The 55,000-nt window shown below is 41.1% G+C and overlaps 1 protein-coding gene across 5 annotated transcripts; it reads left to right on the top strand.

The window, feature by feature from the left end:
* Positions 1-28,940: 28,940 nt before the first annotated feature.
* Positions 28,941-36,762, top strand: LOC120569104 (transcriptional regulator Myc-like). Of its 5 annotated transcripts, XM_039816972.1 has the most exons (5): positions 28,941-29,221; positions 32,030-32,491; positions 33,039-33,228; positions 34,261-34,264; positions 35,773-36,762. In XM_039816972.1, the coding sequence occupies exons 2-5, from the start codon at positions 32,039-32,041 to the stop codon at positions 36,335-36,337; spliced, it is 1,212 nt and encodes a 403-aa protein (XP_039672906.1). In that variant the 5' UTR covers positions 28,941-29,221; positions 32,030-32,038; the 3' UTR covers positions 36,338-36,762. The 5 variants fall into 5 exon arrangements, with proteins under 5 accessions (XP_039672906.1, XP_039672910.1, XP_039672909.1 ...); XM_039816976.1 differs by lacking the exon at positions 34,261-34,264 and having other exon boundaries at positions 35,784-36,762; XM_039816975.1 differs by lacking the exon at positions 34,261-34,264 and having other exon boundaries at positions 35,781-36,762.
* The last annotated feature ends 18,238 nt before the right edge of the window (positions 36,763-55,000 follow it).

Raw genomic sequence — 55,000 nt, 5'->3', positions numbered from 1 at the left:
TTGCTTCAGGACACCTTTTGTTGTAACTAATTTAATTTAATAAACCTTTAAAACCTTACGCTGCCTCCTCGTATTAACTCTCTGCTTTTTTGGGTCCAAGCCTGCACAAATCCTGACACTAGGCCTCTTAAACACTCTCAAAAATTGGAGATACAAGACAAGAACATTTCTGTACTTATATGAGTGAGGATACAGAGAGCAGCCTTCCTGGAAGCCGTGCAGCTGAAAGCCGCTGCTAACTCCGCCCAAACAGCTGACAAATTCACGTTACGCTTTAGAGGAAAGGACGTCTCATCCTTCTAAAACACATTTCCTTGTTTCCTCTCTCCTCACATCTCTCCCATGCTTCCTCCGTGGGATGGGAGGGAAGGAAAGCAAGTGAAAGAAATGTGGAGACAATTTAACAACCTGAGACGAGATTCAGTTTACCATCAGCAGACCCAAACACAATCTGTGGATTTCTATTGATTTTTTTACTGTTTTTTCTGCTTGGGTTGGAGATGTGATAACATTCTGAGTTTTATTTTATTTTCTTAAATGTGTTTAAAATCTGTGAAAAATCAGCAGAACCCTGAGTCAGCAGATTCAGCGTGGCCCTGGCGATCACATGTGACAAAGCAAAGATTACTTTCTTTATCAATTTATCTGCTGATTTGGTCTATTAACCATCAGAAAAAATGAGAAACATGTCATTATGACTTAAAATATTCAGTTTATTCAGTTTACTGTAAAACAAACTCATATTTTAGACTGTTTTTGCATTTGTCCTTAAAAATACTTTTTTCTATCGATTAACTAGTCAACTAATGGACCAAATATTGCTGCTGCTGCTGTCAGGAATCAAACTTTGACTCTGACTTTGTAAAAACACACAACTGCTTCAAACTAGGTGTCATAGTTGTGTTTTTCCTGTTTTATTTTGTCAGTTCATTCCCTGTGTTCCTGTTTCCTTGTTATTTGTTCATGGTTATGTTTTCCCCGTGTTCTTTCTGTGTTCTCTGTTTTATTTTCCTACTTCCATCCTTGTGTATGTTTTCATGCTTCAGTTTCCTGTTTTACTTCATCATGTCTGTTTCTCCTGTGTCATGTCTTGTCTTACTTCCTGCCTTGTGTGTTTCACCTCCTTTGTGATTGTCTGTCCACCTGTTCATGAGCCCAAATGTCACCTGTACCTCGTTACTACCCTTGTTATCTTGTGTATTTAGTCTCTGTGCTTTATTTGTCTGTTGTCTGATCATTGTCATTATGTGGGTCTTTTCCTGTGACTGTAGTTTTGTTCCTAGTGTTTTTGGATTTTCATTTTGCCAGTTTCAGACCTGTTTGCTTCAGGACACTTTTTGTTGTAGCTATTTGAATTTAATAAACCTTCAGAACCTTACGCTGCCTCCTCGTATTAACTCTCTGCATTTCTGGGTCCAAGCCTGCACAAATCCTGACACTAGGCTTCTTAAACACACTCCAAAATGGAGATACAAGACAAGAACATTTCTGTACTTACAGGTTCACTCTTTGAAATGTTTCCCTAACAGTACAATATTGTTTTTTAAGAGGCCAGAACTGTAACCTGACTCCACCAGATGGATCGCTTCGCATTTGCTCGGCATATCCATCTGGGAACTTTCCGTTGGAGAACTTTTGGGAAGGGGCGAAAATACTGGTTCACTGATTGGATGAACCATCTGTCTATCACCTATAGTTGGTGATAGACGGTCGAAATCAACCAATCATATCCACGAAGCGTATGAAAATACAACCACAAGCCAGCCCCTGCTGCTGCAGGCCAAGCATAGCTCGTTAGCTCAGCAAGCTAGCAACATGTCGGTAAAGGATATTTGCCGTTTGTGTAACGAGAATTTAGGAATAAAAGACACCATTTCAGGTTCCCGGTCCATATTCCAAAAGAAGGATCCAAGAGGAAAAAGCATTAGTGAGCGGCTAACAGAATTAGGGCTACCGCTGCCCGAAAATCCTGGTTAGCTGATTGGATAAACTATCTGTCTATCACCACCTAACCCACCTCAAAACCAACGCTGATTGGTCGGTCGTTTGGTGAAAGGCTCCAAATTTTCTCTATCTCAAGATGCCAGACTGATCTGCGAGTGGAAAACTGGAGCTCGAGAGACAGTCTCACGAGGCTACCAGAACTGTACCTTTCGACTAATTTAAGGGTTCAAAATAAAAGAAGGAACACATTTGTACCATTTCAACACCAAGGGTAAAAATATGAAAAATGCACTCAAGTATTTATTTCATATTCTTGATATCAGTTTCCTCAACGATTTCAGTCTTTGTCAGCACTAGTTAGACATCTCATCTCACTAGTTGAACAACGCCTATCACTATTTACTCTTCATCATCATCTAGTTAACTAGTGAGGCTCAAAATGTCCATTAGCTAACTAACTTTACTATAATACTTACAGACTTTCCCTGAAGGAACATTTTCAATGCAGGACTTTTACTGTAAAAGTGTATGTTTGCATTACTTTTACTGCAGTGAAGTATCAGAATACTTTCTGCAACACTGCATACAAGAAACAACAAAAAAGAGACAAGAAAAACACAAATACAGAAACACAAGATGTGTAGTTTGAAGCAGTGAGTCTCTGCAGCCACCAGAGGGCAGCAGTGTCAAAGTAACAACAGGAGGAGCACAGAGGTGATCATCATTTTATTGGTTATTATAAGGATCCCCATTAAACACGTAAACAGAGAGGAACACACAGGTACATGGGTGAGTATATCAAGGAAAGAAGCCCCCAAAAAATAATCTGAGAAACTAAATTACATTACACAAAATAACACAGGGGTGAAGAGTTAACATCGGTAGCTCATAAAGATGAACGAATATTTATTATAACAAAGTAAAATAAGAAAAGAAAAATATGGCAAATGTATTCAAAATTACATGAGGAAAATCTAAAATGTGTTAACAAGTCTTTCAGATTAGTAGAAAAAAAACATTTATTTTACTACACTTTGTTTACTTCTGTCTGTATATTTCTCCTAAATCTACCAAAAGATATTTCTGAAATTTCAGAAAACGTGTAATACAAATATTAATTTTCTAAATAATATAATCAAATTCAAGTTCATGGTGATATCTATTAGTTACATTTTCTCCCCTTAAGGCCATTTTCCAACAAACGGCAACATTCTAACAGCTGGAAATGCTGTCTCTAAATTGGGTGTTTTTTCCGGCAATTAGTGGAGTAACCATAGTGAGTAATTCCTCAAAACCTTGAGGAGCAAAACAGGCAAAATTCGCAAAAACTGGAGTATCTTCTGAGTGAAGTTCTTGACACAAGTTAGGATAGACACCCTGTTTTGTATGTCACAATATCCAATGGGAAAACTCGACCCCCTACCTGGTGGGGGCCTAAATATATTTTCATCTTTCTAAAACTGCTTTTCCATGTCTCCCCTCCATAAATTATTGTATAAACACAGACATTTGGGCAATTACTTAAAATACATGGAGTTACAGCCAGGTCGGGGACAGTTGAAACAGCTGTTTCAACCGTCCCAACATCGACATATGCCATTATCACCTGTTTTGCTTTCCATGTAAACAAGCATGCAATATGAAAGTCTGGGATTGTGGAGAACACTAAATGGTCTACTGAATAAGCACGTAGTCAAACCTTTAAATGAAAAACACTAATAATCGAAAAAATGTAACCGCTAATGAAGTTTACTTTCGACCATCAAAACTAATTTATCGCCTGTAACTCCGTGATAAAAGGAAATAACAGGAAGATATTTGGCTGATAGTAGGACGTTAACATGCTCTATGTTTTGACGTAAGGAAGTCTGTCTGTCATCATTGCACTCGGAGAAAACTGGAATGTTTCATCCGTCCCGCGTTTCAATTGTCCCGGCTCTCCCCTATTAAGTATTTTAAACTTCATCATCTGTTAAAAACATCATAGAAAGTCTTTCACGTTGAGTTAGGAACTCACATACATGGGACTATTGAAGAGTGGGCACAAACAACCAATGCTGGTGTATCTCTGGTTAGGACAGTGTCATTGAATCATTAAAATATCTGTATTTAACCCTAATTTAAATGCTGATTTATTATATGGAGATCACCTGATACAAACTGTTCAGGAAAACATATGAAAAAGGTCAGTCCTATGGTTGTATATCTATGGGTCAGTCAATGTAAGTTGAATGTAAACATTTAAAGAACAGCGGAAGTCTGGAACATGAGTTAGAGAGAATGGAACTGTTTCCAGAATGTCCTTTAAGTTATGACATCACTTTTATGATGTTATCATAAAGGTTCCAATTGGCCTTTGTATCTTTAGTCAGTGCAAAGCAACCTTTCAATAGAGAGAGAGAGAGAGAGATTGTGAGAAACAACTGTTCATCATTGACAGCATCTACAGGAAACTTTGAAAATCTACCAGCTAAAAATGGATCAGGAGTGGAACAGCAGGAGGCCAAGGGACTCCGTCAGCCTGCATGACCAAGTAGAGCAGCTGACTGCTCTTTTGAAGCATGAGCGTACCAGAAACCGCTGGCAGTATAATGCGAGGCTGGAACTCAGTAAAGACCTGAACGAGACTAAACAACAGCTGGCTCGTCAGAAGAGCCTAAAAGAAATGTTCATTAAGAGAGGAAAGGACACACGCAATGAACTGGAGAGGCTGAAGAGGCTCAGTGACCCAGAGACCATGGACACCATGAGGATTGCCACTGAGGTTCGAAATACCATCAAACTAAAGAGGAAGAAGGTGCTTCAGCAAGCATTTGAGGACCTGAAAGTGGCTTACATTATCAGCCAAGAAAGGTTCTCAGCAGAGCTCCAGGTTGAAAAAACTAAAAATGGAGCTCTTCAGCAAGAACTTGAGCAGCTGAGAGCTTCACATCAGATCAACCCGAGCTTTAAAACTGAGCTGAAAGGTGAGAAGGAAAAGGGCGACAGCCATCAGAAACACCTGGAGAAAGAGATTCACTCCCAAGCTGAAAATGTGTCAGAGTACCTGGAGGCCTTAAAGCAGCAGATGGTTGAAAAGGATGCTCTGGTTCATCAGATGGAGGAGGAGATCCAGACCCTGAAAAAGGATGCATCTGAGCAAGAGATGTTTTTCAAAAAGCAGGAGGACGTGATGTCTGTAAAGGATGCTTTGGTCCATCAGATGGAGGAAGAAATTCAGAACTTGAAGAAAGACGTCTCTGAGAGAGAGAACTCCTTTGTCAAAGAGTTGGAGGACCTGAAGTCTGTGAAGGACACTCTGGTTCATCAGATGGAGGAGGAGATCCTGACCCTAAAGGAAAATGCATCTGAGAAAGATAAGTCCTTTGTCAAAGAGTTGGAGGACCTGAAGTCTGTGAAGGACACTCTGGTTCACCAGATGGAGGAAGAGATCCAGACTCTAAAGGAAAATGCCTCCGAGGCAGAGAAGTCCTTTGTCAAAGAGTTGGAGGACCTAAAAGAAGAACAGGCCTCAACCAAACAGGATCTGATCAATAAGCTGCAGACTGAGCGGGAGATCAATCAGACCCTCCGAACTGAACTTTTCAAGCTGGAAGAAGAAAAGGACAAGACCAGGCAGCGGAGCAAGGACTCCCCCCATCATGTACTAGATGTTGAGCTACTGGAAGAGATCGGCCACTCTGAGGAACAGCTTGAGATGAAAAAAAAGAAACCTTCAGCCTGGAAACGATTTAGACACCGCATTGGTCTGAGGAAAATGAAGAAGAAGGAGGAGAAGCGGTCCTCCATCTGACGGACCGAAGCAGGAAGACCTGATGTCTGTGAAGGACACTGTGGTTCGTCAGATGGAGAAGATTCAGACCCTGAAGGAAAACGCCTCTGTGAGTGAGACGTTTTTTGTCAAAGAGTTGGAGGAGCTGGAGTCTGTGACAGACACTCTGGTCCATCAGATGGAGGAAAAGATTCAGTGCCTGAAAAAAGACGTCTCTGAGCAAGAGAGGTTTTTCAAAGAGCAGCAAGACTTGATGTAGTTGAAGGACACTTTGGTTCGTCAGATGAAGGAGGAGATTCAGACCCTCAAGGAAAACGCCTCTGTGAGAGAGACGTTTTTTTGTCAAAGAGTTGGAGGAGCTGAAGTCTGTGACAGACACTCTGGTCCATCAGATGGAGGAAAAGTTTCAGAGCCTTTCTGGTTGTAATCGGAGTGACGCTGTGATAAAGAAAACCTTATAGTCGCTGCGAGGCTTCCTGCCAAACGTGAACACATTAACTCTGGTGAGAGATGTACGTTGTTTTTTACACACAGACGGCTCCTTTATAAAAGAGCATAAAGATGGAGGAGGACCCAGAGGAACATTTGTGCAAGGCTTCTCACTAAATTGTCTGACTCACTGAATAAAAACATCTTTAACAATTTCATATGTGCTAGTGATTATTTAAAGATAAGGTAGATTTTGTGATTTGAAATTAACACTAAATCAACATGTTAAATTCTGTTTTACACAGAGTATGTCATCTAGGAATCTCAGTGGTGTACTGAGAATCATTTCCTCTTAATGTTACTTATTCTTACACACTTATTAGCTGTTGGCAAATAGGCTACTATCTGACTTAGTCTGTATGTTATACTAACTGTGTAGAATGTGCCGATACATGTTCCATGGTGTTGTAAAGACACATAGTGGTGGAAAAAGTAGTCAGCTCCTTTACTTAAGTTAAAGTTGTCAGGGATCTGAGACAAGGGAACCCAAAAGCACAACTCATGAGGCAAAAAGGTGGAAACAAAATGTCTTTTCCTTGATGCAAAACTCCAGGCAGGCAAAAGTAGAGAAAGGGTAAGGCTGAGACAAAACTGAAAATTATAAACTATGTACAGATCAACAAACAGGATGCTGAAAGCTAGGGCAAAAGCACTCAGACAATCTGGCAGAGGGCTAGAGGAAATGTCTTGTTGATATACTAGGGAGCTAATGAGTGCATGGGGAACAGAGTGGAGAGGATGAGCAGGTGAAGTGAATTAAGTGATGGGAGGGCAGGCAGGTGGAAGTGATAAAGTCTGAAATGACAGCGGAGTTAAGCCCCGTTTACACGAAGGGAAGACGCAGATATTTTCCTGCGGTTTGGCCTCTCATTTACACGAAAATCCTGTTTTTATCACAGAAAACGATTATTTTTAAAAACTCCGGCCAAAGTGGAGATTTTTGAAATCTCTGTTTGCACGTTTGCATGTAAACTGAGACAAACGGAGGTTTAGGCAGCCGAGAGAGAGAAAGAGGACGTGAAAAGATTCAGAGCCTGAAAAAAGACGTCTCTGAGCAAGAGAGGTTTTTCAAAGAGCAGCAAGACCAGGGGTCCGTTCCAGGAAGGAGGTTTGACAAACTCCGAGTCTAACCCTGATGTCTGAGTTGATTTACCCCGAGATGGGAAACTCTGAGTTTTCGGTTCCAGAACAGCTGATATGAGTTGGTTCAATAAACTCGGAGTATGTTCACTCAGGGTTAGGCTCGTGCACAAAAGGCAGTATGAATGGAGCCATGATTCTACGATTCACCATGGTAACAACCACAAACAAACGGGTCGGCGGAAATACTAATGCGCACAAAGAGCGAGTTTGAACCATAGACAGTATATTATTAATATTAAGAGTCTATGGTTTGAACATGTATTTCGTTAAAAAAGCAAGACAGCGGCTGCTGCTGCAAAAGAGAGAGAATTTGTGTGGGAGAAAATTGCTGCTCGAGTCAATGCGTAGCTACACATTCACAGTGTATTCATTTCATATTTAATCACTGTTAACTTTACTGGTGAAAACTGGAAATGTAGGCTACACCTATAATTTTATTCAGGTGCAATCCTGCGGGCGAAAAAGTAAACCATGATCATTAACAGAATTATAAGTATAATCATGTATTTCTTTTTAATGGCTCTCACTGGTTTGTGTCCAGGGAACACGTTTAAAAAACGTTTCAGAGCGATCACACTTTTCTGACGGCTCTGCATACAGTAGCTTTACTATTACATAGTAGATATTACAGTAGTGTAGATATTACAGTAGTGTAGATATTACAGTAGTGTAGATATTACACATAGATCCGCTGCTGTTATAAAGAAAACTGCCGTTTGCAAAAAACGTAATGCGACACAAAGAATCTGCTGGGATGTTAAAGCCTGTCCACGATGTTGAACTAATGGAAGGATAAGGTATCATATCTAATAGACTGTGATAAAAAATACCTCTCAAATCGGTTATGTGGAAATGAAAAAACATCTAGTATATTCGGGACTCAATATCATCCCGACGTAAACTCTCTGTGAATTAATACAGCTTTTTCATCAACGGGATCGTCGACAAAAGGACATGACATGTTTAAGAAAAAAAACATTTTATAGTCTGCCTAACATAAACCAATACGTTTTTTTATTCATGCATATAAAACTGCATTAAAATGCGCCTGATACAGACTGAATGAATGAATGAGGAAATGGGTTTCCCCTCCCTCTGAGAGGGAGGAGAATGAGAGAAACTCGAGGTTTCTTGAAGAAAACCTGCTCCCGACCAGGTTAGGTTCACAGACTCAGTTACCATAGTAACTGACTCAAAGGTTAAGTTACCTCTCTTTCTGGAACGGAAAACCCAGAGTTTCCCTCATCTCAGGGTTAACCAACTCAGAGTTTTCACTAAACCTGCTTTCTGGAACGGGCCTCTGATGTCTGTGAAGGACACTGTGGTTCGTCAGATGAAGGAGGAGATCCAGACCGTGGTTGCTGTTGTTGCTATTGTCGGGATTCTGATTGGCTAACGTGGGCTTGAGCTTCTCGTTACACTGCCACCTACAGGTCTGGCGTGCTCTTGGCTGCATTGACGGCATATATACACGGGTATATATAAACAAACACTTTCCTGAAAACCGAGAGGTTGAAATGTCTGTTTATGAAAATAGCCGGCCACGTGTAAACGTAGCATTAGACACAGGTATAATAAAGCAAACAGGAGGACTGCAAAATCAAAACCATGATCAAAAGTACTAAATACTACACTGTAAAATACTCTGTTTCAAGTAAAAGTCCTGCATTGAAAATGTTCCATAAGTAAAGGTATGTGAGTATCAACAGGAAGATGTACATAAAGTGTTAAAGGTAAAAGTACTCAATGCAGAAAAAAAGATAATTTTTTGGACTTTTCCGCCTTTAATGGACATGCAGAAAATCGTCACAGGTCGGAGTCGAACCCTGGACCTCTGCGTCGAGGCATAAACTGGAAACTGGAAATGATCCAAAACAGTTCTGTGTTTAATGGTCTAATCATTTCAGCTGGACTCGTAGAACGTTATATTTTTGGGTAGTTTAATTTATGATAAAACATCGTATTTTGTGTGCAAAAATCTTAATTTGTAAAGTAACTAGTAAATAAAGCTGTCAGGTTAATGAACAAATTGGTCAGTACCAATAAAGTACTGAGGTTTAAATAGCCAGCCCTGGTATTTTAATGCTGATCTTTTTCAAGATAAAGATTAAAGATATGCTAAAATTTGGTCGAAAGAATTACTATTAAAGTCTTAAAAGTTAAGAGGATTTTACAGCCTTGGCAGAGCTAAGAACCACTGAGTTGGTTTCTATCTATTCTGTCCTTTCTCTCCTCCCTTAGGCAATATGCGTTATCACTTGTTATGTAAGGGAGGCTCCATTTCTCTGTTTTGCTTTGCTATTTTTGCACTTAAATGAACCTTGAAAACATTAAACTCCCTCCAGGAGACCAAAGGACAACAGTTGAACTTAGCCCAGAAGGATGTGGCGGAATTTTTTCTGCTTCCTACTAACCAGATAAACGAGACATTTGCATTGTCTACACCAACAGAAGTTGTATTTATTTCATCACCGTTGGAGTTGGACAGTAGAGCCATTCATAGTTCTCAATAGTACAACTTGGAAGTACTCAGAATTGTGTTATTCTTACCTTCTTTCAACCCTCTGGAGTTGAAAGAAGTGACTGAACTGAACTGTTTTACTGTGTGGTGGTAGTACTTTAACTGCAGTAAAGGATCTGAATACTTTCTGCAACACTGCATACTACCTCCTGCTTCGAGGCATATATTGAAGAAATGAACCAATTTGGAAAGAAGCTTTGTATCGGAGCTTGATTCCTTTAGAGATAATCATGTGACCAGCTTCATTTCACACACACCCACGTGACTGCTTCGAAGGTGAATTCAAATAGTGCAACACAGGGTGCGTATTTGTGGGTTGTTGCAGTAGGAGAGTCAACGGAGTTAGTGATGATAGAGAGATTATTATAGCGAGTACAGTGTTCATAGAAAGTTTATAGCCAGTAGAAAGTTTATTGCAGGTAAAAAAAGAAATAGGCTCAGGCCTGGAACAGTGGAAAAAATTCTATTTCTGAATATAAATGACATTTGTTGTCTATTCCCACAAACATTTGTCACCAAGCACAACAATATCCCCCTGACCTGTCCACGAGCACTGTTATTGTCCATAAGCACCATCACTGTCCCAAAGTATGTCCTTGCCACTGTCACAGCACTGCCCCAATCAATTGACTCAAAACATTTCTATAAACACCACACTAGATTGCTCATATAGCGTACGCCTTCTGCACTGCCTATCTCACCTATTTGGCTGAGGAGACAACGTTGCTCTAGGCTACGTACTCAATATAATCACAGAAACGTGTGTGCAATGTGTTCTACATTAATTTGCCTCCAAAATTGATGTATTTGTTTACAAACACAAGAAACGTTCACAACCAAAATTCTAACTTTATAGTTTTTTTTTGTGGAGAAGGCATTTAAATTTTCATTGATGCAAGGTCAGAAATAGGTTTAGTTATTTATGTCATTTATTTATTTATCCATGAATTCATACACAACATGTACTCATCTTCGACTCAAAGACATTCATGCCTAATATCTGTGAAACTGTTTTATTTTTGTTGTGATCTAATATTTTTATTTATGCAATAAACAAACAATACACTGGGACATAACAACGCGTCCCAGGAGCATCTGTGAAACAGTTTGTGTCACAGTGCTATTCTTCCTTTCACCCCTAGATGTCCTCATAGAGTCCTGAAGCTTGAAAAACTGAAAAACCACCTAAGCCTTATTGTGAAGGTGGCTGGTAAGGTAAGGTATCCCACAGTCCCCCTTGATGGCTATCTTTGACCAGCAAGCACTCTGCAAGGTCTAGTCTACATTAGACTGCACAAACCTTCACTTTGAGATTGAAACTCTCCCCTCATGCCGAAGACTTAGAGACCCTGTTCAAGAGCAAAAACTCACTTCACTCCCTGTGCGATAACTCGGCTTAATTTGCATGAGAAATGCAGATCTTTTAGAAATTGCTGCTGCATTATTGTGTTAACTTGTGTACTCTGCATTACACACAACTTTTTTCTATGTTTCAACTTTGAACCGTTTTTTAAAGCCATGTACCAGTGCAAATAATTTTTGGTAGAAAAAAAATATTCTCTGTAAAGAGGAAGAATACAGCGATGTCAGCGATAGATTTACTGAGCAATAGCCTTGGACCTGGAAATAGGTAAAAAAAATAGTAATAAAAACGTTGAAAAAAAAAACAGTAAAAAGAATGAAGGCAACACTAGGACGACAAAAGTGTCAAAAAATTCAAAATAAATTTTAAAAAGTGACAAAAACTTTGAAGGAAAAAAGGACAGTAGAAAAAAAATAAGGAAGAAAGGCAAGAATAGGTCAAAACCTTAAAAAAGGTGATAAACATCAAAAATTGCGATAAAAACTTTGAAAAAAGCAACAAACTTGGAGAAAAAAAGCCAGTAGAAGTAAGACGTACCCCCTGCAGTCCTCCAGAGTACCACTAGGGGGACACGTACCCCCTGCAGTCCTCCAGAATACCACTAGGGGAACACGTACCCCCTGCAGTCCTCCAGAGTACCACTAGGGGAACACATACCCCCTGCAGTCCTCCAGAGTACCACTAGGGGAACACATACCCTCTGCAGTCCTCCAGAGTACCACTAGGGGAACACGTACCCCCTGCAGTCCTCCAGAGTACCACTAGGGGAACACATACCCCCTGCAGTCCTCCAGAGTACCACTAGGGGAACACTGCCCCCCTGCAGTCCCTCCAGAGTACCACTAGGGGGAACACGTACCCTGCAGTCCTCCAGAGTACCACTAGGGGAACACGTACCCTCTGCAGTCCTCCAGAGTACCACTAGGGGGACACGTACCCCCTGCAGTCCTCCAGAGTACCACTAGGGGGACACGTACACCCTGCAGTCCTCCAGAGTACCACTAGGGGGACACGTACCCCCTGAAGTCCTCCAGAGTACCTCTAGGGGGACATTGACCCCCATTTGAGAAACACTGCATTAGTGTATGTTCAGGAAACATTTTTGTACTTTATGTTTTAGTATTGCTCTCTTTTCATTTATTTGTACTTATTGTCTTGTACTCCTGACTGCAGATCAAGTTTCCCATGTGGGATAATAAAGTGACTGAACTGAATCTTTCTAACAGCAGGGAGAGTGTGTATTTGGAAGTGCTGCTTTGTTTCCACTGTATTTGTTGTATCAGTTAGCCGGGCATGCTAACATGTGTAGCTAACATTAGAGCAGACAATATCTAACGAGTTGCTGTTGTGTTTTTGGTTTTGGAAAGCTAAAATACGACACTAAACTCCTCAAAGTCTTTGTATAAAATAGTATTCTGTATAGTGTATGTACAGGAAACATTTTGGTACTTCATGTTTTTGTATTGCTGCCTTTTCATTTATTTGTACATGTGTGTTTCTTTAATTTTGCACTCCTGACCACAGATCAAGTTCCTTATCTGGGATAATAAAGTGACTGAACTGAACTGTTTTACTGTGTGGTGTTAGTGGTGGTAGTACTTTAACTGCAGTAAAGGATCTGAATACTTTCTGCAGCACTGCATACTAGTGATGTTACCCGTGAACCTCCTGCTTCGAGGCACGTATCGAAGAAATCAAACCAATTTGGAAAGAAGCTTTGTATCGGAGTTTGATTCGTTTAGAGATAATCACGTGACCAGTGTCGTACGAATCTTCGTTTCACACACACCCACGTGACTGCTTCGAAGTTGAACTCAATGTGCAACACAGGGTGCGTATTTGTGGGTTGTTGCAGTAGGAGAGTCAACGGAGTTAATGAATATAGAGAGATTAATAAAGCGATTGTTATAGCGAGTAGACAGTTTATTGCAGGTAAGAAAAGAAATAGGTTCAGCCCTGGAACAGTGGAAAAAAATTATATTTCTGAATATAAATGACATTTGATGTCTATTCCCACAAACATTTCTCAACAAGCACAACAATATCCCCCTGACCTGTCCACGAGCACTGTTATTGTCCATAAGCACCATCACTGTCCCAAAGTATGTCCTTGCCAATGTCACAGCACTGCCCCATTAATTGACTCAAACAATTTCTATAAACACCACACTAGATTGCTCATATAGCCTACGCCTTCTGCACCGCCTATCTCACCTATTTGGCTGAGGAGACAACGTTGCTCTAGGCTACGTACTAAATATAATCACAGAAACGTGTGTGCAATGTGTTCAACATTAATTTCCCTCCAAAATTGATGTATTTGTTTACAAACACAAGAAACGTTCACAACCAAAATCCTAACTTTATAGTTTTATTTTGTGGAGAAGGCAGTGACATTTTCATTGATGCAAGGTCACAAATAGGCTTAGTTATTTATGTCATTTATTTATTTATCTATGAATTCATACACAACATGTACTCATCTTCGACTCAAAGACATTCATGCCTAATATCTGTGTTATATTTTTGTCGTGATCTAATATTTTTATTTATACAATTAACAAACAATACACTGGGACATAACGCGTCCCAGGAGCATCTGTGAAACAGTTTGTGACACAATGCTATTCTTCCTTTCACCCCTAGATGTCCTCATAGAGTCCTGAAGCTTGAAAACTGAAAAACCACCTAAGCTGTATTGTGAAGGTGGCTGGTAAAGTAAGGTATCTCACAGTCCCCTTGATGGCTATCTTTGGCTGTTTCTATTACATGGTACCTGCTCGACTCGCCCGACTCTACTCGCCTTTTGGTTTTCCATTACGAAAAAAAGTACCTGGTACCTGCTAACAGATACTTTTTTTAGTACCACCTCAGTCGAGGTTCCAAGCGAGCCGAGGCGAGCCAAAAAGGTGACGTGAAACCCTGAAGGCTACTGATTGTTTGAAAGAATCGTCACTGATCACTGCATTGCTAGCGAGAGACGGCATTTTTAAATAGTTTAGCAAGCGGTGATTTTTTGCTGCCGGAGGCTCCACGCAGACCTTTCTCTGTAGCATACAAGTGGCCTGATGTTTGTACTTGTGCGCTGGTGTGTGCATGTGTGATGTGTGTGTGTGGGGAGCTGGTGAGCGAGGGAGAAGTGAGAGAGTGACGCGCATTATCTCCGCGCAGTAGCTGTAACTCTAGAGTCATATATATGTGAGAGAAACAAAGTGTCTCCCCTGTTCTTTCTGACCACGGTGGGAAATCTGGAGCAGTAAAAGTTAACTATCTCTTTGATATCATGTTGTTTATGGAGAAGGAGAACCAGGAAATGAGTCGGAAAAGCAACTCCACTAAGCCACGCCCACGGCAGTCGCTATGACGACCAGCCACGCTGAGGTGGTACTAAAATCTGCAATGGTAAATGGACGCACAGCGAGGCGAGTAGAGTCGAGTAGAGTCGAGGCGAGTCGAGGCGAGTCGAGCAGGTACCATGTAATGGAAAAACGCCATCTGACCAGCAAGCACTCTGCAAGGTCTGGTGTACATTAGACTGCACAAACCATCACTTTGAGATTGAAACTCTCCCCTCATGCCGAAGACTTAGAGACCCTGTTCAAGAGCAAAAACTCACTTCACTCCCTGTGCGATAACTCGGCTTAATTTGCACAAGAAATGCAGATCTTTTAGAAATTGCTGCTGCATTATTGTGTTAACTTGTGTTCTCTGCATTACATTAGTGCACTGGTTCTCAAACTTTTTTCTATGTTTCACCTTTGAACAGTTTTTAACAAGCCAAATGTACCACGCAATAATTTTTGGTAGAAAAAAGAAAATTCTCTATAAAGATTAAGAATACCGCCGCACATGTCAGCGATTTACTGATCAACAGCCTTGGACCTGGAAATAGGTCAAAAATAGTAATAAAAACTTTGAAAAAAAACCACAGTAAAAAGAAAGAAGGCAACACTAGGACGACAAAAGTGTCAAAAAATTCGAAAAATTTTGAAAAAAGTGACAAAAACTTTGAAGGAAAAAAAGACAGTAGAAAAAAGTAAGGACAGTAAGGATAGTAATAGGTCAAAACCTTAAAAAAAGGTGAACAACATCAAAAATTGTAACAAAAACTTTGAAAAAAGCAACAAACTTGGAGAAAAAAAGCCAGTAGGAAACAATTAATACGCACCTGCAGTCCCTCCAAAGTACCTCTAGGGGGACACGTACCCCCTGCAGTCCTCCAGAGTACCACTAGGGGAACACGTACCCCTGCAATCCTCCAGAGTACCCCTAGGGGGACACGCGCACCCGTGCAGTCCTCCAGAGTACCACTAGGGGGACACGCACCTCTGCAGTCCTCAAGTGACCACCTAGGGGAACACGCACACCCTGCAGTCCCCCAGAGTACCACTAGGGGAACACGTACCCCCTGCAGTCCTCCAGAGTACCCCAGGGGAACACGCACCCTGCAGTCCTCCAGAGTACCCCTGGGGACACGGACCCCGGCAGTCCTCCAGAGTACCACTAGGGGAACACGTACCCCCTACAATCCTCCAGAGTACCACTAGGGGAACACAGCACCCCTGCGCAGTCCTCCAGAGTACCACTAGGGGAACACGTACCCCCCCAGTCCTCCAGAGTACCACTAGGGGAACACGCACCCTGCAGTCCTCCAGAGTACCACTAGGGGAACACGCATTCCCCTGCAGTCCTCCAGAGTACCACTAGGGGAACGACGGTACCCCCCCCCTGCAGTCCTCCAGAGTACCTCTAGGGGACACGTACCCTGCAGTCCCTCCAGAGTACCTCTAGGGGGAACACATACCCCTGCAGTCCTCCAGAGTACCACTCAGGAAAACCACCCCCCTTTGAGAAACACTGCATTAGTGTATGTTCAGGAAACATTTTTGTACTTTATGTTTTAGTATTGTTCTCTTTTCATTTATTTGTACTTTTTGTCTTGTACTCCTGACTGCAGATCAAGTTTCCCATGTGGGATAATAAAGTGACTGAACTGAATCTTTCTAACTGCGAGAGAGTGTGTATTAGGAAGTGCTGCGTGTTTCCACTTGTATTTGTTGTATCAGTTAGCCGCGCTACATGCTAGCCACACGGCCAACATTAGAGCAGAATGAATCCATATGTAGCAGTTGCTGTTGTGTTTTTTGTTTTGGAAAGCTAAAATAAGACACTAAACCTCCTTTTATACAAAGTCTTTGTATAAAATAGTATTCTGTATAGTGTATGTACAGGAAACATTTTGGTACTTCATGTTTTTGTATTGCTGTCTTTTCATTTATTTGTACACGTGGTGTGTTTTTTAATGCCATGCACTCGTGATCGCAGATCAAGTTCCCCATCTGGGATAATAAAGTGAACTGAACTGTTGTACTGTGTGGTGTTAGTACTTTAACTGTAGTAAAGGATCAGAATACTTTCTGCAACACTGCATACAAGAAACAACCAATAAGAGAGAAGAAATAAATCACAAATAAAGAAACACAAGATGTGTAGTTTGAAGCGGTGAGTCTCTGCAGCCACCAGAGGGCAGCAGTGTCAAAGTAACAACAGGAGGAGCACAGAGGTGATCATCATTTTATTGTTTATTATAAGGATCCACATTAGCTGTTGCCTAGACGACCTCCTGGGGTCCAAAACAACAACAAATCAGACAATATTAAAACATTTCATGGCACGTACAGGAAAAGGAAAGTAACATAACAAACTCTAACAAGTATAAAATGAAATAACAAGGAAAAGAACTAGAAACCTCCTTAAAACATCTCTAAGACACATCACAATATATATTACACAACATGACAGAGGGGTTTGGAGTTAACATCTATAGGTCACACACACAACCGACGGATATGTATTACAAGAAAAGAAATTAAGATATAAAACCTCAAGATAAAAAATATGTAGGTGAAGGTGAGATTTAAGTTTCTTTTAAAACGTGCAACGTATCGTATGTTACTTGGGCTATTATATTCCATGAACAAAAAGCTCTGTATGAGGCTGGAGTCATATTGCATCTTTGTCCGTTCACATAGGGTTACTATACAACCTATATATATTTATTTTAAAACACTCCCAGTCCTCCTCAGCTGTGAAGCCACATACTTGTTGTTCCAAGCCGTGTGTTCTCGCTAGATAACTGTGTGCAGCATTCACTGTCCCGTGGGAAATAATGCAAAGTCGAGCTTCATGCTGTTCACCCTGATAGCTAACCAGAATTGTGAGTCTTAATGTAAACTGGGCCAAAAATGGTAAGTACAATTAAATTAACCTGAAACTAACTTAGTTGCAATACCATGGCCCATACTGTTTTTTGATTTTTGGAATACAGATATTAAGAGAATAAATCTTTATGCACATACTTTTGCTTTTGATACTTTGAGTCCATTTAAAATGAGGTACGTTTTACTTTTCTTAAGTAGGGTTGTCATTTTGGTACTTCTAAAAAAAGCTGAGGCTGTTTTACTTAAATCACAATGCTTAACCTATCAATATCCCTTCCAGTGGTGTAGTCTACGTAATAGTAAGCTCCAGGATTTCTATATAGGCTAACCACTTAAAAATGCCCAATGACGCGTAACAACATAGGCTACTTTCCATTATATTTTTGATACATTTTGAATTGTCATCCGTTCTTTTTTCTTAACATCTATAGGCTGAATAAAGGTATTTTTTTACTGTAAATTGGTGCATTAAAGTGTATTTAGGAATGCAGGCAATGAAGTCGTTGAACTTCCCTGGGGGAGGACACCCAGGCCCCCCCACTATGATATGCCCCCCTTCTCCCCCAAAGGCGGATTCTGGCCAATATACAGTACAGTACACCCACTATAATAGCCTACATTAGACTACATTGGTCACTTCCCCATTAGTCAGGTACAAGATCTGACCATAATTACACTTTTGCTTTCCATGAACTGTCGTTGCTTTAGCTATTTATTTCAGTTGTAATCCTGGCAGTGGTAAGCGATCGTGAGAGAAAATTAAAAAAATATCAAAACATAATTCTAACCGTAACATTAGAGCAGACAATATCTAATGTGTTGCTGTTGTGTTTTTGGTTTTGGAAAGCTAAAATAAGACTCTAAACTCCTCAAAGTCTTTGTGTAAAATGGTGTTCTGTATAGTGTGTGTACAGGAAACATTTTGGTACTTTATGTTTTTGTATTGCTTGTCTTTTCATTTATTTGTACATGTGTGTGTTTTTTTAATCATGCACTCCTGACCACAGATAAAGTTCCCCATCTGGGATAATAAAGTGACTGAACTGAACTGTTTAACTGTGTGGTGGTAGTACTTTTACTGCAGTAAAGGATCTGAATACTTTCTGCAGCACTGCATACTAGTGATGTTACCTGTGAACCTCCTGCTTCGAGGCACGTATCGAAGAAATTAACCAATTTGGAATGAAGCTTTGTATCGGAGCTTGATTTGTTTAGAGATAATCACGTGACCAATGACGTCCGAAGCTTCGTTTCACACACACCCACGTGACTGCTTCGAAGATGAATTCAAATAGTGCAACACAAGGTGCGTGTTTGTGGGTTGTTGCAATAGGAGACTCAACGGAGTTAGTGAATATAGAGAGATTAATATAGCGAGTACAGTGTTCATAGAAAGTTTATAGCGAGTAGACAGTTTATTGCAGGTAAGAAAAGAAATAGGCTCAGCCCTGGAACAGTGGACAAAATTCTGTTTCTGAATATAAATGACATTTGATGTCTATTCCCACAAAAATTTGTCACCAAGCACAACAATATCCCCCTGACCTGTCCACGAGCACTGTTATTGTCCATAAGCACCATCACTGTCCCAAAGTATGTCTTTGCCAATGTCACAGCACTGCCTCCATCAATTGACTCAAAACATTTCTATAAACACCACACTAGATTGCTCATATAGCCTACGCCTTCTGCACTGCCTATCTCACCTATTTGGCTGAGGAGACAACGTTGCTCTAGGCTACGTACTCAATATAATCACAGAAACATGTGTGCAATGTGTTCTACATTAATTTCCCTCCAAAATTGATGTATTTCTTTACAAACACAAGAAACGTTCACAACCAAAATCCTAACTTTATAGTTTCATTTTGTGGAGAAGGCAGTTACATTTTCATTGATGCAAGGTCACAAATAGGCTTAGTTATTTATGTCATTTATTTATTTATCCATGAATTCATACACAACATGTACTCATCTTCGACTCAAAGACATTCATGCCTAATATCTGTGTTATATTTTTGTCGTGATCTAATATTTTTATTTATGCAATCAACAAACAATACACTGGGACATAACGCGTGCCAGGAGCATCTGTGAAACAGTTTGTGTCACAATGCTATTCTTCCTTTCACCCCTAGATGTCCTCATAGAGTCCTGAAGCTTGAAAAACTGAAAAGCCACCTAAGCTGTATTGTGAAGGTGGCTGGTAAGGTAAGGTATCTCACAGTCCCCCTTGATGGCTATCTTTTGGCGCTTTTCTATTACATGGTACCTGCTCGACTCGCCTCGACTCTACTCGCCTTTTTTGGTTTTCCATTACGAAAAAAAGTACCTGGTACCTGCTAACAGATACTTTTTTTAGTACCACCTCAGTCAAGGTTCCAAGCGAGCCGAGGCGAGCCGAAAAGGTGACGTGAAACCCTGCAGACTGCTGATTGGTCGGAAAGAATCGTCACTGATCACTGCATTGCTAGCGAGAGACGGCATTTTTAAATAGTTTAGCAAGCGGTGATTTTTGCTGCCGGACGCTCCACGCAGAGCTTTCTCTGTAGCATACAAGTGGCCTGATGTTTGTACTTTGCGCTGGTGTGTGCATGTGTGATGTGTGTGTGTGAGCTGGTTAGCGAGGGAGAAGTGAGAGGAGGACGGCGATTATCTCCCGCGCGAGTAGCAGCGACTCTAGAGTCATATATATGTGAGAGAAACAAAGTGTCTCCCCTGTTCTTTCTGACCACGGTGGGAAATCTGGAGCAGTAAAAGTTAACTATCTCTTTGATATCATGTTGTTTATGGAGAAGGAGAACCAGGAAATCAGTCGGAAAAGCAACGCCACTAAGCCACGGCCACGGCAGTCGCTATGACGACCAGCCACGCTGAGGTGGTACTAAAATCTGCAATGGAAAATGGACGCACAGCGAGGCGAGTAGAGTCGAGTAGAGTCGAGGCGACTCGAGGCGAGTCGAGTCGAGGCGAGTAAAGTCGAGTAGAGTCGAGGCGAGTCGAGGCGACTCGAGGCGAGTCGAGTCGAGGCGAGTCGAGTCGAGGCGAGTCGAGGCGAGTCGAGGCGAGTCGAGCAGGTACCATGTAATGGAAAAACGCCATTTGACCAGCAAGCTCTCTGCAAGGTCTGGTCTACATTAGACTGCACAAACCATCACTTTGAGATTGAAACTCTCCCCTCATGCCGAAGACTTAGAGACCCTGTTCAAGAGCAAAAACTCACTTCACTCCCTGTGCGATAACTCGGCACTGGTACCAAGAAATGCAGATCTTTTAGAAAATGCTGCTGCATTATTGTGTTAACTTGTGTTCTCTGCATTACATTAGTGCACTGGTTCTCAAACTTTTTTCTATGTTTCACCTTTGAACAGTTTTTTAAAGCCATGTACCAGCGCAAATAAGTTTTGGTAGAAAAAAGAAAATTCTCTATAAAGAGGAAGAATACAGCGATGTCAGCGATAGATTTACTGAACAACAGCCTTGGACCTGGAAATAGGTCAACAATAGTAATAAAAACTTTGAAAAAAAAACAGTAAAAAGAAAGAAGGCAACACTGGGATGACAAAAGTGTCAAAAAATTCAAAAAAAATTGAAAAAAGTGGCAAAAACTTTGAAGGAAAAAAAGACATTAGAAAAAAGTAAGGAAGAAAGTCAAGAATAGGTCAAAACCTTTAAAAAAGGTGACAAACTTCAAAAACAGTGAAAAAAAACTTTGAAAAAGCAACAAACTTGGAGAAAAAAAGCCATTAGTAGTAACACGTACCCCCTGCAGTCCTCCAAAGTACCTCTAGGGGGACACGTACCCCCTGCAGTCCTCCAGAGTACCACTAGGGGAACACGTACCCCCTGCAGTCCTCCAGAGTACCACTAGGGGGACACGTACCCCCTGCAGTCCTCCAGAGTACCACTAGGGGAACACGTACCCCCTGCAGTCCTCCAGAGTACCTCTAGGGGAACACGTACCCCCTGCAGTCCTCCAGAGTACCTCTAGGGGAACACGTACCCCCTGCAGTCCTCCAGAGTACCACTAGGGGAACACGTACCCCCATTTGAGAAACACTGCATTAGTGTATGTTCAGGAAACATTTTTGTACATTATGTTTTAGTATTGTCTTTTCTTTTATTTGTACTTATTGTCTTGTACTCCTGACTGCAGATCAAGTTTCCCATGTGGGATAATAAAGTGACTGAACTGAATCTTTCTAACTGCAGGGAGAGTGTGTATTTGGAAGTGCTGCTTTGTTTCCACTGTATTTGTTGTATCAGTTAGCCGGGCATGCTAACATGTGTAGCTAACATTAGAGCAGACAATATCTAACGAGTTGCTGTTGTGTTTTTGGTTTTGGAAAGCTAAAATACGACACTAAACTCCTCAAAGTCTTTGTATAAAATAGTATTCTGTATAGTGTATGTACAGGAAACATTTTGGTACTTCATGTTTTTGTATTGCTGTCTTTTCATTTATTTGTACATGTGTGTTTCTTTAATTATGCACTCCTGACCACAGATCAAGTTCCCTATCTGGGATAATAAAGTGACTGAACTGAACTGTTTTACTGTGTGGTGTTAGTGGTGGTAGTACTTTAACTGCAGTAAAGGATCTGAATACTTTCTGCAGCACTGCATACTAGTGATGTTACCCGTGAACCTCCTGCTTCGAGGCACGTATCGAAGAAATCAACCAATTTGGAAAGAAGCTTTGTATCGGAGCTTGATTCGTTTAGAGATAATCACGTGACCAGTGACGTCCGAATCTTCGTTTCACACACACCCACGTGACTGCTTCGAAGTTGAATTCAAATAGTGCAAAACAGGGTGCGTATTTGTGGGTTGTTGCAGTAGGAGAGTCAACGGAGTTAGTGAATATAGAGAGATTAATAAAGCGATTGTTATAGCGAGTAGACAGTTTATTGCAGGTAAGAAAAGAAATAGGTTCAGCCCTGGAACAGTGGAAAAAAATTATATTTCTGAATATAAATGACATTTGATGTCTATTCCCACAAACATTTCTCAAAAAGCACAACAATATCCCCCTGACCTGTCCACGAGCACTGTTATTGTCCATAAGCACCATCACTGTCCCAAAGTATGTCCTTGCCACTGTCACAGCACTGCCTCCATCAATTGACTCAAAACATTTCTATAAACACCACACTAGATTGCTCATATAGCGTACGCCTTCTGCACTGCCTATCTCAACTATTTGGCTGAAGAGACAACGTTGCTCTAGGCTACGTACTCAATATAATCACAGAAACGTGTGTGCAATGTGTTCAACATTAATTTCCCTACAAAATTGATGTATTTGTTTACAAACACAAGAAACGTTCACAACCAAAATCCTATCTTTATAGTTTTATTTTGTGGAGAAGGCATTTACATTTTCATTGATGCAAGGTCACAAATAGGCTTAGTTATTTATGTCATTTATTTATTTATCCATGAATTCATACACAACATGTACTCATCTTCGACTCAAAGACATTCATGCCTAATATCTGTGAAACTGTTTTATTTTTGTTGTGATCTAATATTTTTATTTATGCAATAAACAAACAATACACTGGGACATAACGCGTCCCAGGAGCATCTGTGAAACAGTTTGTGTCACAATGCTATTCTTCCTTTCACCCCTAGATGTCCTCATAGAGTCCTGAAGCTTGAAAAACTGAAAAACCACCTAAGCCGTATTGTGAAGGTGGCTGGTAAGGTAAGGTATCTCACAGTCCCCCTTGATGGCTATCTTTTGGCGCTTTTCTATTACATGGTACCTGCTCGACTCGCCTCGACTCTACTCGCCTTTTTTGGTTTTCCATTACGAAAAAAAGTACCTGGTACCTGCTAACAGATACTTTTTTTAGTACCACCTCAGTCGAGGTTCCAAGCGAGCCGAGGCGAGCCGAAAAGGTGACGTGAAACCCTGCAGACTGCTGATTGGTCGGAAAGAATCGTCACTGATCACTGCATTGCTAGCGAGAGACGGCATTTTTAAATAGTTTAGCAAGCGGTGATTTTTTGCTGCCGGACGCTCCACGCAGAGCTTTCTCTGTAGCATACAAGTGGCCTGATGTTTGTACTTGTGCGCTGGTGTGTGCATGTGTGATGTGTGTGTGTGGGGAGCTGGTGAGCGAGGGAGAAGTGAGAGAGTGACGGCGATTATCTCCGCAGCGAGTAGCGACTCTAGAGTCATATATATGTGAGAGAAACAAAGTGTCTCCCCTGTTCTTTCTGACCACGGTGGGAAATCTGGAGCAGTAAACGTTAACTATCTCTTTGATATCATGTTGTTTATGGAGAAGGAGAACCAGGAAATGAGTCGGAAAAGCAACTCCACTAAGCCACGCCCACGGCAGTCGCTATGACCGACGCGCCACGCTGAGGTGGTACTAAAATCTGCAATGGAAAATGGACGCACAGCGAGGCGAGTAGAGTCGAGTAGAGTCGAGGCGAGTCGAGCAGGTACCATGTAATGGAAAAACGCCATTTGACCAGCAAGCACTCTGCAAGGTCTGGTCTACATTAGACTGCACAAACCATCACTTTGAGATTGAAACTCTCCCCTCATGCCGAAGACTTAGAGACCCTGTTCAAGAGCAAAAACTCACTTCACTCCCTGTGCGATAACTCGGCTTAATTTGCACAAGAAATGCAGATCTTTTAGAAATTGCTGCTGCATTATTGTGTTAACTTGTGTTCTCTGCATTACATTAGTGCACTGGTTCTCAAACTTTTTTCTATGTTTCACCTTTGAACAGTTTTTTAAAGCCATGTACCCAGCTAAATAATTTTTGGTGGGGGGAAAAAGAAAATTCTCTATAAAGAGGAAGAATACAGCAATGTCAGCGATAGATTTACTGAACAACAGCCTTGGACCTGGAAATAGGTCAAAAATAGTAATAAAAACTTTGAAAAAACCACCCAGTAAAAGAAAGAAGGCAGGCAACTAGGACGACAAAAGTGTCAAAAATTCAAAAAAAATTCTAAGAAGTGACAAAAACTTTGGAAGGAAAAAGACAGTAGAAAAAAGTAAGGACAGTAAGGATAGTAATAGGTCAAAACCGCAAAAAGGTGAAAAAACATCAAAAATTGTAACAAAAACTTTGAAAAAAAGCAACAAACTTGGAGAAAAAACGCAGTAGAAATATACGGTACCACCTGCAGTCCTCCAATGTATCCTCTAGGGGACAACATTACCCCCCCAGTCCTCCAGAAGTACCTCTAGGGGGACACGTGCCCCTCGCTGCAGTCCTCCAGAGTACCACTAGGGGAACACGTACCCCCTGCAGTCCTCCAGAGTACCACTAGGGGAACACGTACCTGCAATCCTCCAGAGTACCCTAAGGGGACACGTACCCCTGCAGTCCTCCAGAGTACCACTAGGGGAACACGTACCCCTGCAGTCCTCCAGAGTACCACTAGGGGAACACGTACCCCCTGCAGTCCTCCAGAGTACCTCTAGGGGGACACGTACCCCCTGCAGTCCTCCAGAGTACCTCTAGGGGGACACGTACCCCCTGCAGTCCTCCAGAGTACCACTAGGGGAACACGTACCCCCATTTCAGAAACACTGCATAAGTGTATGTTCAGGAAACATTTTTGTACATTATGTTTTAGTATTGTTCTCTTTTCATTTATTTGTACTTATTGTCTTGTACTCCTGACTGCAGATCAAGTTTCCCATGTGGGATAATAAAGTGACTGAACTGAATCTTTCTAACAGCAGGGAGAGTGTGTATTAGGAAGTGCTGCTTTGTTTCCACTGTATTTGTTGTATCAGTTAGCCGGGCATGCTAACATGTAGCCAACATTAGAGCAGACAATGTCCAATGTGTTGCTGTTGTGTTTTTGGTTTTGGAAAGCTAAAATAAGACACTAAACTCCTTTATACAAAGTCTTTGTATAAAATAGTATTCTGTATAGTGTATGTACAGGAAACATTTTGGTACTTCATGTTTTTGTATTGCTGTCTTTTCATTTATTTGTACACGTGTGTGTTTTTTTAATGCCATGCACTCGTGATCGCAGATCAAGTTCCCCATCTGGGATAATAAAGTGAACTGAACTGTTGTACTGTGTGGTGTTAGTACTTTAACTGTAGTAAAGGATCAGAATACTTTCTGCAAGCAACTGCACAAGAAACAACCAATAAGAGAGAAGAAATAAATCACAAATAAAGAAACACAAGATGTGTAGTTTGAAGCGGTGAGTCTCTGCGCCAGCCACCAGATGTCAGAAGTCAAGTAAAACGAGAGCACACGTGTTCATCATTTTTTGTTTATTATAAGGATCCACACAGTGTTAACGCTGTTGCCTAGACGACAAACATCCTGGGCCAACAACAACAAATCAACAATATTAAAACAATTTCATACCACATTCTTTCATGGCGCAATACAGGAAAGGTAACATAACAAACTCTAACAAGTATAAAATGAAATAACAAGGAAAAAGAACCAGAAAACTCTCTAAGACAATCAAAAAACAATATATAATACACAACATGACAGAGGGGTTTGGAATTAACATCTATAGGTCACACACAACAACAGCGGTATTTTAAAAAAAAAAAATTAAATATAAAACCTCAAGATAAAAAAATATGTTGTAGGTGAGTTAGTTAAGAGTAATTTTGCGTCCATGTATGGGCTATATATATTCCAAAAAGCTTGTATGAGGCTGAGTCAATTGCAGCTTAAAATTGCGTCACACAGGTTACTATACAACCTATATATATTTATCTTAAAACACCTGCATCCTCCTCAGCTCCTGTGAAGCCAACAACGTGTGTTCTCGCTCAGATAACTGTGTGCAGCATTCACTGTCCCGTGGGAAATAATGCAAAGTCGAGCTTCATGCTGTTCACCCTGATAGCTACCCAGAATTGTGAGTCTTAATGTAAACTGGGCCAAAATGGTAAAAGTACAATTAAATTAACCTGAAACTAACTTAGTTGCAATACCATGGCCCATACTGTTTTTGATTTTTGGAATACAGATATTAAGAGAATAAATCTTTATGCACATACTTTTGCTTTTGATACTTTGAGTCCATTTAAAATGAGGTACGTTTTACTTTTCTTAAGTAGGGTTGTCATTTTGGTACTTCTAAAAAAAGCCGACGCTGTTTTACTTAAATCACAATGCTTAACCTATCAATATCCCTTCCAGTGGTGTAGTCTACGTAATAGTAAGCTCCAGGATTTCTATATAGGCTAACCACTTAAAAATGCCCAATGACACGTAACAACATAGGCTACTTTCCATTATATTTTTGATACATTTTGAATTGTCATCCGTTCTTTTTTCTTAACATCTATAGGCTGAATAAAGGTATTTTTTTACCGTAAATTGGTGCATTAAAGTGTATCGGAATGCAGGCAATGAAGTCGTTGAACTTCCCTGGGGGAGGACACCCAGGCCCCCCCACTATGATATGCCCCCCTTCTCCCCCAAAGGCGGATTCTGGCCAATATACAGTACAGTACACCCACTATAATAGCCTACATTAGACTACATTGGTCACTTCCCCATTAGTCAGGCACAAGATCTGACCATAATTACACTTTTGCTTTCCATGAACTGTCGTTGCTTTAGCTATTTATTTCAGTTGTAATCCTGGCAGTGGTAAGCGTCGGTAAAGTAAAAAAAATATCAAAACATAATTCTAACCGTAACATTAGAGCAGACAATATCTAATGTGTTGCTGTTGTGTTTTTGGTTTTGGAAAGCTAAAATAAGACTCTAAACTCCTCAAAGTCTTTGTGTAAAATAGTATTCTGTATAGTGTATGTACAGGAAACATTTTGGTACTTTATGTTTTTGTATTGCTTGTCTTTTCATTTATTTGTACATGTGTGTGTTTTTTTAATCATGCACTCCTGACCACAGATAAAGTTCCCCATCTGGGATAATAAAGTGACTGAACTGAACTGTTTTACTGTGTGGTGTTAGTACTTTAACTGTAGTAAAGGATCAGAATACTTTCTGCAACACTGCATACAAGAAACAACCAATAAGAGAGAAGAAATAAAACACAAATAAAGAAACACAAGATGTGTAGTTTGAAGCAGTGAGCCTCTGCAGCCACCAGAGGGCAGCAGTGTCAAAGTAACAACAGGAGGAGCACAGAGGTGATCATCATTTTATTGTTTATTATAAGGATCCACATAAGCTGTTGCCTAGACGACCTCCTGGGGTCCAAAACAACAACAAATCAGACAATATTAAAACATTTCATGGCACGTACAGGAAAAGGGAAGAAACATAACAAACTGTAACAAGTATAAAACAAAATAACAAGGAAAAGAACTAGAAACCCCCTTAAAACATCTCTAATATCATCACAATATATATTACACAACATGACAGATGGGTTTAGAGTTAACATCTATAGGTCACACAGACAACAGAAGGATATTTATTACAAGAACAGAAATTAAGATATAAAACCTTAACATAATAAAATGTAAGTGAAGGTGAGATTTAATTTTCTTTTAAAACGTGCAACGTATCGTATGTTACTTGGGATATTATATTCCATGAACAAATAGCTCTGTATGAGGCTGGAGTCATATTGCATAAGTGCCCTTGAGCAAGGCACTGAACCCCCCTCCACCCCCAATAAATCCTGAGGAAGTAGTAGTCAGCGTAACATATTATATATTTAACTCGTGAAATAAATAATTAATTCATGTGATCACTCTTTCATTATTATTTATTTTATCCTCTGAAAATATTTTATTTCTTAATGCTTTTCGTTATTATTTATTTATATATATATATATATATATATCAATGTGCCAAAAATACAGTATATATAAAAAAATTGAACAAGAGCAGAGATCAACAATAATATAAAATATTAAGAACAATATGCAAATATTTTTTAAATATACTGTATTTTTGGCACATTTATATATATTATTTTAGAATTTTTTATTTTTTTTATTTCTTCTTTTAATTATTTTATATCATTACGGTTTCATTCTATGTTTTTTATATTATTTTTATGCTGTTTTTCTTTTTTAGTATTGTTATTTATTATTATTTTGTCCATTTACAATTGATCTCTTCTGTGTTTTTAATCGTTTTATTTCGTTAATTGATTTGATCACTTTTTTTACTTTAATCTTTTGATCTCATTATTTTATTTAATCCTTGTTTTCATGACTTAATCACTGACTGAACTGAGTTCTCGGAACTTCGTGCCTCTGCAGCATCATTTACCGTTAACGCGAACCACCCTCTTAAATCACTGCGCTACACATCCGCGGAGGAAAAGAGTTCCCATATCTAACGCATCTTATTGCTGCTTTCACACGCAATATTTTCAGAAAAATTAACTCTTCCTAACAGAATAAAGTGTTTATTTATTTTTCACGCTGTCAATTACACGCTTACGTGTCTTTTTAGTTTACTACGTAGCTCACATTTGGCGCGAAATTCTCATGTGGGCGGATGAGGAAAAAAAAAAAAAGAAGCCGGGGTATTAAATGTCTCGAGAGCAGCGGTTTGTCATGATTCGTGCTGAGACAACAACACTGTGTACCGGTTGAGCATTAGCTACATATTGTAGTTTTGTAGTTCACTGTTATTGAGAGAGCGAACGAGAGAGAGACAGAGAGAGAAAGAGAGAAAGAAAGAAAGAAAGAGGATATATTCGTAAAACACTGGTTGCGTTGGATGAAACGCACTGTGAGGATTTAACCGTTATTTCGCGGAATATTTGGATTTTACTTAGTTTACAAGTTTTCTCTGGGAGTCACAACGGTGAGTTATTCTTCTTGCATGGGGAGAATTTCTCTCTTCTAATCAGTCTAAAGGTTTGCCGAATTTAACCATTCACTTAGTTTATACCATGGCAATAAACTGCATTACGATATCTGTAACTTAAAAGGGTGATTTCATGGTACTAAAATGGAGTTGCATGTTTTGGTAACTGACCGTCCGCTGCAGTGTTTTTGATATAGTTTGTGCTGTAATGTTGTTGGTGACAGTTTTTTTTGCAGGTGTATGTATGCCGAAGTGTAGAGTGCACTCTATTGATAAATAATATATGTGTTAGAGTCACATTTTATTGTGTTAACATTCAACTACAAACTGGTGAATCTTAAATTTACTGTTTTTGGAATGAGGTTTTGTTTGGCGACTGTACTTGTTTCCGAATTTGTTGCCGAATTTACGCCTTCTTTATAATGGTCACAAGCCTTATTCCGATAGCTTTGACCTTTTTTAGTTAGCTATATAGTTATAACAGATAATTTTAAAAGCTGTGATAACTGAAGGCTTGTAAACGTTAGTTTTTCAGTTGAGCACTAATGCGTCACCTGTCAATAATTGATTGAGCCTAATTTGCCCTTCTAGTGTCACAGAATTAGACGGCATTGACAGTAACACATGAGTTTTTTTTTTTTTGGGGAGGAATCCTGCATGCCGAATTATAGTTTAACGACTATTGATTCATAATATTTCTGTTTGGGTCATATTTTTATACTGGTAACTTGGATTACAAAGACAATAAAACTAAAATACCCGTTTTTTTGAGTGAAGTCTGGTGTGAGTGTGGTATTGACGAACGTTGCCAGCAAATCCTACAACTGCACTTTCATAATAACCACAGCACACCATCTATTTTTTTAATTATACAACATAGTCCGCTTTGTAAAAAGTAATTTTGAGGGTTATTTACTTAGCAAATTTTAATGTAACTTCCTGATGATAAAGACTCTTTGAGTCACATTTTAAAGTGATAAGACAATCAAACGAACTCATTGTTGAATAGATTGAATAGATTAAATATTTTTACTCACTGCTTTGTGAATGAGATAAAAAAAAATGTTTGTATCTTTATGAAGAACAGAAACCTGTTTTTCCATATCATCAATGCACAAATCTAAAAGTTCCTAATGTATTTGGGTTTTTTGTAAACTTTGTCTGTTTTTTTTTTTTTATAGAATATAGATAAGACTTCCCACAGAGAAGCCAGAAAGTATCATTTATGTTTACATGGTTGCTTAACATTCAGCTTTTATATAATCCCTTTTATTTATGAAAGATTACTTTGATCTAACTTTAAAGGTGCTGTAGGTAGGATTGTGAAGATCCAGGACTTAGCCAAAACATTTGAACATTGACAACTGCTCAGTCGAATGAATGGTGTGCATGACCAGTGATTGACACGCAGTTAAGACACTCCCCCTTGGCCCTGATTGGTGCGTCTGAACAGGTGGATTTTTGCAAATCACACTCCAGGCTGTAGGTGGAGCCAGAGCAGCTGGATTTATTTTTTAAATGACCTGCTTCATGTAGTTCTACTGGAACAAAGGGTCAGTTTGAGCAGGTATGACCGAAAGTAGAGCTGGGCAATATATCGATATTTTATTGATATCGTGATATGAGACTAGATATCGTCTTAGATTTTGGATATCGTAATACTGTGATATGACACGAGTGTTATCTGTCCCTGGTTTGAATTACTGGATTACAGTAAAGTGATGTAATGTTTTGAATTTACCAGACTGTTCTAGCTTTTCTATCATTTGCCGTTACCCACTTAGTTATTATATACACATAAATGATGATTATTTACCAAAAATCTCATTGTGTAAATATCTTTTTGTTAAAGCACCAATTGTTAAACCTACAATATCGCCGCAATATCGACATCGAGGTATTTCGTCAACAATATCGTGATAGCCTATTAGTTTTTTTCCATATCGCCCAGCCCTAACCCAAAGTTAGTTTTATAATACTAACTTTATATAGTACTACAGCACCTTTTTTTTAAAAGTAGTTATCGTAAAACGAACCAACCCTAACCTTATGTGTAGTGGATTAGTGGACTAATCGGTAGTTTTGGTCTTAGTCAACTTAGATCTCTTTAGTCCATTAGTCATGTCTGATGCTGTTTTCATGCTGAATGACTTATTTCCAAGAAACGTATGAGCACATCTCTGGTAAACACAAGAATTAAAGTGGTGCTTTTAGCAGGACTCTTTTGCTAAAACCTTTTTATTTAACCAGGTTAGTCTCATTGAGATATAAAATCTCTTTTTCAAGAGAGACCTGGCCAAAATAGCAGAACGAATATGTTACATAAAACAACAATTTACAATCACAAAAGAGGCTAAGACATCTCAAGTGCATTTCAATTAAATAAAAGTACCATTCGTTATAACATTTGCACGTGTGGATGGACTCATGTTCTATGGTTTTAACATAACCTTTAAAACCGTTTAAGGAAATTAGTTAGTAGTTTGAGTGTTTTTCTGTAGGTCATTGCAAGTAGAAGGAGCAGCAAACATGAAAGCCCTTTTTAAACATCTCTACATTCAATGAAATGGTGTTCTGGGACCGTAAACCATAAGTACTTCAGACAGATCTGTCGATTAAATCAACTAATCGATTAGTCGGTACGATTGAATGAGTGTTAGTCGACTAAGAAGTTCTTCAATCGAGCACAGCCCTAGTAAATATGACCGAAAGTTAGTTTTATAAGTCTTACCTACTGCACCTTTTATTTAAAAGTAGTTATCGTAAAACGAACCAACCCTAACCTTAAGTTTTGTGTCCTCCCAGGCAGCCATAATGCCGCCGGTGTTACCCGCGTCCTGCGGTAACTATGACTACGACTATGACACGGTGCAGCCCTACTTCTTCGTGGATGGCGAGGAGGAGGACTTCTACCTGCCCCCCCGCAGCCAGCTCCTCCCGGGCCCCGGCGAGGACATCTGGAAGAAGTTTGAGCTCCTGCCGACCCCCCCTCTGTCGCCGAGCCGGAGACCGTCCCTCTCGGACGCCACGCTGTCCGCCGCGGAGCACCTGGAGGCGGTGTCGGAGCTGCTGGGTGAGCGCTGCGGGCCCTCGGCCGCCTTCCTCCAGTCCTTCATCATCCAGGACTGCATGTGGAGCAGCAGCTTCGCCGCCGCCACCAAGCTGGAGAAGGCCGTGTCCGAGAGGCTGGCGTCGCTACGAGCACGCCAGAACTCCTCCGGGACCGACAGCGCTAACGGCGCCGCGGACGGAGAGGCTGATCAGCAGGTGAGCATCGGTGTGATCTACAGAGATCAACTCAATTTTATTTATGGTATCAAATCATAACGAGTTCTCTCGAGACACTTTACAGATAGAGTAGGTCTAGACCACACTCTATAATTTACAAAGCCACAACAATTACAGGAATTCCCTCAAGAGCAAGCGAATATCCCAGATATACCTTCCCAAATATCTAATCATAACTTTCTTTACATCAAGACATTTGCAGCATAAATCGATGCCAAAAAAGGCACAAATTGTTGCAGGAAAAATTCACCACAATGCTGGAAATGAAGGCTATGATATGCTCAAAATTTAAAATCTTGCTCAAAAGTGGAGATCTCAACCCCTCACCCAAAGTTACCCCTTGAGCGTGGGTGACTCAAAGATACAATGACTGTGTGTTTGGTAGATTTATTTGCAGGAGAAACGATCAAGGTTGTGCATCCATCAAAGACAGTCTGAAGGTGTTTCACCGGCATACAAAAAGGGCTCCAAAAGTCACATGATAAACGTCGATTTCTGATTTTTAATTTTGTCTCCCCACCCCTAGGTGAGCAGCTCTCGGGTGAACCCGGGGTACCTGCAGGACCTCCACACGGCGCCGACGGACTGCATCGACCCCTCGGTGGTGTTCCCGTTCACCAGCCTGCGAGAGAAGAGCGGCCGAGGAGCAGCGACGGAGGTAGAGTCAGAGCTGTGTCTGGACTCGCCGCCTCTCACCAGCAGCGACAGCGAATCAGGTGGGCAGCAGGCTTTTATTTTGAAAGAGTTACTCACTTAAAGTGCCCATATTATGAAAAAAAAAAACACTTTTTTCTGGTGATTTGGGGTGTTCTTTTGTGTCTCTGGTGCTTCCACACACATACAAACTTTGAAAAAAATCCATCCATTCTGGGGCGTGCTGGTCTTACAGGGAGGTGTGTTCAGGTGCATTCTGGGCGTGCTGGTCTTACAGGGAGGTGTGTTCAGGTGCATTCTGGGCGTGCTGGTCTTACAGGGAGGTGTGTTCAGGTGCATTCTGGGCGTGCTGGTCTTACAGGGAGGTGTGTTCAGGTGCGTTCTGGGCGTGCTGGTCTTACAGGGAGGTGTGTTCAGGTGCATTCTGGGCGTGCAGGTCTTACAGGGAGGTGTGTTCAGGTGCATTCTGGGTGTGCTGGTCTTACAGGGAGGTGTGTTCAGGTGCGTTCTGGGCGTGCTGGTCTTACAGGGAGGTGTGTTCAGGTGCATTCTGGGCGTGCTGGTCTTACAGGGAGGTGTGTTCAGGTGCATTCGCGTGGCGCGCTGGTCTTACAGGGAGGTGTGTTCAGGTGCATTCGGGTGCTTGGTCTTACAGGGAGGTGTGTTCAGGTGCATACGGTGGGCTGCTGGTCTTACAGGGAGGTGTGTTCAGGTGCATTCTGGGCGTGCTGGTCTTGCAGGGAGGTGTGTTCAGGTGCATTCTGGGCGTGCTGGTCTTACAGGGAGGTGTGTTCAGGTGCATTCTGGGCGTGCTGGTCTTACAGGGAGGTGTGTTCAGGTGCATTCTGGGAGTATTGCTATCTTGAGGCAGCAGGAAGTGATCGCTCCATTGACCAACAGAAACCTGGTCTAAAGTCAATAACTCAGCATTTCATTGTTATTTTAACAGAGCATTAGTAAAATGCTCCTAGGCTCGTGCACAGCGCGCACACACTATGCTTGTTACACACACAGGGACGCACAGCAGCACACACACACACACACACACACACACACACACACACACACACACACACACACACACACACATGTAGAAGATTACAAATAAAAATATTAGGGTGCAAATCCTCCATCATAACAGCAATGCTCCAAGGTCCAAACGCGCCTGGCTTTTAAAGGGAATGGGAGATGATCTCTGATTGGTTGATTGCATGTTATGCCCAAAACACACCTCTGATTAATGAAGACACTAAGTGCAACCCTTTAGAACCAGGCGCCCGGCGCACGGACACTTTTTACCGCCTTCAAACTAGCAAAAGTGGATTTGGACACGCCCTGAACACACCTGCACCAGGCGCTGTGGCAGTATTTTGGTTCCAAAAAGCAACCGAGAGTGTCTTTTGTTGCTATAACAATTGCTACTGCTACATTATCCTAGAGCATCATATCGTATAACTCGCTGTGCTCCGACTCCAGTTTTTGGTTGTTATGGAAACGACAGGTGTCACTACTCCGCTGCACCATTTTCACACACAGTTAGAGTTGCAGCTACTGATTTTTATTTTCATTGTGGATTAATGTGTGTAATATTTTCTGGATGAATGGCTGAGTAGTTTGGTCTCTAAAATGTCAGGAAATGGTGAAAAATGTGGATCCGTGTTTCCCAAAAAGTCCCTAAAACGTCCTCACATGTCTTGTTTTGTCCACAACTCAAAATATATTCAGTTTACTGTCACAGAGGAGAGAAGAAACTAGAACAATATTCACATTTAACAAGCTGATATCAGACGTAAACATTACTCTATTGTCTGACCGGTAGCAGTTTTATGGGGGGGTTGTTCCGACTATATTACAGTTGTATACACAGACAGACAGACAGACACACATATATACACGCACACACACACTTAGGCACACATATATACACGCACACACACTTAGGCACACATATATACACGCACACACACACTTAGGCACACATATATACACGCACACACACACTTAGGCACACGTACACATAAAGACACACATGCACACGCACGCATGCACACACACAGAGACATGCACACACACAGAGACACACACACACACACTTATGCACACATACACACACACACTTACGCACACATATACACACACACACTTACGCACACATATACACACACACACTTACGCACACATATACACACACACTTACGCACACATATACACACACACACTTACGCACACAAAGACACACACACACTTACGCACACATGCACATAAAGACACACACGCACACACACACACACACACACACACACACACACACACACACACACACACACACAAAGAGACACACACACACACAAAGAGACACACACACACACACACACACACAAAGAGAGACACACACTTACGCACACATGCACATAAAGACACACATGCAGACACACACACACACACACACACACACAAAGAGACACACACACAAAGAGAGACACACACTTACACACACACACACACACACACGCACACATTTAATCCTAATGGTAAAAACTTACTTTTTCTTGTTCCCTGTTTCCTCCGGTGATCCTAACACCAGAATGTTTTCCGTATTTCTCCCCAGAAGAAGAAGAAGAAGAAGAAGCAGAAGAAAAAGACAGCGAGGAAGACGAGATCGACGTGGTGACGGTTGACCGGCGGCGGAGGGCGTCGCGGCGCTCCCACGCCGGCCGCGTCCCGGACACCTCGGCGCCGCTGGTCCTGAAGCGCTGTCACGTCAACTTCCACCAGCACAACTACGCCGCCCAGCAGCCCTCGCCAGCGCCAGCTCTCCGACCGGCTCCCGGCAAACGGATGAAGTCGGAGAGCAGCGGCGGCGGCTCTAGCCCGTCTCCGAGTCCTCGCTCGGACAGCGGCTCGGACGACGGCGCCAAACGCAGGACTCACAACGTGCTGGAGAGGCAGCGCCGCAACGAGCTGAAGATGAGCTTCGTGGCCCTGAGGGACGAGGTCCCCGCGGTGGCCGGCAACGACAAGGCCGCCAAAGTGGCGATCCTGAAAACGGCGACCGAGTTCATCTTCGAGATCCGAGAGGACGAGAGGAGGCTGGTCGCCGCGAAGGACGCGCTGAGGAAGAGGAGCAGAGAGCTCAGACACAGACTGAAGCAACTGAGGAAGTCACATTAACACTTAACGCTGGTTTATTTTTATTTTTTTACGTTTTTGTCACGTTTTTTTCATGTCGGGGACTGACTAATTGTGTTAATCATTTCACCGAAGTGCTGACTCGTGTAAGATGAACTACAAGAACCATAACTCACTGACCGCCCCCCCTGAGTCGGTTGTGGTCGACTAATCGGCCGTTTTTCTTTCAGTTAGGGATGCACCGAATCTACATTTTTTTCAAGGTTTGGCTGAAAACCGAATCCACCAGGGCTGTGTGCTCGATTGAAGAACTTCTCAGTCGACTAACGTTCGTTCAATCACATCGACTAATCGATTAGTTGATTTAATCGACAGATCTGTAAATCTGAGTTTCTCCGCAAAAGCACCACTTTAATTCTTGTGTTTACCAGAGATGAGCTCGTACGTTTCTTGGAAATAAGTCATTCAGCATGAAAACGGCATCAGACATGACTAATGGACTAAAGAAATCTAAGTGGACTAAGACCAAAACCACCGATTAGTCCACTAATCCACTAAGAGGGAGCAGCCCTATCTATCTATCTATCTATCTATCTATCTATCTATCTATCTATCTATCTATCTATCTATCTATCTACTAAGAGAGAGCAGCCCTAGAATCCACTGGTTAAGGCAAGGCAGCTTTATTTGTAGAGCACATTTAAGCAACAGGGCAATTCAAAGTGCTTTACATAAAACATTAAAGAGCAGTTAGAAAACGATAAAAACAAAGGCAGGCAGGACCATATTTCTTTACCATCTCATTCACTACGGGCCCTGCAGGATCATGTGACTTTGTACTCTCGTTACCTATAACAAGAGTGGGAGTACTTCTCTTTACCTACAGTATAGCAGTCGCTATAAGGCTTAGTTTAATCAGGCACACTTTTGCAAAAACCTAAACAGTTCCAACTGTTTTCCTTTTTAGATTGTATCATAAATGTCCCACCCGCATTGGAGAAATTCTCAGAAATATGTCCGTTTATCTGTTCAAAAAATCCCACTAGATAAAAGACGAGAATAAAATTGATGGTGCAGTATAAATTCAGATTGTGCTGCCTCCTCCTCCCATCCTCAGTCCATGAACCCAGTAAACACATGAATGAAGTAAACAGTGACTGTCTTTCCTTTGCTGTACCTGAAGTTGCTGCATTCTGGCTGCTGTCTGGAGATTCCTTCGTGCTCAACTCGTATTCTTTCAGATGTTTCGTACCAGATGTTGTAACAGCGGCCATGTTGTGTATAGTTTAGGGTCCTCGCCACCACCAGACCAATCAGCATTGAACAGATTGAACATGTAGCTGGACTTGAATGGTCTTCTTTTGACTGAAAGTACTGCCAAACAACAACTTTTTCTGCTCACCAGATCCATGTCCCATAATCAACGGCGCCGTCACTACTGCAACCAGCGTAGCTCGCCTAGTGCAAGCGTAGGGTTCTGTGCATCCCTAGTTTCAGCCAACTAAGATTTTTTTTGTTGTTAACTTGTAATTTTTTGTGCTTTTTCTGTTTGTTTTTTTATCAGCACATCTGTGCTTTTAAAGTGGAGCTTTTGCATCATTTTGCGTTGCATTGTCGATTAGAATTGGGGCTGGGTCTCAGATTGGATTCCCATTCACATGGTCCTGATAGGATCACATTTCCAATTCAGTGTCACTTAGTTTGCTGGCGTCTGTAATCAGCAGATCCGCCCGGAGTTGACTGATGGGCCTTTTTTGGTGCCACTGAGTAATTGGCATTGGCACTGACCTTGAGTAATGATGATCATTAGCTATGCCCTTGCAGCCAAGCTGCACCAATCACATCGGTGTATCTGATATAGGCAGGCCAGAGGCGAGCTAAACAGATGATGACAGTTTAATCTACCAGTTAGCTCCTCTGGTAGCTAAGAGATTAATCTACCAGTTAGCTCCTCTGGTAGCTAAGAGATTAATCTACCAGTTAGCTCCTCTGGTAGCTAAGAGTTTAATCTACCAGTTAGCTCCTCTGGTAGCTAAGAGATTAATCTACCAGTTAGCTCCTCTGGTAGCTAAGAGATTAATCTACCAGTTAGCTCCTCTGGTAGCTAAGAGATTAATCTACCAGTTAGCTCCTCTGGTAGCTAAGAGTTTAATCTACCAGTTAGCTCCTCTGGTAGCTGAGAGTTTAATCTACCAGTTAGCTCCTCTGGTAGCTAAGAGTCTAATCTACCAGTTAGCTCCTCTGGTAGCTAAGAGATTAATCTACCAGTTAGTTCCTCTGGTAGCTGAGAGTCTAATCTACCAGTTAGTTCCTCTGGTAGCTAAGAGTTTAATCTACCAGTTAGCTCCTCTGGTAGCTAAGAGTTTAATCTACCAGTTAGCTCCTCTGGTAGCTAAGAGTTTAATCAACCAGTTAGCTCCTCTGGTAGCTAAGAGATTAATCTACCAGTTAGCTCCTCTGGTAGCTAAGAGTTTAATCTACCAGTTAGCTCCTCTGGTAGCTGAGAGTTTAATCTACCAGTTAGCTCCTCTGGTAGCTGAGAGTCTAATCTACCAGTTAGCTCCTCTGGTAGCTGAGAGTTTAATCTACCAGTTAGCTCCGCTGGTAGCTGAGAGTTTAATCTACCAGTTAGCTCCTCTGGTAGCTGAGAGTCTAATCTACCAGTTAGCTATATGGGGATACGTCACCCTGTGTATTGTTGTGATTGGTCGTAGTGTTATCCAATCGCGTGCAGTGAGATTTTCAAATGCATGCCCCTCGAGTTGGGCCATTTTCATTACTCAATGCCAGACCCTTAACCTTTCAGATTTGGGTGTGGATTTCCAGGCTAACTTTAGCTCGGATATAAAAGAGATTCTTCTGAGAACTTGTACAAGAAAGAAGCTAACCTCCAGATATATTCTATAATGCACAAGGTTCATGTTTACATTAAGTAAACTGAGCCCCAAAAAGTTTGTTTTTAAAGGACTTTTTACTCCCTACACCCAGGGTGAGAAGGCAGATGTTAAAAGATCCCGAATTTTGGAACAAAGATCGGTTTTAATTGGAGAATCCAGCCCTAATTACATGAACTAATCGATTTTAGTTGAGAAAATTATGTGAGTCGACAGCCTTAGTAATAAGTCAGACTGTCTGTGTTTATTTATTTTCTGTTTGACGAGCTGCACATTTTAATTTAAAAAGTTGTTTTTTCTTGGAAGTTTTGTTCAGAATCAGGAAAGAAAAGTTCATATTCAACGTGCGTGTGTGTGCGTGCGTGTGCGTGTGCGTGTGTGTGTGTGTGTTGCAACTCCCAGCTGATCAGCGTTATTATGGCTCCTACGCAACTTCTTGGCAAGTCCCGCCCTACCAAGCAGCCCGATTGGTTGGGGTTAGGCATTGACCTCGAGTGGTTAAAGTTTAGGATAGCCGATTGGTCAGGGACACACACACAAGCACAAACATACATGCGCGCACACACACACACACACTGACCACACACGCACACAGACACACACACAGACACACACACACACCACATCGGGTTACATTGCCTTGCGTAAGCATGGGCACCTGGCCAATAGTAGCACGTGAATGCTATTGAAGCGTCTTGCCTCGAAGTTGCATAATAACGCAGCTGATCATGATGATCACTAATTTAATTTGTAGTTTGTTTATTTAATCAAGAAGTACTTCCCTGAAGCATTTTGTTGTATAATTTGTTTATATTTGTGTTCTACTGCAACGGCAGGAAGTGCGTACATCAGAAGCATTGCAGACTGTTAAAAATAAAAGCACCTTTTTAAAATGTTTAACATGGTTTCACAGTCTTTGTTTTAACATTTTCACATTGAAGTGGAAACCAGATGAATGTAAGATGGATCATACAGTATCAGAGATGTTCAGATACCAATGCCGGTATCTGAAAAGCCTCCGATACCTCCTAAAATGTTGCAGTAGTACTGGAGTTTATGCACCGATCCAGTACCACATAATGTAGCCTTGATAATCTAATTCTAAAGTAGTTTTACTCATGTTCTTTTTCGCTGTCAAACTGGATAACAAAAGAAAGTTCTGTGGTGTGCAATTGTTCATGTTTCACAAAGAGTTTAACAACAAAGATAGAAATTACATTCATACAGAGATAGTACACAGCTGTTACACACATTACACAGGGATAGTAGTACACAGCTGTTACACATCATATCATCACACAAGGATAGTAGTACATTGCTGTTACACATATTACACAGGGATAGTAGTACACAGCTGTTACACATCATTACACAGGGATAGTAGTACACAGCTGTTACACATATACAGGGATAGTAGTATACAGCTGTTACACATCATTACACAGGGATAGTAGTATACAGCTGTTACACATCATTACACAGGGATAGTAGTATACAGCTGTTACACATCATTACACAGGGATAGTAGTACACAGCTGTTACACATCATTACACAGGGATAGTAGTACACAGCTGTTACACATCATTACACAGGGATAGTAGTACACAGCTGTTACACACATACAGGGATAGTAGTACACAGCTGTTACACATATACAGGGATAGTAGTATACAGCTGTTACACATATCATTACACAGGGATAGTAGTACACTGCTGTTAAAAAATAATCAAATATATAACACACTGGTATCGTATCGGTGCTCGGTATCGGCCGATACGCCAGTTCAGGTATCAGAATCGGTATCTGGAAGAGATAATCGGACCATCTTTAGTTCATATTCTGTTAGTTTATGTAAAGTCTTCTTACAAGCCTTCAAACCCCAACGAAGTGTTGTGAAGTTGTTGCACCACACACCTTAATTACTTAACTCTTTGTGTTCGAAAGAGGGTCAAAGGTCACAGAGGGGGGGGAGTAGTTGTTTTAGTCTCAGGAGGTTGTTGTGAAATCTGAGCGCGAGCGGTGTGATAAGATATGCTTTGGCGCCATGTGAAATGTGTGGGAAAAAAAGCAGCCGGCTGCTTTCGGTGGAAGCTGTGAGATATAGTCCCGAGGGACAGTTTAGTCGTCACAGATATTTCACAGATTCTGAGAAAGTTGCAGAGCCGCAAACACAGTTTGAGTCCTTTTACCGTTTCGTGCTCTGTTTTTTCTTTGTCGTCATGTCGAGTTTGCCACAATGAACTCAGGGAAACCAGGTGAAAGTTGAGCTCCAGTGGAGTCTGTAAGTATAAAGTCCAACCCCTCCTCTACACGCCACGCTCTGGGAGTTCACATCCCAGAATGCAGAGCCGAGAGCCAAGATTAACCCCAGAGTAAGAATAGCATACTAATCTACTTTTTTTCCTTAAATCAGTAACGTGAAAAGATAACAAACTCTGGGAAATAGGCTTAAAATCTTCTCATGTTTATATGAAAGTTTATAGACCTCCTTAACTCCTTAAAGGTCCACTGTGTAGGAATTTCTACAAATTGTATTTTGCATTCAAACGAATAGTGCTCTCTCGCTTTTTCAAATGCGTGTTGCGACTACGGTAGCCGTTATGTACCAAGAAGCTATGACAACATGTCTTCCAAATTTTCACTTTTTTTAGCGATGAGGATTCCTTCTCCTGTGGCTCGGCATAAGTCTGATCCTCCGTTATGAACTAAAGGTGCATTGACAAGCGCCTCTCACTGATCTCCTTCTCCGTTTCAGCTGGTTTCAGTCATGTGACGCTAGCTCTGAACGAAAACACGTTGTGGATTAGCTAGACAGGTCGGCTAGTTCTTTATGTCTCTCTCAGCCATTAGAGTTTTTCAAAATGGAACATGGAAGCCTCCTTGGACTTACCCGTACGCAAAATTACGAATCACACTATGGCCACGCCAAGACCCGCCCTACGAAGCAGCTTGATTGGTTGGGGTTGGGCATTTCACCTCAAGTGGTTAAGTTTAGGATAGCTGATTGGTCAGGAGATAGGACCTGTACAAATGGAGTTACGTTACCTTTCGTTCTCATGGACGCCTGGCCAATAAATGCTATTGTAGGTAAGGTAAGGTCTTAGCGTGGCCAGAGAGGGATCTGTAATATCGTCCAATGTAAATACAGATAAGAAATTCTTCGCTTACAAGAGGTTAAGTCAGATCATTGGCAGAGGTCATTTTACACCAAGGAGGACATATTTAAGTATGAAGACATTGATTGACAGCTAATAAAATACTTAAAAACACTACACAGTGTACTTTTAAAAGGCAGAGTCCGTCTGCATCTTTTCCAGTTTTTTTTAAATGGAAACATCCACTCAGCCTCAGTAAAAAGTTGTGACACTGGTTACCATAGTAAGCTAATTAATAAGGTTGAGTGATGTGAACGCTAGCGCCAGCTGAGTCAACTTTAGCTGCGCCGACTTTGGATATATTGGCACAGAAGTTAAACATTGCACTGCTGTGGACGCCACTTTAGATCCATGCAACTCCCATTGTGTTCTGGGAGGTAAAATTACTGTTTTTGTCAAAGGAGTCTGGTGGCTTTGAAGAGAGCAGAGATAACTGGCTTCAGTTCCCCGTCTTAAAGAGCTGTCTGACGGCAAGGTAAAGCACTGAAAATAATCTAAATATAGCCTCCACTTAAACTGATATAGATGATATAGACAGAAGTATCAGTCTCTTTAAAGCCACCAGATTCCTTTGACAAAATCTGTCATTTTATCTCACAGAACACGATGGGAGTTGCTGCTCTACCGCTGCCTCCATCGCTTAGTTAGTTAGTTTGTGCTATTGTGTGACTTTTGGATCCAGCAGTACATTGCTTAGATTCAAGACTCAAGAGGTTTAGGCTACGTTCACACAGCAAGTCTTAATGCTTAATTCAGATTTTTTTGCTCAGATCTAATGTTTTGTTTGGCTTTTCACATTACCTTTTTAAAATGTGGCCTATATCAGATTCCAGTGTGAACTGTTTGTGGTTTCGAACTGACCTTCATGTGCAAAAGACCAATAACAATGACATCAGACGCAGCATGCTGTTGCACTTAAGTAAGGGAGGTCATGGAGGAAGTCAGCATTTTCACTTTTATTTCAATATTTAGTTTTAAGGCTCTTCACCTCCCTTTGACACTGCAGACACGTTCTTCCATTTCGTTTGCTATCTTTTCAAAAAAGGGAGCGGTTACGGTATGATCCTTCTAGTTTTTGAATTGAAGTATCTCCCCCAATACACTGATTAGGTCTAACACCTCCCTCTCCCTCCATTGACTTGCTCCATCACTGTTCTCCATTGTGTAAGCCTAGTCAGGTTTTTAATGTTACTGTCTGTGTCTAGAGCTAACTCCCAGCGGCACATACTTGTGACAAATGTCGATGTAGATTGACATAAAAGTCGCATCAAATCCTCCTTGGTTGTTCACACTGTGGCCGCATTCAGGACCACATATGGAGGTGGTCTAAATCTGATTTGAGTGTTCACACTACTTCTGAAGAAGTCTGACCTGGTCACTTGACCCCAAAACAATTTGGGCCACTTGTGCCTGCAGTCTAAACGTAGCCTTAGTGTCACATGCACAGTAAAGACAACTTAGACCGTGCAATGAAAAGCTCGCTTTGCCGGTCTTCCTTACATAACGAATTAAAAAAGAGAATAGTAAAATAAAGCTAAAACAAACGATAAAACTTCATTAGCTTCCTGTTTGCCGCTCCAAACAGTCTACGAACTTTTGGCCACATAGTTTGTATTATGTATTTCATTTTTTTAATTAAAATTCAATTCCATTCATCACACTGATGCAAGAACTCTGTAAACATTATTTATTCCAGGTTAGTGTTGCAACATTTCTTACATTTCTATTGATTTAAAGAATGTATTATATCGCCCACTTCCTAACTCTAATAATAAACGTTATTTTAGACCAAATACACAACCACAGAGTCCCTATTTTTTCTGTGAGGCCAAACCATGTCACTGTTTTCTTTCTTTGCCAAATGAGTAAATAAAGGGAAGCTCTGATGAGTCGCAGTGACTGTGCTGAGTCATGCTGACAGTCCAGACTGCTGAGTCAGGACGGTCAGTGATGAGTGAGGAGGGAAGGATTTCCAGTTCCTGCTGTCCCCAGGGTCTTCTGTTCCAGAAACTGAGATATATTAAACCGAACACCTTAGTGTTTCTTTGTATTTGTTTGCAAATAAAAAAAACTAATTTCTCTCACATGAAATGTACGTCTTGTACGTTTTTTTTTATTATTTTATCAAGACATTTCTCATGGTACACTCTCGGTCTCAATCTCAACCCCTCAAAGTCTCGGTCTTAAGTCAGTCATAACCCCTCAAAGTCTTGGTCTTGCTTTGGTCTCGACCCCTCAAAGTCTCGGTCTTTTCTCTGTCTCAACCCCTTAAAGTCTTGGTGTTGTCTCTGTACTATTTTCTCAAAGTCTTGGTATTGGCTTGGTCTTGTCTTGGTCTTGTCTTGGTCTTGTCTTGGTCTTGGTCTTGTCTTGTCTTGTCTTTGTCTTGACTCGGTCTCAGCTCCTTAAAGTTTTGGTCTTGTTATCGGTCTCATCCCCTCTTAGTCTTTGCCTTTCTTTAGATCTCAACCCCTCAAAGTCTCGGTCTTGTCTCTGTACTATTTTCTCAAAGTCTTGGTATTGTCTTGGTCTTGTTCTGGTCTTGTCTTGGTCTTGGTCTGGTCTGGTCTGGTCTGGTCTTTGTCTTGACTCGGTCTCAGCTCCTTAAAGTTTTGGTCTTGTTATCGGTTTCATCCCCTCTTAGTCTTTGCCTTTCTTTAGGTCTCAACCCCTCAAAGTCTCGGTCTTGTCTCTGTCCTATTCTCTCAAAGTCTCGGTCTTGTTCTGGTCTTGTCTTGGTCTTGGTCTGGTCTGGTCTTGTCTTGTCTTGTCTTGTCTTGTCTTGTCTTGTCTTGTCTTGTCTTGTCTTGGTCTTGGTCTTGGTCTCAGCTCCTTAAAGTTTTGGTCTTGTCATCGGTCTCATCCCCTCTTAGTCTTTGCCTTTCTGTAGATCTCAACCGCTCAAAGTCTCGGTCTTGTCTCGGTCTCGATACACCCTGGTCTTGGTCATGACCTGGTCTCGGTTTAGGTATATAATATTATATAAATAAAATAATACATAAACACCTGCCTCATCCTTCAAGGGCTTCCCAAGTACCTTCTGGTGATTTGTAGGTGTTTCACCTGCTATATTAGATTTTTTAGTTCAGCAGACGGTCTCACCCAGCTGCTACTGTTCAAGTGTTCAACTTTAGGCCTCCTGCACACTGGCTGCGAGGCGCGAGCGTGGCGCGAGCGTGGAGTTTCTGTCAGTTGCGTGGCGGCTGCGTGGCATTTTCTATGTCTTTGCACACCAGAAACCAGAAGCTGCTGCTGCTGCTAGCCTTGTCTGGACACGTGTATGTTTCCCATAAAGATAAACATAAATATATACTGATTTGATCACAGCAAAGACAACGTCGGCAGTATTGATGGCAAAATAGGCTCCAGAATATTTTGTTCTGTATTGACAGGTGGAATATTAGAATTTTTTTCTATCTATATATTTATATTTGCATTTATGTCAAAACCTCGAGACTTTCAAACATCAACATGTCATTTATTAATATGTATTTGTGTCTAAATGACATATAAACATCTTTTCCTATAATATTTTGCCTGGAAACGCTTCCAACACGCTTGCGCGTGGCATGATAAATAGGCGCCAGTCCTATTTCTAACATGCATGCGTTTTTGGCGCGACTCGAGCGCTCGCCTGAGACGTGCGCGTCACACAGGCAGCATGCAAGCTCTATCCTGTTACCATGGGAGCCGAAATAAAAACAGACACACCACGCAGCTGACACGCTCATGCCACACAGCCAGTGTGCAGGAGCCCTTACTGTATACTGTACGAAGGACAAACACATGAGTTCAGTGAACCGTTCTGCATGAATGAAGGTTAAATCATTACCTAGTGTTGTACCTCAGAGGCTGTTTCCTCGTCCCAGACGGTTTAATCACATCGTTTAAACCGTTCAGTTTGCTGGAGGTGAGATCTGCATGGCGCTCCGCAGAGGTCAGGGGGATTTCCATCGTTAATAAGTTTTGCGATTTGCATAACTGTGGTTTGAGCCTGACTCTCAGGAAACGGTACAGATTAAAATAAAATGCTATGTTTATGTTGTAAAATAGTGCACTTACAGGGTATCGCGGTGAGACTTTTGCTTAAACAAAGGATTGCAACTGCTGCTTGACACAAATCAGCAGCTAACCATGAACAGTTTATTACAGTTTGGATCTTATTATGGGAACTTTATCTATAACTTCTGTTTGTTGTGATGCTGTTTAACTCATGGGTTAGGATGGGTTCAAGGTAGGTTCACGCAGATAATACTCATGTTGTCGTCCCCGTCAACCATGATGCAACTTTTGGGTTTTTTTTCTGAGTCAAAATGTAAAAAAAGATTCCAACGTTTTTTTGGTCGTCTTTTTCGACACTTTTGTCACTTTTTTCAAAGTTTCTGTCAATACTTATCTGCGCATTTTTGACATTTTTGAACATTTTCCCAACATTTTGTCACTTTTTTCCAATTTTTTTGTCATTCTTTCTGATGTTTTTGTCACTTCTTTCTGCTTTTTTGACATTTCTTTCCTACATTTTTCAACATTCTATTATAAATTTTTCTTTACATGCTATAAAATTGACTAAAGCACCCAAATTTAATGAAAGTAGTGAACTGATCATGTATATAACTTGTGAAGAGCGTTGTATGGAACCATCCACGTTATTTGGTTTTAAAATTTGGTTGAAAGAAACCCACATTTCTGATATATTTGAAAATGGGTCAAATTTGACCCAGAGGAGGTTAAAGGTCCAAATACACATTCAAAATTGGAGGTACGAGACCAAACATTTCTGTACTTACAGTACACTTTTTAATATGTTCTCTTAAGAGCACATAATTGTTGTTTTAAGAAGCCAGAACTGTAGCTTTTGACTTATTTAAAGGGTACAAAATGGAACTGAAGGGTACACGATTGTCTGTCAAAAGGGAACCTCTCCTGCGACAAGCATTTATACACTTTTAGGTACTTAACAGTACATCTAGTTTTGGGTGCGTACACAGTCTAACTGTGATTAACCCTTGTGTTGTCTTCCCCGTTGACCATGATGCAACTTTTTGTTTTGTTTTTTCTGGGTCAAAATGTAAAAAAAATTCCAACATCTTGGTTGGAATCTTGAAGTTTCTGTCAAAATTTGTCTGCACTTTTTTGACGTTTTTTTCAAGATTTTCCTGACATTTTTGTCACTTTTTCCGATGTTTTTCAACGTTCTTTATAATTTTTTCTTTAAATGCTATAAAATTGAATAAAACACCCAAATTCAATGAAAGTAGTGGACTGATCATTTATTTAACTTGTGAAGAGCGTTGTAGGGAACTATCAATGTTATTTCGTTTTAAAATTTGGTGGAAAGAAACCCACATTTCTGATGTAGAAACTTTTGGAAAATAATTAATTTATACTTTATTAATCCCGCAAGGGGAAATTCCAATGTTTTCACTCTGTTGTTATTACACACATTACACACAGGTCTGAATTACACACACATGCTCAGAACCTATACATGCACTAATGGAGAGATGTCAGAAATCACCAGGAGGGTTAACACCTGGGGCGAAAACAACATGGCCGAGATGTTAAATGAGCTGATGAGCGACACCTGAAAGGTAATCAGAAGAAAACATGCAGTGGACACACAGGTAGTCTGTCTGGGACAGATTAAAGTCACATTTCTCGACTGAATTCGGAGGAATACCTCCACTAATATAAAGCCGAAGAACTCGCGGAGACAACGAGGTGAGTTTGGCTTCGTACATGTTTCCTTCAACATGACGTTGAATTGATTCAAGCTGATGTAGCGCTCGTTGTAGTGAAGGAGCCCAGTCATAGCTCTCTTTTTAACCCTTGTGTTGTCTTCCAGTTGACCTGCAACTGTGTGTTTTTCTGGGTCGAAATTTCAACATTTGTTGTTCTTTTTCTACACTTTTCTCAACGTTTTTGTCGATTGTATTCCAGTTCTTTTGTCACTTTTTGGGCATTGGTTTTTAATTATGTTTTTGTCCATTTTTTTAACAAGTTTTTTTTGTTTTCAATATTTTTTGTCACTTTTTTGGCAATGCTTTTGATGTTTTTTTGTTTTTTTTCCACTTTTTCCAGCGTTTTGTCATAGTTTTGATATAGAAAGATTTTTTAAACGGGTCACATTACCCAAGGACAACCGGAGGGTTTTTTTATTTATTTATTTTTTTTGGTATATGTGCAGTTTAGTGTCCCTAATTCCTTAATTAATTATGAACCTGCTAAACCACCTGTGCTACCCTAACCTTAACCCTAACTGGTCTCAAATAAGACCCTCATCATTTGGGACTCAGTTTTTGGAAAATAATTTGGGACACTAAACTGCACGTAATCTGATTTTTATTTTTTTTTTAATAGAAAAGGATGACAAACTGAGGAAAATAATTACGAAAAGAAAACACATTTAAAATAATACTTACATAATGATGATAATAGTTGCAAGTTTTTTTTGCATTTTCAGAAGTAAGAAAAGTTTCAGTATATTGAGTTTCTTTTTCATATGAATGAATTCCGATGAATGTGTTTGATCCTGACATGGACATGGAAACACATTTTAAATGGAAGGAAATGTTTCATGCTGTGTCTTTTTTTTTTTACTGAGGTCAGACTGTGTTGATGATCTTCCCGTTTGGACTGTAAAAATGGCGCATTGTTGTCACGAGAGCATCGCATCCATTTGATGACAACTATGAAGCCATTTAGATTATTAAACGTGCATTGGCCAGCAATGGATTGAACAGAAGTTCAGTTGTTCTTCAGCACAGCAGCGTAAATATAGCGACGATGGGTTATTCAAAACTGATATATCTACGGTGGCTGACAGGGGCCAAACGCACTGCAACTTAATGAAACACACGCAAATACACAAATGCACTGCAAATACACAAATGCACTGTCCACTGGTCAAACTGTGCAGCCTCTGCTCAGCCCTTACGGCTGGCCACAGCAGCCTCTTATTTCACCACAAACACAGGCTGATCAGAAAGCACTAACGGTCACAACCATGTCTAGGATTTTTAGAAATATAGGGGGGATCAGTGAGTGGTCCCTCCCCAAATGGTATAGCCCTGGTCGGCCTATGATAGAAAGCCATCAAACACCTCTTTTTTTCTGTTTTATCTCATCACATTTGGAGGTCTATCGGTAACGATAACCGACAAGTGTGTGATTCTAATGATGGAAAGCCCAAAATAAGTTTTGGTAGAATTCGTAGCTGTGTGTAGCCGACTTGTCTTGAGCAACCAAAGCTAGAAGTACACATTGGGCTATGAAAACATTACACCTAATCAGCCCCGAGGGCTGGTTTTCATTTTTTATTTTTTTTTGGTCCCACTCCGCCCATCCCTCTCTCTCTTTCACTTGCTGTCTGTCAGCTGCTCACATTGTTCACCTTCTTCAAAAATATTAGAAACACAGAACCAGAAACCCCCAAGACATTATACATTCGGTGTTGCTTTATTATTTGTCGGCCTGTTTCACTCCTTCTGTCCAATAGACCAGCGACCGTGTGACATTTCTTTACAATGTTTGGTGTTTGACAAAGTGCAGTATGAATGCAAAAAATGGGTGGTCATGGCGCAGTGGATATGACACATGCCTTTGGTGTGGGAGACCTGGGTTTGATTCCCACTGCGATACATCAACCAATGTGTCCCTGAGGAAGGCACTTAACCCCTAGCTGCTCCAGAGGTGTGTGACCTCTGACCTATACAGCAATTGTAAGCAGTGTTCTAAGTTAACCTTTTTGTCCACCAGCCAAATGGCTAGTGAATATTCACTTTTTATCAGCCATTTAATAGATTACCATTGTTTTTTGGCTGGTTAATGAAGCAAATCCACTAGCCAATTGGATATTTTACCAGCATTTGACTGGTAAATGGTGCTAATTTTGAACCCTGATTGTAAGTCTCTTTGGATAAAAGCGTCAGCTAAATGACATGTAATGTAAAAACCCAACTAAATGAAAAATGCTGCAATGTTTCAGTCCACCGCACTGTAGATGTGAAAGTGCCCTTAGATATTGTAGAATAATGTTCTTACTAATTGCAGATAAATAAATATAATAAGAATGTAAAAGGTTTCCAGAAGAGACCCAGTGTGTTTGGGTGTATGCTTATTTAGCTTAAGCCATAACTGTGAGATAGTTGGGGCTCACAGTGGCCTCGAGCAAAGTACATTGAGTAATAATAACAAGTGTAATAGGAACAGAATGTACCGCTTCGAGTGAGAGCAAATGAAGACGAGACATAACACAGGGGCTCCACCCTGGAGGGTGCTAGCCAGGGTGTGAGGATAGCAGTCTTGGTGCAGAAGAAGAAGAGGGGGCCTAAGAAAGAAACTATAAAGGCCCCCACAGACCCCTCTGCATCTATGCCATGGCCTGACGTGCACCTCTCGAAAAATGTAACTACATGCCGCTCGGCCGTGGTTTGGTAGCGTTGCATTTCCCCCCTGACTCATTTCCTGTTTCTCTCTTTCTCCAGAAACACCATCAAATCAGGGAGAGGGTGAACTTCTCCTGCTCCAGATTTCCCACCGTGTGCAGCAATTTTTACTGTTTTGATCGTGATTTCTGATTAATCACACACACACACACACACACACACACACACACACACACACACACACACACACACACACACACACACACACACACACACACACACACACACACTGGGTCAGTCATTGGGTGACTTTTAACCCTCGTGTTGTTTTCCCTTGTCGACACACTTGTAGTTTTTCTGGGTCTAAATGTAAAAAAAAGTCAACGTTTTGGTTGTCTTTTTCAACACTTGTGTCACTTTTTTTGAAGTTTCTGTCTGTATTTATTAGCGCTTTTTTGACATTTTTTTTTTTTGAAGATTGTCCCGACTTTTTGTCACTTTTTTTCAACGTTCTATTATCATTTTTGTTTTATATGCTATAAAATTGTAGCCTGGATGCCAGCCGAACGTAGCCCCACACACAACAACAGGTGTCAAACTCAGTTTCCCAGAGGGCCACACTGGAAAAAGAAAATCCCACCAAGGGCCAGACATGGAGAGTTTATTGGCGTGCTTTTGTTACTGCATGTAACTTTTTTTGAAAACACTTTGGTAACTTTTTTTCCTCATTTTTTGTTGTTTTTGTTCTGACTTTTTCTGTGGCTTTCTCAGAAATTTGTCACCTTTTTTGTAAATTTGTTGCTTTTTTACGACATATTTGTATGCTTTTTGTCGTATTTTTGTTGACATGAAGCCCTACAAAATTTAACAAATCAAGCAAAACAATGATTACATTTTTTTTAACAACTTGTTCACAGCCTGAATATTAAACTTTCTCACTCTGCTGCTTCTTCTGGGGGAATTTCTGCTTCTCAGAGTCGGCAAATCTGCCCAAATGTCTGCTTTGAATGTCCCGTAATTGCATTTTAAAAAACACTTTCCTGTGTATTTGGTTTGGCGCACAACTAATGCCAAAATGTATTGTGAAGCTAAATTGATATACGGGCCGCATCTAAATCTGCAATGAGCCGGATTTGGCCCGCGGGCCTTGAGTTTGACACGTATGAGTTATACCCTCGCTGGTGGTCGCGACACTAGCTGCAGTCTTCTCCTGAACAGAGGAGGCGCTAATGAGCAAAGGCTACCAACGTTGCTCTTTCTACGGACTAGAAGAAGAAGAAGAAAAAGGTAAACAACTGGCAGCAGCATTGACGTCAATGCTTTGATCTGATTGGATGAGCTACTTGGTGGGACCGAGCCTTTCATTCACCACCATTGCACTTAACTCTGTTATGTCATTATAATTGTGGAGGACTACAGATGGAAAGTAGCATAATGCTAAATCTGGTGCAGCCATCTTTTTAATGTAACTGCACATTGTCCTGCTAAATAAACTAAACTAAACTTAAAAAAAAGAACTCATCTTAACGCGGTGAGTTTACCAGACAGACCTGCAGTCACTCTGAGAGTCCTGGCATCACGTTGTCGGCGAACTCGTTCAGGCCTCCTGTTTCTGTTTTGTCGTGCCGTGCGACCTCGGCTCGGGCGCCATAAATCAGACGCGCCGGCAGGATATTGCGTCATTTTGACGTCACGATGGCGCGCACCACCTTGGATGCGGCTAGTATACCGTACGTTTCACAAATAGGTCTTTTTATTTGGAGTCTGACACATTGTCCCAAAAGGGGGGGACACAGAGGAGGCAACTTCCAACTATATACTAGGGGTGGGAATCACCAGAGGCCTCACGATACGATATCATCCCGATACAATTTACCTTTTTTCCAACTTCAAATTTTTCCCAGTTTCAAATGATGTCCCTAAAGGACAATTTTATCAACATTTGTTTTATCTAAAAAGATACATTTCTCTGTTTGTTCATCTCACTTCAATTTTATTGCTGCAAAATGGGGATTGTCAAGCAGACAGACTGACCAACACATATATCATAAAAGATCGATACTTGGCGTCTGTGTATCGATACAGTATTGCCACGAAAAATATCGATACTATGCTGTATCGATTTTTTTTCCCCCACCCCTACTATATACCTGCTAAAACTTTGCAACACACGCGCCAAGTTGGGTTACATTCATGGTCAGTCGGTCCTCTAAAAGTGCTTTTAAATCAATCGATCTGATGATTTTAAAAGCCCATTTTGAGACCGGTTTAATCTTCACAGGATTCAAAATGTGCATATTGTGAGAGAGAGTCTCTCCGGTCTCATTACCGGACGCACCACTTGAGATTAGTCTCTTCGTTTGTGACCCTGAGGCAGGACAGAAGATAATGATATTTCCGACAATGTCCGACCGTTGCTTTAATTAAGTGTGCAGTGGAGTGTGTGGGAGCCTCTGCTCACACTGTTTCTCAGATGATTTTTTTCCAGGTAGAGCAAACAGCAGCCTCCGAAGCAGTTTTAACTATTAGAGACATTAACGTGCAAATGGGTCCGGATGTCATTGGCAGCGTTGTGTCGGGTCAGAGCCGGTTTAACGGCCTGCAGCGCCGAATGAACCGGCAGCTCTTTATTAACACACACACACACACACACACACACACACACACACACACACACACACAGAGACTGGAAACATCCCGCTGCTGCAGAGAGACGCCACTTAACTGTACATACACACCGCCGCTGACTTGAGCTACTAAAGCTACTGGAAGTCGTTCATTTTCAATGGAAGCTGCTTCTCTCCGCTGCAAGAAGCGGCAAATTCATCGCGTTTTGGGCGTTTTGAGAGACCAGAGCGTCAAGCGGAAAGTTGAAAGTAGGTCAACTTTATGGTAACGAGTTATGACGCGGTTCAGTGGCAAACGACCAGCAACCAATCGGAATATAGACGTCCTTCGCGCTGGCTGATTCCGGAGAAACGTACGATGTAAACTTTGGTTCCTACTGTCACTACCCAAAGTGAGTAGAGTGCAAATGTGAGTTGCGCATGCTCAGATTTAAACTGTTTACGGGTAACGTGTCTTACTGAAATTTGTGAAATCTGTAAAATAATAAACTTTTCTCTTAACATACAATAACAGAAGATGGAAATCATTTCAAAAACGTTTCAGCTATCTATTGGTTGCTAACGTTAGCTCAAAACGCCATTCAAGTGACAGCCTTTGTTGTTTGATTGCTAACTTGTAGCTAGCAGTCATTTCAAAAACGTTTTAGATATCTATGATTGTTTGATTGCTAACGTTGGCTAAAAACGCTGTTAGCATCTAGTAGGTTTCTTGATTGCTAACGTTAGCTAAAAACGCCGTTAGCATCTAGTAGGCTACTTGATTACTAACCATTGACATTTATAAAAACGTTAGCTCAAAAGGCCGTTAGCATTTTGTAGGCTACTTGTCGCAAAGTGACGCATGCGCTACTCAAACTTGCACTCTATTCACTTTGGGTAGTGACACCTACCAAAACATTAGTTCAGAGAAAATGGAGGGAAAGCTCATAATCGCCGTTGCTGGGTTAAAATGGAATGGAAATTGATCTATTTGAAACAGGGACAATGCACAAATAAACATTAAACTTGTTAAACAAGAGAATATGTCTTGGGCCAGGTTATAGCAACAATTGCAAGTTTCCACCTGTAGTCCCTGGGCAGGTATGACAAATTTAAAAAAACAATTTACAGTTTTTACTAGAAATATCACAAAACTATATATAAATGACATGATGTGTATAGTAATTAAGAACAAACAAAACCGTTCTCTTAAAGGAACACGGCGACTTGTTGGGACTTTATCTTATTCACCGTAACCCCCAGAGTTAGACTAGTCCATACATACCCTTCTCATGTCAGTGCGTGCTGTAACGGTAGGCTCGTTCGAGATGAGCCAGATCTGCGCAGAATCGATCACCGGCGATCGGCGCCCAATGCATGCCGGTTAGATTTGTGTCCGACTTGATCCCGACTTGCTCTGACGTCATGCACACGTGGGCAACGATAATCTCACGAGACCAAGGCAGCCGCAGTTCTGAGACGCAGGTAGCGCAGTTGCTTTTCACCGACTGCAAGAGCCAGGCGGACGCAGGTGGACCCAGGGCATGCTGGGAAACGCCGGCCTCTCAGCTGATCAAACAGCTGATTGGTTCAGAATCGACTCAACATGATGACGTTTTATATAAACTTTTTATTGATTTTCAATCGGAGGGATTTTAACT

Source organism: Perca fluviatilis, chromosome 11 (assembly GCF_010015445.1).
Source record: "Perca fluviatilis chromosome 11, GENO_Pfluv_1.0, whole genome shotgun sequence".
NCBI lineage: Eukaryota > Metazoa > Chordata > Actinopteri > Perciformes > Percidae > Perca > Perca fluviatilis.
This window is presented reverse-complemented; position numbering and strand designations above follow the sequence as displayed.

Excerpts from the sequence above, each read along its gene's own strand:
- LOC120569104 (XM_039816972.1), top strand. The coding sequence starts at position 32,039 with ATGCCGCCGGTGTTACCCGCGTCCTGCGGTAACTATGACTACGACTAT. Across the intron at positions 32,492-33,038 it reads ACGGAGAGGCTGATCAGCAG|GTGAGCAGCTCTCGGGTGAA; the intron begins GTGAGCATCGGT and ends CCCCACCCCTAG.